General features: G+C 35.4%; 2 protein-coding genes across 4 annotated transcripts; both read right to left on the bottom strand.

Annotated features, from left to right (window-relative positions):
• Nucleotides 1-25,900: 25,900 nt before the first annotated feature.
• On the bottom strand, nt 25,901-28,221 carry LOC136227717 (uncharacterized). 3 transcript variants are annotated; one of them, XM_066016457.1, is made up of 2 exons: nt 28,056-28,221; nt 25,901-27,573 (listed from the first exon to the last, which is right to left on the bottom strand). In XM_066016457.1, exon 2 carries the CDS (start codon nt 27,342-27,344, stop codon nt 26,145-26,147), a length of 1,200 nt encoding a protein of 399 aa, XP_065872529.1. In that variant the 5' UTR covers nt 27,345-27,573; nt 28,056-28,221; the 3' UTR covers nt 25,901-26,144. The 3 variants fall into 3 exon arrangements, with proteins under 3 accessions (XP_065872529.1, XP_065872532.1, XP_065872530.1); XM_066016460.1 differs by having other exon boundaries at nt 25,901-27,808; XM_066016458.1 differs by having other exon boundaries at nt 25,901-27,984.
• A 6,480-nt stretch (nt 28,222-34,701) lies between these two features.
• LOC136227716 (callose synthase 2) lies at nt 34,702-55,185 on the bottom strand. Its single transcript, XM_066016456.1, has 43 exons — nt 54,892-55,185; nt 54,248-54,476; nt 53,902-54,002; nt 53,508-53,629; nt 53,323-53,410; nt 53,052-53,162; nt 52,842-52,958; nt 52,664-52,756; nt 52,486-52,577; nt 52,185-52,311; nt 50,758-50,895; nt 50,596-50,672; nt 50,376-50,472; nt 47,993-48,115; nt 47,771-47,888; nt 45,664-45,998; nt 45,522-45,574; nt 45,362-45,422; nt 44,760-44,841; nt 44,638-44,687; nt 44,457-44,543; nt 43,094-43,231; nt 42,860-42,954; nt 42,695-42,779; nt 42,459-42,619; nt 42,243-42,366; nt 42,074-42,171; nt 41,861-41,987; nt 41,448-41,599; nt 40,004-40,113; nt 39,771-39,896; nt 39,603-39,671; nt 39,330-39,519; nt 39,059-39,218; nt 38,440-38,559; nt 38,256-38,374; nt 38,076-38,159; nt 36,984-37,096; nt 36,665-36,894; nt 35,747-36,544; nt 35,601-35,651; nt 35,255-35,440; nt 34,702-35,163 (listed from the first exon to the last, which is right to left on the bottom strand). Exons 2-43 carry the CDS (start codon nt 54,432-54,434, stop codon nt 34,912-34,914), a joined length of 5,847 nt encoding a protein of 1,948 aa, XP_065872528.1. The 5' UTR covers nt 54,435-54,476; nt 54,892-55,185; the 3' UTR covers nt 34,702-34,911.
• Between the last annotated feature and the right edge of the window lie 16,904 nt (nt 55,186-72,089).

Genomic DNA, 72,089 nt, shown 5'->3' on the forward strand with positions numbered 1-72,089 from the left:
ATACCACGTATGTAATTTACCCTCCAATTGAGAATGCGAGGGCATTGATGAAGAATTGCAAAGTTACAACATGAAACCCAAAAAGGAAAGGTTTGTATGCAGACAAAAAGATTGACGACTAGTTAAACAAGTTAATTTCATGCAGACCCCAAAATCATCGCAGCGGTACTACTCCAAGAAGTTGGGTTGAGCTCTCACTTAATTTGATGGAAACGTATTTAACAACTTCCTCAATTAATTTAGCCTCAGGCCTAACCACAAATACTAATTAGAATATATATATATATATATATATATATATATATATGGGGTTAGTCTTAATGGTATCAGTAACCATCCAAGAAGTTGCTTGTTTTCGAATAGCTAGCAGGTACTACTCCAAGAAGTTGGGTTGAGCTCTCACTTAATTTGATGGAAACGTATTTAACAACTTCCTCAATTAATTTACCTTCTTCTTCATTAGCCTTGTTCTTCATTAGCATTCATCTTCAATACGAGCATTAAGGAGAATACATCAGATTATTCATCGGAAAAATCATAATGGCGGCCGGAAAAATCATCGCGGTGGCCGAAAAATTCATCATCGTTAATCGACTTTTCTTGCTGATTTCGACTAACTACTTGGTTTCGATTTCATTAATATTACTCGGTTAAATTCTGAATTGATGTATGTGTTCCTCTTTACTTCATAATGGATCTATTTGTTAAGTTTCAATAAACTGTAGTTCTGTTGGAGTTTCAACATCCATTATCGGCAAGTGTTAAAGCTTCCATTGAGTTAGTTGTGATTTGTATATATTGATAGATTATAAAGTGTTATTGATTTTGAATAAGAAATGTAAGAGGATTGAAATCAACCTCCCGAAGATTCATTCAACACGTTGGAATGTTGCTCTGAACTCGAACTAATGTTTCACATTATTATTTTACATAAATCAGAAGAAAACTTTTTCTTCTTTGTATTGTTTTACTGCTCTATAATGTCTAGAAAGTTTCTCAGAAGTCTTTTTTATTTAAGTAGAAGTGCAAACTGGTGAGAAAAAACGTAGTGTTTTGGGATTGGGCTTAAGACAAGTAATGCAATATATGTGGATTGGTTTTGCATTTTGGGCTTATAATAGGCCTTTTCAGAGTATGATGTGATTATAAGAATTTTTAATGCACGATTGAAATGATAAGAAACATCAGAAATAACAATAGTAGTTTATGAAAATGAACAATATCAAAACATTATGGACCAATACTAATTGTTAATAGTTTACATTTTGTGCAACATTATTTTTCTTTCGAGGACAATTCCTGGAAGCATGACCAGTCTGACCACAAATTCTATAGTGGTTCAGATCCTTCCACACATTTTTTTTTGTTTTACCAGTCAAATGAGACGGATGTGCACATCTGACTAAATCAGATGTTATGCGATCACTTAGTCTTGGGCAAGACCAACTTCCAGTTTGCTTCATATTATTATGGCCTAATACACAAACAACCCCCTCAACTTGTCAAAATGTTGCAACTGCCCCCTCCAACTTTCAAATGTAATAACTTACCCCTTAAACTTGTCCAATTGTAAAACATAACCTATAAATTGTGTATTACCCCAAAAGTTAACAAATGTAAATTCATTAATTTGTCTCTACATTAATTGTATTTCTTAATTTGTGTGAAAAATCGCTACAATTAGAGCATCTCCAAGAGACTTCTAGACTACTAGTATAAATAATGAGAGACACTCTTTAATAGAAAATTATTAATAAACAATTAATTAAAAAAAACATAGTAATGAAATTAGGATCAATGCGGCTTATTGTACTAAATAGTTCTGAACTTTTGTTACTATGGTTAAATTTGACAATCCACAAGGCTATGATGCACCTTTCATCGTCAGAATTAAACTACAATAACAAAGAAAAATACAAATAAATAAAAAAGTGTTTTGTTGTACAACTAAAGCTAAAATTTATACATAACTATTTACCATAACATCAATCGATTTGTTCTCACAAGCACTCATCATAAACAATATTACGAAGATTCCGCAGTCGAACGTGTTTGGCTGTCTTGGAACATTTTCCGCACGCATAATTTTGAATAAACCAAAGCTGAAACCAGTCTTTGTCGATTTGATTTGGTCGTCCAATACAAAGTCTAGAGCACGCAACTACATTTAAATGATGTTTTGGGGCATTAAAATTTTAAAAATCAAATAAAAATAATTTGAAACAACTAACGTAATAAAATATATAATAAAACTTACTATATCGATAATCTTATTTTTATACATGATTGGATCATCATTTTTATCAGCATTTGAGTCCCAAACTTCTACGGTTTTATTTGTTATCGTAACCCGGCACAAAATGTAGTGTTTATTTTCCAGAACAGGAATAAAAATCTGAACTTGTAATGGACGTTAGATTAAATATAATACATATTAATGCCTTGAATCTCAAAAAATACACAAAAGAACGGTTAATAATTTCCTAAGTACTAGTGGTATTGGAAGTGACTGTTGAGTTTCTTTTTATTTTTGCAATGAATAAGACGTTTTCTACTTGCATTTTTTAAATTTTTATTCCATTTAAATTATTTTTATTTTTCAAGATGGTTCATGGACTTACAAAATCCGAACAGTAAGGATTAACTTTGAAAGACCTATTTCCATAAAAGTCCGACGTATCTGTGAGGAAATAAATTACAACACAATACCTTAAAAAAGATAAAAAAAATTATATATCTAAAAGTAAGTAGCAACCACGGATAGAACCTGGTCCAAGTTATAAAGAGCATTTCATACCTTACCGCTGAACTACAAGCATCTTCTGTTGTTCCTCTTAATCGAAAGTATTAACTACGAAACGAAATACTTCTGTTCCACACATAGAGTGCGGATTGCTCCTCCTCACTTCGATTTTTATCTTCCTCATTCCCTCTTTTTTTTGCTTTTTTTCAAACACATGCATTTATTGCACCTAATAAATTACTTTCTTTATTCCGTTTTCACAAAATTTGATTCATGTTGGGATCTACAATTGTCCTAAAGCTTTTCAAAAGGAATGAAAATAATTTTTTCATCCAAATTACTACTTGTGTGATTTTTTTTTGTTTTAAAAAAAAAATCTATTTTGTTGACAATTCTATCCTTACATCACTACTAAATCATGTTCTAACATAAACATACTAGTATTCTATTTTTAGTTGGAAATAAATAATCAAATTATAAAAATATAGTAAGGTTTTATTTCAAATAATGCTAAGCGTATGAACCATTCTAGTATTTTTCATTTTATAAGATGCATGTGGTTCATTTGTTATTTGGAAAATTAAGGCCTTGAAAGGATAAAAATTACACATGCCAAAAATCGACATTCGATTGTTCGGTTCCCACTGTTATCGAGCTTACAAAATCCGAACAGTAAGGATTTCGTTTGAATCATTGTGACCTATTTCCATAAAAGTCCGACGTGTATGTGAGGAAATAAATTACAACTCAAGACCTTGCTTGTGTACGAAGCAACTTAACTTTGATACAAGAAGCATTCAGTCGAACATTATTTTATTCCAGCTAAGAATCGTAGTAAAAAATCCACAGTCGATTGTTCGGTTCCCACTGTTATCGAGCTTACAACATCCGAACAGTAAGGATTCCGTTTGAATCACTGTGACCCATTTCTATAAAAGTCCGACGTATCTATGAGGAAATAAATTACAATATAAGACCTTGCTTGTGTACAAAGAAACTCAACTTTGATACAGGAAGCATTCTGTCGAACATTGTTTTATTCCAGCTAAGAATCGTAACCAAAAATCCACAGTCGATTGTTCGGTTCCCACTGTTATCGAGCTTACAAAATCCGAACAGTAAGGATTCCGTTTGAATCATTGTGACCTATTTCCATAAAAGTTTGACGTATCTGTGAGGAAATAAATTACAACACAAGACATTGCTTGTGTACGAAGCAACTCAACTTTGATACAGGAAGCATTCTGTCGAACATTGTTTTATTCTAGCTAAGAATCATAGCCAAAAATCCACAGTCGATTGTTCGGTTCCCACTGTTATCGAGCTTACAACACCCGAACAGTAAGGATTCCGTTTGAATCACTGTGACCTATTTCAATAAAAGTCTGACGTATCTATGAGGAATTAAATTACAACACAAGACCTTAAAAAAGAAAAAAAATAATAATTTCAATTTCCAAATATGAAAATGTTTAATGCACATTTATGAATTCAAAATCGAATAATAAAATATAAATAGATCGTTTAGATATAATGGAATATATATATATATATATATATCTATATATCTAAAAATAAGTAGCAACCGCAGATCGAACCTAGTCCAAGTTATAAAGAGTATTTCATACCTTACCACTGAACTACAAGAATCTTCTGTTGTTCCTCTTAATCGAAAGTATTAACTACAAAACGAAATACTTCTATTCCACACATAGAGTGCGGATTGCTCCTCCTCACTCCGATTTTTATCTTCCTTATTCCCCCTTTTTTTGCTTTTTTCAAACACATGCATTTATTGCACCTAATAAATTACTTCCTTCATTCCGTTTTCACAAAATTTGATGCATGTTGGGATCTACAATTGTCCTAAAGCTTTTCAAAAGGAATGAAAATAATTTTTTCATCCAAATTACTACTTGTGTAATTTTTTTTGTTTTTAAAAAAAAATCTATTTTATTGACAATTATATCCTTACATCACTACTAAATCATGTTCTAACAAAAACATACTAGTATTCTATTTTTAGCTGGAAATAAATAGTCAAATTATAAAAATATAGTAAGTTTTTATTTCAAATAATGCTAAGCGTATGAACCATTCTAGTATTTTTCATTTTATAAGATGCATATGGTTCATTTGTTATTTGGAAAATTAAGACCTTGAAAGGATAAAAATTACACATGCCAAAAATCCACAGTCGATTGTTCAGTTCCCACTGTTATCGAGCTTACAAAATCCGAACAGTAAGGATTTCGTTTGAATCACTGTGACCTATTTCCATAAAAGTCCGATGTGTCAGTGAGGAAATAAATTACAACTCAAGACCTTGCTTGTGTATGAAGCAACTTAAGTTTGATACAAGAAGCATTCTGTCGAACATTATTTTATTCCAGCTAAGAATCGTAGCCAAAAATCCACAGTCGATTGTTTGGTTCCCACTGTTATCGAGCTTACAACATCCGAAGAGTAAGGATTCTGTTTGAATCATTGTGACCAATTTCCAGAAAAGTCCGACGTATCTATGAGGAAATAAATTACAACACAAGACATTGCTTGTGTACGAAGCAACTCAACTTTGATACAGGAAGAATTCTGTCGAACATTGATTTATTCTAGGTAAGAATCATAGCTAAAAATCCACAGTCGATTGTTCGGTTATCACTGTGTACAAAGAAACTCAACTTTGATACAGGAAGCATTCTGTCGAACATTGTTTTATTCCAGCTAAGAATCGTAGCCAAAAATCCACAGTCGATTGTTCGGTTCCCACTGTTATCGAGCTTACAAAATCTGAACAGTAAGGATTCCGTTTCAATCATTGTGACCTATTTCCATAAAAGTCCGACGTATCTGTGAGGAAATAAATTACAACACAAGACATTGCTTGTGTAGGAAGCAACTCAACTTTGATACAGGAAGCATTCTGTCGAGCATTGTTTTATTCTAGCTAAGAATCATAGCCAAAAATCCACAGTCGATTGTTTGGTTCCCACTGTTATCAAGCTTACAACACTCGAACAGTAAGGATTCCGTTTGAATCACTGTGACCTATTTCTATAAAAGTCCGACGTATCTGTGAGGAAATAAATTACAACACAAGACCTTGCTTGTGTACAAAGAAACTCAACTTTGATACAGGAAGCATTCTGTCCAACATTGTTTTATTCCAGCTAAGAATCGTAGCCAAAAATCCACAGTCGATTGTTCGGTTCCCACTGTTATCGAGCTTACAAAATTCGAACAGTAAGGATTCCGTTTGAATCACTGTGACCTATTTCCATAAAAGTTCGACGTATCTGTGAGGAAATAAATTACAACACAAGACGTTTCTTGTGTACGAAGCAACTCAACTTTGATACAGGAAGCATTCTGTCGATCATTGTTTTATTCTAGCTAAGAATCATAGCCAAAAATCCACAGTTGATTGTTCGGTTCCCACTGTTATCGAGCTTACAACACCCGAACAGTAAGGATTCCGTTTGAATCACTATGACCTATTTCCATAAAAGTCTGACGTATCTGTGAGGAATTAAATTACAACACAAGACCTTTAAAAAGAAAAAAAATAATAATTTCAATTTCGAAATATGAAAATGTTTAATGCACATTTATGAATTCAAAATCGAATAATAAAATATAAAATAGATCGTTTAGATATAACGGAATATCTACATATATATATATATATATATATGATGACTTGTGGAGAAATTCCGATCAGCTTCCGTCCCTGTGGGGGCGTCGTTGGGTTCGACGGGGGGAAGCTCCGATGCCAAAGTCAGTAAGGAAGAACAAGAGAGCAAACTGAATTGACAAAGGGTAAGTGAATGTGTACCTTGATAGCGTGAGACACAGGCTATATATAGCTATGAAGTCGTAACTTCCAGTAACTAGAAAGTCTCCATTAATGTCCCATTAATGGCGGTTACAAGTTACCCTTAAGTTGGCGGTTAGCTAATTGATAGCTCATTAATGGTCTTTATTGTTAGATCGGCCCAGCCGTTCCAATGGCGGATTGAGAGCTTATGGAGATTCGCCTCACAGGTTCGCCCGCGGGTCTCTCTTGACGAGTCCTAGGTGATCCGCCCGTCGGATCTCTTTACTTCGATACGCCGCGGAATTCTTGTATCAGGCGACCAACACGTGGCGTTTTTTAGGCGAATATCTCTTTTGATCCTTGGGATAATATCACAATGTTATCAGAAGCCCCCCCAAAGTTCCCTTAAAGTCCTTTAGGGCTTTTGAGCTTCTTTGCGCGCCGTCATGATTACCTACATTAATGAGCACTCTGTTCGATGCCAATCGATGGATGACATACGTCATAGGCGCGCCGCTCAAGGAAAGAGAAAACGTTTTCTTCATTTCCCACTTTCTCTTTCTTCCTCATTTCTCCATTTTCCTTTGCGTTTTCATTTACAGAGCTTCTCTCAAAGTTTTTAGAATCCTCGAAGCTTCATTTTCATGTAAGTTCATCTTCTTCATTCTACTTTTTCTGAATGTTTAGGAGCTCTTCTTCGTCCTCTGAATCAACCTCTGAATTTTTTAATTTGACTTCTTCCTCTAAGCCTGTATTTAGTTGGACTACTTCGTCATCGGAAAATTCCTTTTCCTCCGAAGGTACGGTCAGCTCCGATTTAGCTGAGTTGCACAACTCGGCGTGTAATCGTGATCGAACTCGTCTAGATAGGGGTCAAAACCTTTCCCCTCCGATCATCGATACTGCTCCGGCCATAGTCCTTAGGCGTTTTTCTGGGACGATGGCCTCTTCCTCTGCCCTATCTAGAAAAAAGAGACCTCGAGCGGAGTCCACTCCGTCTCGTATGAGTGCCGCGGATCTGGCGAGTCGTTTCCCATAGATAAATAATTATGAGACTCAGTTAGCGGCGGCTCACCAACGTCCCTCCTGTCCGCCAAGCGGATTCTTGACGGTGTATTGTAGCCATGTTGAGAGAGGATTCTGGCTTCCTCTTCCAAAGATGATGGCGGGCATCCTTTCTTACTTTGATATTACTGCCAGCCAATTACATCCTAATGGCTGGTTAGACATAGCTTTAGACTGCTATCTGGCCTCGAACTTAGGTGTAGTGTACACTCCCCGTATCTTTAGAGCTTTTCATAAACCATCGAAGCGAAAGTCCGAGTCTTTCTTTACCTTTGCCAAATTTGGAGTTTATTCTCCGTTTAGTGGCAAAATGTCCAATGTCCATTGTTGGGATGAAAAGTTCTTCTACGTAAAGCTAAACGAGGGTGAATCACTGGGTTTTCCAACATTCTGGAATCCCAAGCCTTTACATATGGCGGGCGATATGCGTATATTGACGGATAGCGATGAGGTAGTGGCGGAGCTCATGAAGAATGTTAAGGCGGAGGCCTGGACATACGCCGATGCTTTAGATTTCATGATGAGTGACATTCCCCTGATTCGCCGGGAAGGGGACAAGTTTATTTACTCGAAGATTGCCCAATTTGATCAAGGTAACTTTGTGCTTTCTTTCTTTGAACCTTGATCGCTTTATTGTTCTCTTTGGCAGGGGTTTATCTAAGGCCAATCACGCTCTTGCAGAGAATCGTAGGAAGTTGCTGGAGGATGAGGCTCGAAAGAAAGATCAAATGGCGAATCCCCAGAAGGGTGCAGGAAAACGTATAGCTGATACTGCGGCCGATCCGCCTCTGAAAAGGAGGAAGCCCGCAGCTTCTGGTGGTCCCAAGCTTATGGCGGATTACATGAGATCCGCCATGCCCATGGTAGAGATGGAACAAGTAGGTTGTCTTTATCTCTTATGTGTTAGCTATGTTTGGAATCTAAGCTTTGATCCTTACATTTTTGTGCAGACGGCGAAGCCTGACCTGGGCAGATACTGGTCCGCCAAGTATGGTGTCCAGGGATCTTTAGAGAATGAGTCTGTTATCAATGACTTAGATGAGGCTCTGGGCCAGTTGGGTGAGGTGCAGAGGAATCAAAACCAGATTCCTGGATCAATCCATGCTCAAAGGGGAAAGACGGAGCTTCTTACGGTAGGTCCCCTTGCTAGAAAGGATCTCTTTTAGAAAAAGTTATACCTTTATTCTTTCCTTTTTTGACAAAACTATTTGCCTTTGACAGATGTATACTCGCCTACGTGCCATGGAGGCGGAGCTCCTTCAAGGTGTGGCGGACAAGGCTACCATAGAAAGGTTGGAGAAAGAAGTAGCTAATGCCAAGGCAAATGTCGCATCCGTCGTGTCCGCTATTGCCCTTAAGGATGCCGAGATTAAAGATCTAAAGGAGAAGATGGCGGCGGATGCCAAGGAGCATGAGAATGCTCTAGGAGAGGCTGAGTACATGGCAGGAGAGCAAGCTTTCTTCTACGGTGAACTGATCATGGCGTATGTCCAACTGGCGCATCCCGAGATCGATTTCACAGATCCGCAGTTCGCCGTCCCAGATCCAGATGATGTTATCAAATATAACAAAATCCCCGACATCAAGGACTACCTTCGTGACTATGTTCGGAAATGGATGAAGGGACCCGTTGAGGAAAGCAAACCTTCCACCAACGTCAAGATAGTGGACCTCGAGGAAGTACCTTCAGAGGCGGGTGAGGAGTCGATAATCGATGGCACCCTTCTTCCTGGGGGAACACCTTCCGTGGAAAAGGAGGTCTCCTTGGTGGGCGTATCTGGGGCTGCTGAGAAGGAAGCCTCTCAAGCAGGTGCTTCTAGCGAGAAGAATGTTGAGGAGAATGCTCCCGTTGATACTTAATGTTTATTGTTTGTAAAACTTTAAGTACAATCTTTAATCCTTATGTTTGCTATTTATTTTACCTTTACGTTTGCGTAAATAAATAAATAAATAAATATAAATATATATATATATATATATATATATATATATATATATATATATATATATATATATATATATACTTTTAGGATGTATTTTGGAGTAGGTGGCCAGCCATACTCCATTGTGCGAACCTTTGTGAAGGTTTGAAGCTGTTTTATTCCTTTAGAGGAAGTAAAACTGCCTTTAGGGATCAACTTGCTACCTATCTTTGAGGTGAAGTGATCCGCCTTTAGGACTTGCGAACCCTTCTTTGGGAAGGGAGTAAGAGAGTGTAAAGACCTTGCGTCCAAGGAACGTTTTAACTCTATCTCGAATGGGGATCATCCACAGATGGATCCGCCCATGAGATTGTTCTCCTATCTTTGAGGAGAAAAAGTAGCTATGAGATAGCAGTACTTTTTAATGTGGAGAGCGTTTGATGCCCCCCCTCTTTTTAAGCCTGGAATATTTATATTGCTGCAAGAAAATACTTAAAAAGAATATGGACAATAGAACAATTGCTTTTTATTAATAGGAGATACGCTTTAATACAGCAAGCAGGTCTTATATGTGAGCCTCATGGGAAAAAAGCTTATTAAAGAAAAAAGAGTACTCAAGACCTTGTTTACATTCTATTTTCTGGCGAAGTACTTGCGGAGATTTTGGAGATTCCAAGTGCGTGGAAATGTATTTCCGTCCATGTCCTGGATTTTAAATGTGGCGAACCCAATCTTGTCCACTATGCGATATGGACCAGTCCAGGTGAGCCCTAGCTTGCCCTTCCCTTCTTTTGATTGGATTTTATCGGCCTTGCGGAGCACGAGATCTCCCACATTCAATTCTACAAGTCTAGCGTTTTTGTCATGATAAGCTGTGATCCGCTGCTTATAAGCCGCCATACGCACATATGCCTTGTCTCTTTTATTTTCCACTTGATCAAGACTTTCTCTTAATCTCTGACCGTTGTCCTCCTCGCAATAGAATGCGACTCTGTCATTCGGAACCAATATCTCGACTGGGATTACAGCTTCCACGCCATGAGAAAGGGCGAATGGGGTTTCGCCTGTGGCCGTGCGAGGAGTAGTACGATACGCCCATAAGACACTCGTTAACTGATCCGCCCATTTCTTATCATGCTCCCCCAGTCTTTTCTTTATTCCCTTTAAGATTGTCCGATTCGTGACTTCAGTCATACCGTTGGATTGTGGGTAATATATGGAGGCGAATCTGTTTAAAATGCCCAATTTTTCACAGAAACCTTTGAACTCACCACAGTTGAATTGCGTTCCGTTATAAGTGATGATTGTGTGAGGAACGCCATATCTTCCCACGATACTATCTTTGACGAACTCTACCATTCGTTCAGCAGTGATGGAGGAGATAGCTTCAGCCTCTACCCACTTGGTGAAGTGATCTACTGCCACTACCACGTACTTCCTCTGTCTACGAGTAGGAGGAAATGGTTCAACAATGTCAATTCCCCAGACAACAAAGGGTCGACCTTCAATGATGGGCCTCTGGAGATGTTTGGCGGTATGAGATTCATTTGCATGAATCTGACAACTATGGCAAGATTCCACCAGTTTCTGTGCATCAAGTTCCGCTATGGGCCAATAAAACCCTGCTAACCTTGACTTCTTCAAGATGGAGGCGGATGCCTCATGGGCTCCACATGCTCCCTCATGCAGCTCCTTGAGAACCTGTTGTCCCTCTTCTGGCAAAATGCATTTCAACCAAGGGTGGCTAAAAGATTTTCTGTAGAGACAATCATTTATCATAGAGAAATAGGCCGCCTTCCTGACTATCCGCCGAGCTTCCTCCTTATCCGTAGGTAGTGATCCATCTGACAGATACTGGCGGATGGCAGACCTCCAATCACCTTCTACTGTCGTGAGTAGGGATACTTCTTCTGAGGCGAAGGCCGGAGCTGCTTTAATTTCGAATGGACATTGTGGATCCGCCCAGTTCTCCTTGCTGGAAGCCATTTTAGCTAGATGATCCGCTTCGGTATTTGAACCGCGAGGTACATGGATCAACTCCCATTTAGTTTCTTTGGCTTCAAGGTGATCCAGCAATTTTTTAACCTCGGCAACGTATTTGGCCAAAACGTCATCTTTTACCTCGTAGTTTTTTATCACCTGGTTGACCATCAACTTGGAGTCACTATAGATCACGATCCGCTCGGGAGTGATTTCTTTCAGTAGGCGTAGTCCCAATATTAAGGCCTCGTACTCCGCTGCATTGTTGGTTGCTATGAAATCCAATTTTGCTGCGTACCTTAGTTTTATATATTGGGGGCCTGTGATTACGATGCCTATACCAGCTCCTTCTGCCGAGGAAGCTCCGTCTGTGTACATCGTCCATTCCTCGACTTGAGATTTGGGGAGATTCATTCCTTCTTCTGTGAATTCATTCACAAAGTCTGCCAGGACTTGACTCTTCAAGGCTGATCTGCTCTCGTATCGTACATCAAACTCTCCAAGGCGGATTGCCCATTCCATCAATCTGCCAGAAGTGTCCGGCTTTTGCAATACCTTCCTCATGGGTATGTTTGTTCGAACTATGACAGTATGAGCCTGAAAGTATGGCCTAAGGCGGATTGCCGTGGTGACAACAGCCAACGCCATTTTATCAAGCTTGGAGTATCTAGTTTCAGCATCCTTTAATACTTTGCTCACGTAATAAATTGGATACTGCTGGCCGTCCTCTTCTCTTATCATGACCGTGCAAACAGCTTTATCTGTAACCGAGACATACATATAAAGGTCCTCACCTTTCAAGGGCCGACTCATTAAGGGTGGTTCTGTGAGAAACCGTTTGATTCCTTCGAAGGCCTTCTCACAATCCTCATTCCACTCGAACGCCTTTTGCTTCTTGATGACCTCATAAAAGGGTTGGCATCTGCGGGTCGAACAAGAGATAAACCTGCCCAAGGCTACGATCCGCCCGTTAAGGCGTTGCACTTCCCTGATATTCCGTGGCGCTTGCATCTCCAGAACGGCTTTAACCTTGTCTGGATTTGGGCTCACTCCCTTCTGGCTAATCATGAATCCCAAGAACTTTCCATACGTTGCACCAAAGGTACATTTTTTTGGGTTCAGTTTGATATTGTGACGTCGGAGTACGCCCAGTACCTCCCTTACATCATCTGCATGCTTTTCCACAGTGGTACTCTTGATGATCATATCATCCACATAGATGGAGTAGTTATCACCTTTGCTTTCCGCGAATATTTTATTCATCATCCGTTGATAGGTTGCACCTGCATTCTTAAGCCCGAAGGGCATGACTTTGAAGCAATAAGTGGCTCGGTGAGTCACGAACGAGGTTTTGATTCTATCTAAGGGCTCCATTGGGATTTGGTGATAGCTGGATTTCATGTCAGTGAAGGAGTACATATCGTGTCCCGCGGTTCCATCTACGAGGATATCGATACACAGTAGGGGGTAGTTGTCATTTGGACAAGCTTTATTGAGATCTGTAAAGTCAATACACATGCGGTAGGATCCGCCTGCTTTCTTTACTAGAACGACATTCGCCAGCCATTGTGTATAAAGTACCTCTTCAATGGCGTCCGCCCGTTGGAGCTTGGTGATTTCTTCCTCTATCACCTTCTGCCTTTCTAGGCCATGGTTTCTCCGCTTTTGGGCAACCGGGACTGCATCTTTGTCGATGTTGAGTTTGTGAGTGATCACATCTGGACTAATCCCGGGGAGGATCTCATCCTTCCAAGCAAAGACGTCTTCTGCTTCATGGAGAACCTTGGTGATTGCTTCTTTAATGTCTCCTTTGAGCCCTTTAGCCATCCGTACCTGCTTTTCATCTGCCATGAGGTACATTTCCGTTTCGCCCAAGGCCATTGTGACGAGTTCTTCTTCTTCGTCTTCTTCTTTTGACTGGGGGCGAATCATTAATGATGCCGAATATGTCTCCTGAGCTACTTTTTGACTCCCTCTGATCATTACACCTCCCTTGGCCGTGGGGATGTAAAGAGTTAAGTGGCGAATGGAGATAAGGGCCGCCGCTTCGGAGATAAAAGGTCGCCCAAGGATCATATTATAGGCTAACTGACCATCCAAGATAGAGAATTCCAAATCACCTTTCCAGACTTGTTCGTCATCCGCTAACTCACAATCTAACGTTACTTGGCCCTTCGTGCGAATGGTGTGTCCTGTCACTCCCAGGATGTCTACTATGGTGGTTTCCACCTGGATTGGGTCTACCATTAGTTTGGCGAATGCTCTCCTTGTGATGACATTGCACGAACTCTCAGTATCTATCATCACTCTTTTTATCTCCCAGCCTTCCACCATCATAGTAATGACCAAGGCATCTGCATGAGGAGAGATCTCTGGACCTACATCTGCAAAGGGGCGATTCAGTGATGCCCTGTCAAGAGCGGTGGTCTTTGCCTTTTTCAGTACTGGTTGGTACCCAGGTCCGCCAGCTATGACATTGATGGTCCCTTTTCCTTTCTTCTTCGGGTCATCTCTGGATCTATCACCATCTCCCTTCTTGCCATCATTTTGGATGAACCGATCTAATTTGCCTCTCTCAATGAGACGCTCTATTTCCCGGGCTAACTCCCAGCATGCGTCTGTGTCATGGCCATTTTTCCTGTGATATTTACAATAAATTTTAGGATTTTTACCAGTGTTGGTGTACTCCCCTCCTTTAGGTTCGGGGTATGAAATGCTCCGTTTGTGCTGGCTGTTCTCTATCCACATGAGCACTTCACTCTTAGAGGCATTAAGAGGCGTGAAGGACATGACAAACGTCGATTTGTTCTTTGAACCCCTTCGCCGGCCTCTAGAGGAGGAGTCTTGGTGCTTCTCATTTTCTCTATCTCGGTGGCGAGATTCGCCTTTGTCCTTTCTAGGCGGAGATAGTGATTCGCGGCGAATGTCATCCACCTCCATAAAGTCCTTACAGCGCTCCATCAATTCTGCCATGCTGGTGGGCTTCTTTCGAATTAGATCCTCCTGTAAACTCTTACAAGTTGTGTTCTTCACCAGAGATTCCACTGCTATGGAGATATCCACATCAACAATTTGTATACACAATTTGTTAAAAGTGTTTACATACTCTCGAATGGATTCGTTCGCCTTCTGTTTTAATTCAAAAAGCTTCCGTGACTTGACCACTGGAGGGATACAGCCGGCGAATTTAGCACAAAACTCTCTGCTCAATTGATCCCAACTGTCTATCGAGCCAGGAGGTAGAGATTGGAACCAGTCATAAGCGGGACCTCCTAACATGGTGATAAACATTTTACATAGCACTGGTTCCGTTGCACGGTTAAGGCGAAGCAGTATTCGATATTTCCTGGCGTGGGCCTCTGGGTTGTCAGCACCCGTGTATATAGGGAGATTAGGTATTTTAAAATGCCTATCCGTTTCCTCCGCTTCGATCCAAGCCGTAAAGGGCGAATCACGATTGGCGAATGGGTTATGACTGGCATTCTCCTCATTCATGCGGAGCACCGCAGCTCAAACTCTGTCGTCAAAATTCTCCGGACCCGCCCTTGGGTGTCCTCTCCGTGGAGATCTACTTGGAGAAGATAAAGAGCTGGATCCAGAAGATGGATCCGATGGTGATCGTCCGCCTCCGCTTCCACGTCCACCTCCACCTCCTCCACCCTGTCCGCCCGGAGGAGCTTGACCGTTACCCCCTCTATGGCCTCCTGAAGGAATGTGCCCATCATCCCCTTGGTGTGGTGGTGGCGGTGGCCCATCCGAACGTGGTGTGTCTACTGGCCTTTTACTCTGTCTACGTCCAGTAGATGGGGGTGATCTACCCTTGCGAGAGGATCTCGGTCTCCGAGGCGAAGGTGATTTAGACCGCCTACTTTTCTCCTTTCTACGCTTTTTGTGCCTTTGCCCTTCTGATCCGCCTTCTAGGAGACTCGACCACGGGCGGTTTAAATTATCTGATCCGCCCAGATTTATTCGTTGACTTCCACCGGCCTCAGAAAATAATTGCCGATTGAGTGGTGGGTTATTACCGGCCACTGTAGTAGTCACCATGGAATCCGTGGGTTGAATTTGGAAGAATGAAGAATCATGGGCGCCAGATCCCACAATGGCCTGTTGCCATTGAGATGACGTAGGGGTGATGCGCCGAATCTCTGGTACTATCATGAACGACCTTAGGCGTCTCTCCATTTCTAGGCCAAACTCTCTCCCTATGGCTCCAGCGCATGTTTCAACGAATGCATCTGGTGATAGACTCCTTCCCACTTGGGCTGCTGGAGTGCTCGATTCAACGCATCCTGCGCTTGATTCAGGTTGGCTGGAGGGTGTTGCCAGGGGCGTTTCAATCCCAGAGGAGGGATTCTAACCTCCGTTAGTCATATCTTTTCCTAATGTGAACGAAAACCCTTTATTTGATTAAGAGTTCCACGATCACCGCACCAATTGATGACTTGTGGAGAAATTCCGATCAGCTTCCATCCCTGTGGGGGCGTCGTTGGGTTCGACGGGGGGAAGCTCCGATGCCAAAGTCAGTAAGGAAGAACAAGAGAGCAAACTGAATTGACAAAGGGTAAGTGAATGTGTACCTTGATAGCCTGAGACACAGGCTATATATAGCTATGAACTCGTAACTTCCAGTAACTAGAAAGCCTCCATTAATGTCCCATTAATGGCGGTTACAAGTTACCCTTAAGTTGGCGGTTAGCTAATTGATAGCTCATTAATGGTCTTTATTGTTAGATCGGCCCAGCCGTTCCAATGGCGGATTGAGAGCTTATGGAGATTCGCCTCACAGGTTTGCCCGCGGGTCTCTCTTGACGAGTCCTAGGTGATCCGCCCGTCGGATCTCTTTACTTCGATACCCCGCGGAATTCTTGTATCAGGCGACCAACACGTGGCGTTCTTTAGGCGAATATCCTTTTTGATCCTTGGGATAATATCACAATGTTATCAATATATATATCTAAAAATAAGTAGCAACCGCAGATCGAACGTAGTCCAAGTTATAAAGAGCACTTCATACCTTATCACTGAACTACAAGGATCTTCTGTTGTTCCTTTCAATCAAAAGTATTAACTACGGAACGAAATACTTCCTTTCCACACATAGAGTGCGGATTGCTCCTCCTCACTCCGATTTTTATCTTCGCCATTCCCCCTTTTTCTTGCTTTTTTTCCAACACATTCATTTATTGCACCTAATAAATTACTTCTTTTATTCCCTTTTCACAAAATTTGATGCATGTTGGGATCTACAATTGTCCTAAAGCCTTCCAAAAGGAATGAAAATAAATTTTTCATCCAAATTACTACTTGTGTGATATTTTTTTGTTTAAAAAAAATCTATTTTGTTGATAATTCTACCCTTACATCACTACTAAATCATGTTTTAACAAAAGTATACTATTATTCTATTTTTAGCTGGAAATAAATAGTCAAACTATAAAAATATAGTAAAGTTTTATTTCAAATAATGCTAGGCGTATGCACCATTCTAGTATTTTTCATTTTATAAGATGTATGTGGTTCATTTGTTATTTAGAAAATTAAGTCCTTGAAAGAATAAAAATTACACATGCCAAAAATCCACAGTTGATTGTTCGGTTCCCACTGTTATCGAGCTTACAAAATCCGAATAATAAGGATTCTGCTTGAATCACTGTGACCTATTTCCATGAAAGTCCGACGTATCTGTGAGGAAATAAATTACAACACAAGACCTTGCTTGTGTGCGAAGCAACTCAACTTTGATATAGGAAGCATTCTGTCGAACATTGTTTTATTCCAGCTAAGAATCGTAGCCAAAAATCCACAGTCGATTGTTCGGTTCCCACTGTTATCGAGCTTACAAAATGCGAACAGTAAGGATTTCGTTTGAATCACTGTGACTTATTTCCATAAAAGTTTGACGTATCTATGAGGAAACAAATTACAACACAAGACCTTGCTTGTGTACGAAGCAACTTAACTTTGATACAAGAAGCATTCTGTCGAACATTATTTTATTCCAGCTAAGAATCGTAGCAAAAAATCCACAGTCGATTGTTCGGTTCCCACTGTTATCGAGCTTACAACATCCGAACAGTAAGGATTTTGTTTGAATCACTGTGACCTATTTCCATAAAAGTCCGACGTATCTATGAGGAAATAAATTACAACACAAGACATTGCTTGTGTACGAAGCAACTTAACTTTGATACAGGAAGCATTCTGTCGAACATTGTTTTATTCTAGCTAAGAATCATAGCCAAAAATCCATAGATGATTGTCCGGTTCCCACTGTTATCGAGCTTACAACACCCGAACAGTAAGGATTCCGTTTGAATCACTGTGACCTATTTCTATAAAATTTCGACGTATTTGTGAGGAAATAAATTACAACACAAGACCTTGCTTGTGTATAAAGAAACTCAACTTTGATACAGTAAGCATTCTGTCGAACATTGTTTTATTCCAGCTAAGAATCGTAGCCAAAAATCCACAGTCGATTATTCGGTTCCCACTGTTATCGAGCTTACAAAATCCGAACAGTAAGGATTCTGTTTGAATCACTGTGACCTATTTCCATAAAAGTCCGACGTATCTGTGAGGAAATAAATTACAACACAAGACCTTGCTTGTGTACGAAGCCACTCAACTTTGATACAAGAAGCATTCTGTCGAACATTGTTTTATTCCAGCTAAGAATCGTAGCAAAAAATCCACTATCGATTGTTCGGTTCCCACTGTTATCGAGCTTACAACATCCGAACAGTAAGGATTCCGTTTGAATCGCTGTGACCTATTTCCATAAAAGTCTTACGTATCTGTGAGGAAATAAATTACAACACAAGACCTTAAAAAAGAAAAAAATAATAATTTCAATTTCCAAATATGAAAATGTTTAATGCACATTTATGAATTCAAAATCGAATAATAAAATATAAAATAGTTCGTTTAGATATAACGGAATATGTATATATATATAGATATATATATATAGCAACCGCAGATCGAACGTATTCTTGCTTGTGTACAAAGAAACTCAACTTTGATACAGGAAGCATTCTGTCGAACATTGTTTTATTCCAGCTAAGAATCGTAGCCAAAAATCCACAGTCGATTGTTCAGTTCCCACTGTTATTGAGCTTACAAAATCTGAACAGTAAGGATTCCGTTTGAATCATTGTGACCTATTTCCATAAAAGTCTGACGTATCTGTGAGGAAATAAATTACAACACAAGACATTGCTTGTGTAGGAAGCAACTCAACTTTGATATAGGAAGCATTCTGTCGAGCATTGTTTTATTCTAGCTAAGAATCATAGCCAAAAATCCACAGTCTATTGTTCGGTTCCCACTGTTATCGAGCTTACAACACCCGAACAGTAAGGATTCCGTTTGAATCACTGTGACCTATTTCTATAAAAGTCCGACGTATCTGTGAGGAAATAAATTACAACACAAGACCTTGCTTGTTTACAAAGAAACTCAACTTTGATACAGGAAGCATTCTCTCGAACATTGTTTTATTCCAGCTAAGAATCGTAGCCAAAAGTAACGATTGCGTCCACCCATGGCATGGTCGGTACCTCTTAAGCGAACACAAAGCAATTAAAATAAAGTTACGGTCGAGACCACCCTTATCACGGGCGTAACTAAGCAAATAAATAAAAACCTAAGTACTTATTCATTTCATATTCATAGTTTAGGTTTAGGAAAGGAAATTTTGTGCTTTGAAATGCCTTGAGATGAAAGACTCAATAATATGCGTGCTTATATCGTCCCGAATACTTCAATTTAAAAATTGAGATACAAGACGAATAATATATTGCCTTTATACTAGTTAGTTTGATATTTTGCGTATAAATTTGCCATGCAAAATTAATCTTTTCGGTTTAACTAATTCAAAAAGGAATACAAAGATATATGTTTTATTTTCATAAAGAGATTGGTTAAAGGATAAATTCAGTGAAATTTTGCTCGGGACTAGCAAAAGATTAAGCGTGGAGATTTGTTAAGCCCAAAATATACCTAAAATATCATTAATATTTACATCAGTTTTGCTATAAAATCGTGCTATTTATATCTAAGTAGAGTACTTTTACATCCGAATATGTTTCTTTCATGCAAGGTACCTAAATATTTGGTAAAATCTAAATAGGAGCGAAAACGGATAAAAAACGAAGGAAAACCCCCAAGTTACGAGCCAAAAAGATGAGGAAATTCAGCGCACAGATACGAAGGACGGGAACGAAGTCTGATCCGGGAAGAAAATCTCGTGTCGCGACCGAGATTCCCTAATCTCGATCGCGACACGCCAATTTCTGGCAATTCTCCTTTCGTTCTGAAGAATTAAAACTGCTCCTCTCATCTCGATATATATTCCAAAATCTCGGTTGGATCAGCAGGACTGTCAGCACCATTTTCACATATTTAATTTCAAAGAAACACGTCTGTTCGGTTGGATAGAAACGTCTCTTCGCAGCGGACACGACCCTTCAATACGACTCTTCAACATCTATAAATAAAGAGTTGATTTCAGAGTTCAGAGAGAAAAAATAGAGTTAGATTAATTAAGATTAGAGTGCAGAATTTATGCAGAAATTCTGAGACAGAAACGATTCAGAGTTTAGATTTCATTCCTGTAAAAGCAATCTGATGTACACAAATTGTTCTTAGATTTATTACAAACACAGTAGCAATTAAGTTTAGCTTAAGAACTGTTCGAAGACGAGTTTACATTTCGATAGAAGACACATCATCTCTATTCCGAAGATTCAGCGAGAAGATCAAGCAGTGGATGCGACCCCAGAGCCTGACAAACTCCAATGAGGTTTGAGGAAAGGATTGACGACCCGAAACTCGAATGTCACTTCGAATGCTTTCATATTTCCTGTTCTCTGTAAACTTGTATCAATTCACAAATCACATAATAAAAGTTTATGCATTTCAATATATCTTTCTGTAGTTACTTTGGCAATTTCTCCGAAGTAAGATTCTGGTGTTTTCATTAAAATGTATTTAATTCACATAGTTACAAGGAAACTTCGTTGAACACTTGAGCAAGTTCTTATTTATGGATGATATGATTGTTGGGTCGGCTTATCGGAAATAAGTATCAATTTGATTAAGGTAGAAATCTACTCAACATCAGGGGGATTTCTACGGTTCAAAGCCTTTTAATTGAAGAAATTTACATTTTATTACACACTTATAATTTTTACAAAGTTTAAAGTTGATATCTTTGCTTAATGCAAACGAGTTCAAAACTTCTCTTACTTTAAACGCTAAATGTTTCTGTCTTGTAATCTAATCTCAAGACAGAATTGATTTCTAAATTTCTGACATGTAATTCTAATCTCATTCTTATTAACTTAATTCAATCTCAATCCAATTCAATTAACGATTATCTATAAAATAAACCTAAAGACGTATTTAAACTGTATCAAAATAAGTTTTTGTGAAAAAACGTTCCATGTGGGATCAATATCTTTTTATTACTACAAGCGAAGCCGTGCACTTGCGGAAATCGCTCAACAACGTTAATGATGCATTCTTTGCAATGCAAATGTATGAAGAAAGGATAGATTGGGAAGCAATTTTTTTTTATCTAAGTTTGTAATTAGGAAAAACAAAGATGTCCTTAGTCTGGTCGACCAAATCCACAGTGCTTCAAAGGATTTAATTGAATAGATATGTATTAGGCCGTTTTGCCCTTTTCCTTGTTTTTTATGTTTACTAATAGGTTTTTTGGTGTATGTGTTTACCATATTTACCATTAATATAAATCATCTTCTTTTCTTGTTCTCTTTATGTTCACTTTATTCCTTAGATTAATATTTGGCCTTTTGGTTTGTTTTATAACCGGTTTTTTAGATGAATACCGTTGTTACATTCAGTAAATCGGATATATTGAAGGAGGCAGTTCAACAACTGTCTTTGAGAGAGCCAGTAAACGATCACGCTATCGTGAATACTGAGGATTTTGATTTTCCACAGAAGCACATATGTGGAACAACCCTCTTCTTCGATGTATACCCAACTCAGATTAGATTCACCGGTGAAAGCTGTATTTCACAGAGCATAGCAATAGAGAAGGCTGATATAGAATGTCTGAAATATCTTCGTATTCATAAGGGAGTTGCGATTATGGACTACAATTATACTGAATATGAGCATAAGAAGAGTAACTTAGCTCATTTGATAAGAGGATTATCAAGTACGGACCATAGGGCAGTATGCAATGCAAAGAAAACTGAAATCAGAGCATGTTTTTGTAGGGCTTTTACCGAACTTGATCGCATTGGGGAAATATTGTATGAGTAGAAGTAGAGTTAAGCAAATTCTCATGTTAGTTTTTAACTTTTAACTTCATTCTCCAGTTTGTGTTTGAACAATTTCAAATTAATTTATGGCAAATTACTTTATAATTTTTACTTTGTTTATGTTAGTCTTGCTAACAAATAAAGTCTGGATTACTCTTGCCCAAGATGAATACCCTTCACAGTTTCACATTCACAGTTCACTCTGGCTTACTTTTGCCCAAGATGCATATCCTTCACATGATTTCTTAATGAAATTGAATGAATCGTATTGTTTTTCATAAGATTTCCGCTTAAGTTCATAAGTGTGGCTGAAATTTGTATACCCATTATAGGACGCGCATGGAAAATCGATCCACAAGCGTTCCTGGTAATCATTCCTTATCCAATTGTTTTTTATTTTATGTTTTTACTCTTTGCAAATTATATATTTACTACTGACTCCTCATACAATGTTATGTTTGAACCCCAAAATAAATCTCCAGCCATGTCTACTGTTAGAGTTCCTCTTGACAGATATTTAACGCAAACCCTAGATACACTTCAATTACCAGATTTCGTTTCAAGAACCACAATCGAAAACCAAAATTTCATAGTGACTGTCTCTTTTATGTACAAAAGAATAGAAAATGAGCTTGCATGCTATCATACCGTCGTCAGTGAGCCATCGGCATCTGAACCTGAAGCCCGATGGGATGCTTGCAAGAAAGCAATGCACTTTCTTAAGGGAAAACACCAATTGATCTTTGAAGACTACAGCCACAAAGAAATAGAGAAGATTAAATCCTATGGTGATGATGCTTTTGCAATGCAAGTGTCTGAAGACAAGCGAGATTATGAAGTGGATAAAAAATTACATAGGGTTGTACTTAAGGGAAACAAAAATGTCCTTCGTCTAGTAGACCGAATCCACATTGCTTTAATGGATTCACTTGAATAGATATGTACTAGGGCGTTTTCCCATTTTCCTTGTTTTTCTGACAATATAATAGGTTGTTGTTTGATGTATGTGTTTACTATATAAATCATATTTTCTTGTTCTCCTTAAGTTTACCTTATTTCTTATATTAATATTCGACCTTTTTTTGGTTTGATGACCGATTTCTTAGATGAATACCATTACATTCAAAAATTCGGATATATTGAAGGAGACAGTTCAGCAACTGTCTTTGCAAGAGCCAATACACGAATTCACTCACCAGGATACCGAGGATGAAGATTTCTCACATAAGTTCATATGTAACACAGTTCTCTTCTTAAATGAAGCCCCATTTCAGATTAAATACACCGATGAAAGCTGTGTTTCTAAAAGTGTGGCAATGGAAAAGGCTGCACTATGTCTGAACTTTCTCAGTTGGGATAAAAAAGTTGAGATTATGGACTACAATTATGCTGAATTAAGGGGGAGGAAGAGAAACTTATCTAATTTGATAGGAGGATTAGAACAAACAAGTAAGGGCCGATGGGCAATATACGATAGAAAGAAACTAAAATCAAATAAAGGTACAACAGGGTTTATGCCGAACTTGATCCAATTAGGGAAATAATGTATGAATAGAAGTATATTTAAGCAAATTCTCATGTTACTTTTTAACTTTTTACTTCATTCTCCGGTTTGTGTTTGAACAACAACCACTAAAATTATAATCTTTTGGTTCTGGATTTGAATATTACTATTGGATTCAATTCAGCTTTATTTCGATCCGAATCTACAGGCGAGTGTAAATTAAAATAAAATCTTACGATTCCATTCAATCTTATAAAGTTGACAACGAGGCAGAAAACCATAGTTAGAAATTCAAACTCATCTTCTCTACTCAGAAAACCATAGTACACTCTAAAAATAATATACATAATTGACTCTTAGTGATTTAAGAATGACTAAGATATATCATCTCCAACAATACTCCTTACATTCAATTCTTATTTATTATTTTATTGTTAATATTATTATTAATTGTTATATTTATCAATAATGTGAGGAGAAAGACTCATCGATAATAAATTATTAATAAAAAATGAAGTTAAGAGGCACTAAGAGGTGGAGAGAGACTATCTATTAATAGAGAGGATGGATAGACTCTTAGTTATTAGAGGTGTTGAATTTTAAATCTCTTTCCTCAAATTTTAACTTAAGAGCCAAATTAAGAGGATGTTGGAGATGCTCTAAGCTATTAAATATAATAATTGTGAATTAGTTCTATTAGGATTGCATTTCCACTGGATTTGAATTTTAAGTAATTGGTTAATATGATTTCTTTGCTTACATTAAATTGCATTTCTAGATTAATATTTGATAGTATTTTAAGTTCAATACGGTAAATCTTCAATTTTTTTATAATATCATAAAGTTTAACTGAATCTTACAATTCGGTTCGCTTGATGAGTCACGATTGTTTTACAACATTTCATTGCATTATATTACATCGTACCAAAAGCTTACTATATATAATTCTGTGGATGAATGATTTTGTGGTAAATGCAGCGACCAGCTGTCTTCTGCATAATCTATTGATTGATTACAAGAATTGAAAGTGTTCTTTGCTATAGTCCAATTAACAGTCATATGAAAACGTCTTATTGTTTGGTTACATTAAAACTTGTCCCTGGACGATAAAAACGATTGCCCAGGAGACATAATTGAGGTTTTGGTCTCAACGGAAAACTGTCTCTCAACGAAAAACCGAATAAATTGCCAATATCATTCTTCCTTGAAATTTTTTCTATAGCCCAATTAATAGTAAAATGAAAACGTCTTCTTCTTTGGTTACATTAAAACTTGTGCCTGGACGATAAAAACGATTGCCCAGAATACATAAATTGAGGTTTTAGTCTCAACGGAAAAGTGTCCCTCAACGAAAAATTAAATAAAATTTTCCTTCGCTAATCGGAAATTTTTTCGCGGTGACCGAAATCTGGAACCTAGCACCGGAATCTGGAAACAATACATCGGATTTTCTGTAGAAATGGTGAATTGTAAAGGTAAATGGAGAGAGAAAGTCTAAGAATTAATTGAGGAGGGAGAAATATGATGTGCATTTATTGAGGGGCTATTTTATTTTGGTTCCATAACCCTAGAACATTTTCCCATATATATATAAAGAGTTTTATTTTGAGGGAGAATATCTTAAAATATTTTGACTTGGTTTTTTAGATGAGTTTTATTTATTTATTCAGCTAACATCACCATCACGTGGAATAAAGAGTTCATTGTTTTGTTGTTCATTAGATGATTTCGTTGGTATACATTTATTTTTTTTTATTGATGATTTTCATATTATATTTGAATAGAACAAAAAAAAAAATCAAAATGCAAAAATACCTCTAATATCTAAAATAATGCAATTTCACTCCTAACGTTGGTAGCCAAGAGCAATTTTACCACTAATGTTGATAATTTGAATCAATTTTACCTCTAATTATAAAACACAAATATTTTTATTCTTTATTCCGCACCAATTGCATATCAATTCCTTCTAAAAAAAGGATTTCATATCTTTTATAATTTAACAATAGAATTGGAGATTAATATTTATAAATTCCGGGAACTTTTTGAATTTTTTTTGACCAATTTGTACAAAAGACATTATTATTTTTTATTTTTTTTCACATCCCAACATAAATTTATGACTTGTTACTAATAAAATGACGCACGTGTAAAAGTGTAGATGACAAGATTCATGACCGAGAAAACAGTTTGATAAATTATTTCTCAAATTGACCCAATTTATCAACATTAGGAATAAAATTGCTCATGGCTTCCAACATTAGGGGTAAAATTGCACCATTTTAGACGTTAAGAATAAAATTACTCCTGACCCAAAACATTAGGGGTATTTTTGTACCTTTAACCCAACAAAAATTAATAACTAAACAGTGTAGTATTAATCTACGAGGATAAACAGCATATTATTAATCTACAATGACTAAACAATGTGTTAGGCAACAATCCAAGGACTAATAAATTATTTACTCAGGACATTAGCAGCTAATCACAATTTTACTATACACTAATAATCAATCAGCTAATAATAAACAGCTAACATCAATATATACGCAAACAAACAGCAATTCATACGCTGAACAGACAAATGGCTGCTGCTCTTTACATTACACAAATAGCTCAAGTTGCTCATAAAGGGTTCCCAAAACACAGATATCAGATTCTTTCAAACTATGAACTATCATCATTTTGATCTGCCAACTAAAACATATCGCCAGCATACCATCTCACAAATGCTTAAACAAAACACACCTTATCTTTCGGATAAGTATAAAACAAAGTTTGGCAAAGTGAGTCATCCTTTCTATATGAGATTTTACATCAATCTTCTTCTTACAGGATTACGGAGAGGATCATTCTCTACATCTGAATGCGTGGGAACTTCTCGTCTTCGTCTGGTGGATGAAGAATTTGGTGCAGTTGAATTCACTTCTATACTATTGGAAACTTCTGAAATTCTGGCGAGTTCAGATCTTCTGGAGGACGATGCAATTTGGGCCACACTAGAATCAATATCAGCAGCATTTGATGATTGTCGACTAATTCTTCTCGTACCATGACTGTTTATAGATGCCTCCAGATCCTGAAACAATCTTTCTGCAGAACTCATTGCAGAGTTCAGTGCAGATGAAAGAGAAGAAAAGGAGGCAGATCTTTCCAACAGCCTTGAAAGTTGCTGGACGCCCTCTGTCTGCATAGCATGCGTATACTGATTTCTAACATGTTGACTATTGGAGGAACTTTCAGCCGTTGAAGGAGCACCATCACCATTCAGTGACTGAGACCTTTCTTCCATTGCAGCAATTATATTAGGCAACTGAGTGTTTCGAACAGGCAAAGAAGATATTCCTCTGCGAATACTCAATTTCTGCCTTAAACCTTCAATCCTGTGTGCATTGGGCCTAGGAGGGACCTTCAAGCCAGACTCTTCGGACCTCAATTTCTGGGTATTGGTAACATTTTCATTACCATAGATCGGAATAATGCTTTTATCTGTGACTTTTTCCATACAAACTGGGCACTCCTTCACATCTGAATGACCAATATATGACCATGAATAGAAGCACGGCCAACAAAACAGGTGACCACAAGAGGTCAATATGGGATCTCTTGCCATGTCCAGACATATATTACAATCAAAAAAGCTCCCCTTGTTTTTCGTATCTGTCTCCATCCCGAGGGCCTTAGATATTAAATGAATATTATTCTTTTTGGAAAATTTCGTTGCTTCAAACATCCTTCCTTGGATTGGAACAACAATTCCTTCAGAAACCAGTATATCATCAGTTGGAACTTCAGAGGCTGTAGTTTGCATAGAGATATCCACTGTTTGAGGGGTAGTATGATTTTGTCTCCATATCTGACGTTGTCTAGTTCTAGAAATTACAGCTTCAAGCTGTCTGATACGCCCCTCTATACGTCCTTCAGCGGTTTCCAGTTCAGTCAAAAGAGTTTGTAATCCAAACATGGAGTCATGGGGAAGGTCTAGAGGTTCTTGATTTAGATCAAATTCCATTCTCTCTTTCCTTATTAATCATTTTCTCATCAACATCTTATACCAATACCAGTCTGTGTAAAAAACCTCTCTATCTAGAATGATACAAACTGAAACAATTCATATATCCTTCCTCAGCAATAATGATAAATTTTCTACAAGGAGTTAAGCTTTGTCATCAACAGTCTCCAGACATGTAAATTCTTAGTTCCAATATGTTTGACATCTACCTCTTTCATCAGCATATGACCTGTTTGGTAACAAGTTTGTGTTTGTTATGGCATTGATTCTAAAACATGGCATGATAATACTGTAGCCTTCATTTGATCCCAATTAGTTAAGAAATTGAAATTTTTTGATAACTAAATCATAAAATATCATGTACGCACAAACAGAAATAGCAAGTTCCAGGGACCAGAAATCTACTTAATTTGAGACGGCTGTCATCTCCTTAGCTATCTAAAACTTTGAGATTATCAACTAATCTGAACCAAAAAAAAAATTAAATAAATAAAAGCAACCAATCTCGTCTTCACTACAAAATTTGTGTTATTGAGTTTCTTGGACTCTCTAATCAATAATATATCCAATTCCCTTTCTTTAAGAAAGGAAAAAAAAGACCTAATTTCTTTGAAAGGACCCAATTTCTTTAAACTATGACCTGGTAAAAGAAGAATTAATCAGAATATGCACAATTAGGAATAAGAAGGATATGAATTGATGCATATTTACCTGGATAACGTAAATGAAGCGCTCAAGGACTTGGATTGGCCATGAAAGATTGAAATTATCGGCAGCGGTTTGGATAAATGAAAAGAAACAAGTAGAGACAAGAGAGAGAAAGGGTCGAGATGTCGCCAATGGTGTTAGATTGCTGAGTACTAGGAGAGTATGATCAGATGATGCATGGGTGCAGGAGAGCATAGGGTTTAACGATGTCGTATCGTATCAAACCAAATAGCTCTTGGATACCCCTAATTTATAAATTTTTATTTTTTAAAAACAAAATTCAAAAACTATGACTTAACATAATTTTGTAAATAGTTTTTAAAAGTGAATTTCTATTTAAATTTTTCAAAGTTTTTTTCACCAAAAATCGGGTTTAATTAAATTTATATTTCTTTCCATTAATTGAAATATTTGATCTTTGATTTTCAATTTAACCTTTTTTATTTTTCCTATTACATTTCTATTCTTTTATTACCTCCCTAATTTCTCTCTATCTTCCACTCTAATAGAAATCTATCTCGAACTCTTTAAAAATTGCCATTTAAATCTTCTCCTACGTTACCGTGAGTTTCTTGTCCATATCTCTTATATGAAAAGATTGCAAATTCCCTCCTCTCTCATAGAATGTGTTGCTCAAGAAATTGCAGAAAAAAAAACAAGAATAAGGAAGAAACAATAAAAAAAAAATCATTTGAGGATTAGAGATTTCAAGCAGAGCAATAAATTAGATCTTGATGACATCTTAATCGGAATTTCGAGGACAACAAGTATTTCATCCAAATATACTAGTCCACGCTTAGTCGTAGCAGCACAATCAAGATCAAGTTGTGATTTGAGACTCTTTCATGTTATTCTCCCCTTCTTCTTCTCCTGAACAACGGATCTGTCTGTCTACATCAAGAGAATGAGTTATCACTTGCAGAGGAGGAAGTAGTTGTTGAATATACGATGAAGATAGATAAAGAGATATTTGTGTTTAATGACCTCCATTTATTAGGGTTGGGCATAAAGCCTTGTATATATAGTGGAATACATGAGTTGGCATATAACTAAGATTGACAATAAGTGTCATAGACAAATAAAAACACTAGCTAGATAAAGATTCTAATTAGGAGATAGTGTGGTGAATTATCTATAACACCCCCTTAAGCCGATGGTGAGAGCGAACCAAAAAACGAGAGCGAAGCATAGTGAAGTGGGCATTAGCAAACAACTTAGTTAGGATATCTGCAACTTGATCATCAGTCAGAATAAAACAAACACTGAGAAAGTAACATTGAACTTGTTCACGAACAAAATGATAATCAAGCTCAATCTGTTTCATTCGAGTATGAAACATCGAATTTGAAGTGAGATAGATGGCCCCAACATTGTAACACCAAGTCTGAACACATGTCAGTAGTGGAAATCCCAAGTCCGAGAGCAAAGACCGAAGCCATAGGAGTTTAGTTGTAGCATTGGCAACAACTTTATATTCTCTTTCAGTGGAAGATTGAGAAATCATGGGTTGTTTGCGAGTCTGCCATGAGACAATACTTGTGCCAAGATAAACACAGAATGCACCCATCGATCTTCTGTTATATGGGCACCCACCCTAATCGCTATCAGAGAAACATTGAATGTGATCTACAGGTAAGAAACTCAATTGGAAAATCAATATTGAAACTTATATTAAAGATGAAGCAATAATTGTCACATATACAACCAACCCAGAATTCATAGGAATGATCTAAAGTAAACATAGATTAATGAGGATAGAAATCCCTTTAGGAACCTAAAGCAGTCGTCTTTTTGGGACTAGAGGATGGAACTTGAGAATCCTTGAAGCTGGGGATGGAGGAAGCTTTGGTACTTTAATGGCAGATGGAGGATTAAGTGATGGCAATGAGCAAGAAGCGGCCCTAAGAGATGGCAATGGGAGCAGGAATGAACTGAATCCCACATCAGAAATGGAAAGGGAGTGATTGGGGCTTATTAGTAAGATGTGAATCCAATACATGCAGACGCGTTTTAAAACCGTGAGGTCCAATGTATTGGAATTGGGCCAGAGCGGACAATATCTACATGGTATTAGATTAGGGTGTTACAATATGGTATCAGAGCTGACTCTCCACGTACGATGTGTGGTTCGGGGATGAACCAGGAGGAAGCTGGTGGGCCTGTAACGACCCGGTCCGGAGTGTGTGGCGCCGGGGTAAGAAGGGCTGAGCAAGGAGCGGCCCTAAGAGATGGCGATGGGGGCAGGAATGAACTGAATCCCACATCAAAAATGGAGAGGGAGTGATTGAGGCTTATTAGTAAGATGTGAATCCAATACATGCAGACACGTTTTAAAGCCGTGAGGCCCAATGTATTGGAATTAGGCCAGAGCGGACAATATCTACATGGTATTGGATCAGGGTGTTACACAAGGTCTTTAAATATGTAAAAAAAACCTAAAAGTACATAAGTTTACGTTACAGGAAACAAATAGGATTTAACAGACTCAATCCCACTTAAAGAGGGGTTTGAATCAGTCACTTATGACTGATTCACATGTCCAGCTCGCCGAGCTGGACCTGTTGGCTGGCAAAAGCTAGCCCTGGTGTCCAGCTTGCCGAGCTGGCTCCCAGGGGTCCCCAAACGCGAATTTCTTCTCCTTTATATGTTGGATTGTCTTTCCCCTTCCGTATTTGATGCAGCATCACACTAAAACTCCAAAAACGTTAGTTCTAATGCTAAATTGATTCACCAAACTCATGCCTTAAGCACCAAATTGATTTATAGTGACATTTGGTGAATTAATTAGCCCAAAAGATTAAAGGGAAATTTAGGTGAGTGCTTAACTTGGCATTAAAAATGACATAAAAACAACATAAAAGTGATAAAAGTGCTAAAAGAGATCGAGAAACTAAATAATTGATTAAAGTGAGATAAAAGCATGGGAAAATGATACAAAGTTATTAAATTTAAAGCAAAAGTACCTAAAAACTGTACCAAAAGATAGGGGGTTTTTGACTCCCTATCATTATCCATCTACTTAAAAGAGGGAGCACGCTTTTGTCTTTCTTCACATAGAATTTCTGAGGCTTACTCCATATCTCAAGTATCCAAACTTATAAAACATTTCAATTCAATTCAAATGCAACAGAAATATAACATCAAATAGATCAAATAAGTATACAAAACATACCTGAAAGGCTTGTGCCAGACCAACTAGTTGATATGGAATGGCCTTATCGATCATACCTTTGTTGAACGCCTCAAATCTCTCCTTTCTGTTCGAAGCATAAACGGCACCGTTGCAACGTCTTATACGTCTCCTCCCAAGCAAACACACCCCATGGAAACTTATCAAACAACTTTGGAAAATCAGTGAGGTTGATGATATTAGGATCAACTGAATGATGAGGATCTGTGGTGAATAGGAGCATGAGTATGGAAAACAACATAGCCATGAAGACCGCATCATCATCTTCTCCAAGGCTACAATCTGTGCTTTCGAAGGTGTCATTGATAGGGGTCAAAAACCTCTATCTTTAGATACGGTTTTTAGGGCGGTTTAGTTTAGTTTTCCTTCAATCAGCGAGTAATTCTCGCATTTTTATGCATGTGTACGTATTAGTTAGATTTTACATATGTTTTATTTACTTTTGTAGTTTGAAGTCATTTTCTGGTTGTTTTTGGGCAAATATCGCCAAAATAGCACGTATCTGAACTATCATTTATTTATTGTGGCTAAATGATCCACCAAAGGTCGCACCAAATGGAGTTTTTACTCAAATCTAGCGACTGGTGTGTCAATTTATCCTTTGAACTAACATCGTTTGGAGTTTATGTGCGTGTGCAGGTCAAAACAGGAGCAATTTCGGGCGAAAATCACGTCTCGGAGACCCCCGGCAGTCGCTCAGTGCGTTTAGGAGGTTGTCGCTCGTCGAACTAGCCTTTATAGGCCAACTCGGTGAGCTGGCACTACCAGTGCAATGAGGGGCCAGCTCAGTGAGCCGTCAGAGGCCAGCTCGACGAGCTGCGCTTCGGGAATCAGTCTTTTGACTGATTCCCGGCCCCACGACTCCACGATTGCGTCCCCACTTATCCACCTGCAACAGGAAACAAACTCGGTTAGGTTTAAGACTCAAACTACATCTATAAATAGGGCTTTTTAAATGTAAATTAGATATCTTTCAATTTCTGTAAAAACTCTATCCTTCCTCCTTGAAGAATCCTCTCTCTCTCTTTCCATCCACCATTGAAGAACCTTCAAGCTCCGCTTCCACTAAGGATTATTCAAGGATCCATCCTTCAAGTCCTATGAAGACGTCTGCACTGGTCGACAGGTTCCCTGGAAGGGATTTCTTCTCTTTTTATATTCTATTTACCTCTGATCCAGGCTATGAATCTTAGGCTAATTGTAACTTCGTGACAAACACATTCTTCATCTTTAATGTTAATTTGATTTCTTGTTTCATTCAATTGATTTGCCTATTTAATCTTTATCTTGCGTTTTGTCTGATTGGTTTAACTCATTCATATATCCAAATAATTACTTGGCACACATTGCGAGCTGAATCTGACCTAGTCAGAGCCTATAAGATTGACGACTCTATAGAAGATTAAGCCCAAATTACTGAGCCTTAGAGCTAGTTTCGGCCTTACAAGGGAATCACGCGCTAGGAACCATAAAAGGATAAGTAGGGTTAATCGCCTCAGGCACAAGTGACTTGGATTAGGTTAATAATTGATTGTTTAAACAGGTTGAATTTATCATTATCGTATCCTTCCATATCCCTTTGGGTAATTGTATTGTTGAAAGATCACTTAGGAGTAGAATAACTTAATTAGGAGTAGGTTAATATAATCAAAACTCAATCTTAAACCCCCAAAACCTAGATAACATTAGAAGCGTAGTAGCTCGATACTTGCAGGAGTAAATCCTGTGGATTCGATACCTTGACTTGTCCAGATTATTACTTGATAACGACGGGGTACACTTATCCCTTAGTGAGTCTCGTTGGGCGATTTCTCTGAGGCGCATCAGTCGTATATATATTTGTGTGTTAAGACCCGACTACATTGGAAGTACAGCTTTCTTAATTTGTTCGCCTTCTTCAACTTACTCAATCGCGTCACAATCGGTGTCGGATCATCAAATCTCAACCCGATGATAACTCCAAACTCAAAATCGCCAAATTTGAGTTCACCTCCTTTGAAGTTGAACCACATCTCTCTATGTTCTGGATTTGGTGGAACAACCTCTCTTGTAATGACCCATGACATAGAGGACTTGATAAAGTACACACATCCATATCCGCCAAATACCTAAAACAAGTCTTCCTAAACATCTCAATTTCCTCTTTAGTTAATTTGGTATTCACTTTCTTCATCACATCTGAATCGTCCATCACTGTGATTGATGCATTTGTATTCAAGCTATAAGAATAACTTAAATTAATGCCTTTTACACTGTCATCAACTGATACCCTCTTCCGCTTTTTTTAATCATTCTTAGATGAATCAACCTTCAACAAAATATAGCTCAATTTAGGCAAATGATGCAAAAAAAAAAAAAAAACCTTCATAGTTTACTTGGTTACTTCGCGGTTTGATCACAACCGAGAAGTGAAATATGTGTATTTTCCTTCGCGGTTTATCAAACTGCGAAGCAATAGTAAGATTGGGAAGTCGCAGATTACTTCTAGCTTCGCAGTTAACTCAACCACGAAGGGAAAAACTACTTTGCAGTTATGAGTTTTCTTCACAGTTGGCGAAAACCGGTCACAGTTGGCGAAAACCGCGAAGAAAACTCATAACCGATAAGTAGTTTTCTGGACAAAATAAACACTTTACTATCATTTTGAGCTATTTATAAGTCCCATTTCGTAAAATATAGCTATAAATTAACGAAAAAACACAACAATACACTAAACTCTAAATCAAAATCGCAAAAACTGGAAAAAGATAACACATAACCCTAAAACCTTTCGGAATCGCATAAATACATTACGTACCGTGTTACCGCTTTTTGTCATTGAAATCGAAAAGAAGAAACGCATAGAAGAAGAAACGCATAGAAGAAAGAACTTCGATTTCGTAGAAGAACAAACACTTCGAATTCGCAGTAAGAGAATGAGAAGAAGAAAGAAGAAGAATTTTCTAAGTGTTATATATATATATATATATATGAAAAGTATTATGGATAATTTTTAAACAAAATAGTCTATATATATAGTATACTGTGTAATGAGTTTAAATTGAGGTCCTGTTTTATAATTTACTTACTTATTTTCACGCCCAACTTAAAATTGTAAAAACGTCTATTGGATTTGTAAATGCAATAAAGGTTAATTATTGTTACTAGTTTTACACTTGTGGTCCTCAAAGTTGGATCAAAAGTCAAAGAAGAATCATATTAAAATCATTTTCACTTATAAACCAACCCAAAGAAAAATTAAAGTCTAATACTACAGATCCCTAGTTCACTAATTACCCATCTATACTTTCAAAACTTCAGCTTAAAATGATTTATTAATCTTTTAAATATCATGTAGTTGTAGTTATGATCAGAGAATCGCTTTAAGCAGGTTTAAATGATAAATAAGAATTTCCAAATTATAGGGGAGAGTTGACTTTTCTAGAAGAGTACATTACATAAAGCTATAGATATATTAAGTGAAAAACTAATAAAAGCTGCTTAATTCTCAGATAAAGTGACATATACATAGTCATGAAACAACTGGCTATGGCTAACACAAATGCACATCGTACTTGTTTGTAATCTTATTATGTTTAACTCCTACATCTATGTGCAGACCTCATGAGATATATACACACAGAACAGAACAGAAGAGATATATGGTGATTTGAAAGTAGCTTCATCTAATTACTCCTTGCTTTTGGAGGATCGATCTTTTCTCTGTCCTCCTCCAAGAATACGGGAAATTTGTAGGCCTCTACTAAATGCTTGGTTGAACAGCATACGTGTTTGGAACTCGGAAACGAATGGAAACCATGCCAAAAATGCAACTGGAATGAACAGAAGCAACCCCATTATTATTTCATAACCACGAGCAAGTGGTCGCAAAGATGCCCAAAATCCAGCATGTCGTATCAAAGGCTTACACGCTTGCGCAATCTGATAACAAAATCAAACCCAATAAAATAATAATAATAATAATAGAGGAGTAGAATGAATGACTGAGACTGAGACTGAGACTGAGACTGACCAGCAGCAGTCCCCATCCTGTAGGCAAGAAAGCAAGTATACAAACTAGAACGTCTTTCATTGTCATGTGCGGGAGTGCTATCAAAGTAATGAATGCAGTTACAAACGTCACGAATATCAGGCCCTTAATTAGTCGAAATAACAGCTGGAAGTTGGCACTCAGTCTTCTCCTTCCCAATGACATAGCCTGTAAATTCAATCATTCATGCACACAAACAAACATCACAGTAAAAGAATCACAAGTTCACACAATCGAAAAGCAACCAAAGTTTACATTTTGACAACCAAGTATGCTATGCTAACCAAAAATTATTAGAAATGGGACTGGAAATATTTTTGCAGTTTACCTTCATTAATAGCAGTACTACAAGGATCACAAGCCATGAAATACCGTAAACCTGCAAAGTTGAGATCAATTTATGTGATTTCTCTACCAAAAAATAATCCCAATACATATTACTGTGCATAGAAAAATGAAGACAAATGCCTATACCAGGAAGCTCGTGGTTTGTTTAATAATGCTGACATGATATACAAGACCATATTGATAGATAAAAAACCGCAGTGCCAACAATATCTCTAAAGTGATTCCAAGCTTCCCCGAATACCGGAGATGTTCCTGCTCCTTTTCCCACCAAGATTCCCAGCTCTTTTCTGGAGGTACACCTATACCCCCACGGTTATTTATCCACTTGTTCCAATCTGTCCAGTCATCAACAATCTTTTGCCACTCAAAGCCGGACGGATTGAACAGAAAAGGAGCAAAAAGCCATGTCCCCACCATGAACCACATTGAGGCAGTAATCAAGATGTATGGAACTACACCTCTATACGAATGTCCAAACATATGGTACACAATAAGCATAATCATCAGTTCAATCCCTTTGACAAAATGACTGCGTGAGTACATCCTATAGTTCTCAGCAAATTTTGCATGGAACACCACAAAACCACGACCAGTACCTCGGTATTGTGCACCCCCATGAAGCAATGTCCTTCCATAATAGTGAGTCTTTGTGCCAAGAGAAAATGTGAAAAATACAGGGGCCAATTGTAACTGCATCAATATGAAATCACTCAATGCTTTACGGAATCCCCTTTCCAGTCCTATTTCCATCATCATTGGCAAGGCCATCAAAAAACCAATCTGTACAACAGCTTGAGAAGCAAGTGCTATTTGCAGAGGCTTGTTGTCTCTGATACCTTTCTGAGTACTCAGCCCTTCCTCGAGTCCGCTGAGAACAAGATAAAGCCGTCCATAAAGAAACACATAGACTGTAAGCACAGTTAACTGTCAAAGAAGCGCCAGATTCTTGAATGAGTATAGGATATTTAATAAACACAAAAGAATAAAAAATAATAAAAAATTTGAAATTTGAAAAGCAGCATATTTAGTTGAGTTCGAACATACCAAGGTACTGAAATAGGAACCAACAGTAGTAAAATAGCACGAAAGCATCCGAAAAAAATCAAAACGATGTCCAAGCCTATAGATGTCACGGCTTAAAGTTTGTTCACCATTTCCATTTGCTATCTTTGCCTCAAACATAGATATTTGATTGAGTCCCACATCTCTTCCTTTACCAACTTGAATGTACTCATGATGGGTAACATTGCCTTCTCGTAGTGTGGAATTAAAACCTGGTCATATATTCAAAAACCATGAAAATGATTTGTATTAAGAAGCAAAATTGTCTTGCCAAATATAAGTTCCAAGTGTGTGAATATGCCTGCAAATATGTCTTCGCTTAAATTGATGACTTTGGAAGCTTTGCTGACACCTCCTCTAGTCAGGTGAAACAGTCGATCAAACACGTCTGGATGACCATAATGGAACCTTACTCTGAATGATGTACAGAAAATTGTAAATTTTCGGGCCTCACATGTTAATGTAAATAAAACTGGACAAAAACAGACAATCCACCTGTCACGTATGCGAGGCGTAAGAAAGTTTAAGGACTGGTTATGATAATCTGCTATTATTATTATTATTATTATTATTATTATTATTATTATTATTTCATTTATCTGTTTTGTTAGTTAAATGGTTATTATGTGTTTTTTTTAGTGAGGTCAGTCTAATTGTCTTATGTGGGTTGTTAGCCTTTTGGCTGGTAGTAAGGTTGTTAGGCCAGCTGTCCTTTATAGTACTGTAATTGTTTGGCAGTCCTCAGTTGTACTGGCTGCTATATCAGTACCGCCTTCCTCATACTATCTATCTGAAATTACAAGAATTCCTTTTATTCTTTCTATTCTCTTCTATTCTTTCCTAAATCTCTCAATTCAGTAATAACTGCCAGGGCACAAACCTGACACCACCATAACAAGGAAATAGGTAAAGCCGTAAAGGTAGAAAGAGGTAACGATCTTAAACTTGTAGAAACTACATGTCATGGAACCAATTCAACCAAAAGCTTAAGGTCACTTGGTCTAAGAGGCTCTAATACCATGTCATGGAACCAATTCAACCAAAAGCTTAAGCTGATAGTTAAGGCTCAATTCATATTAATATCTGACACTAGGAAAGGAGACATTACAAGCATGCACGGGTACATCAACATCTTTTTTACTTCCACTATCAAATCAACTCCTAAAACAGATTAAAGATACATATAACTGGTGCTGATTAATTTTAAGCTTTTGATTTCCGGTACTCCACAACCCTCATAAGATTCTAAATTCTCTTTGGGCATCAAGCATGCTGTTGAACCTTTTCTCACTTCTTTTTTTGTATTAACATTTAGTGAAACAGGTTACCTTCGGATTTTTGGAACAAGATATAAAAGAAAATATCTAGAAATAATTGAAAACCGGAATCTTACTTCAAAGGATTAGCCAACAGTCTCTGCCCAATAGTAACAAAACTAGTCTCTTGATTGGACATAAACCATGCGAGAGATGAAACACTGCACATAACATCAACGTACCAAATGAGTACAGATATCAAACCTTAATTAACCAGAAGAATTACTATCCCAATCCAGATTTTTGAGGATTTCTACCTTCCAGTGAATATATGCTCCCTCAATCCAAGAATTGTAGGATATCTTACACCGCCATGCTTTACAAGAAATTCTTGAAGCAAATTCCTCATTTTGAAGGCTTCTTCCATATAATTGTCCTAGTTCATTTTTATCAATTCAGTTTCTATAAGTTCAAGTTTAATGAATTGTTTGAACATAGTACCTGGTTCATATCTATTGTTTGCAGTCCTTCTCCTCGTGTGAATATAATGGCATGATTCTGATTTTCTGGCTTCCCTTCACCCAAAATTGCAGGTCCAGGAAGCTTTATCCTATATATTACCTATCCAAGCAATTAAGATTTAGAGAGGATCTTGCTAAGGTTATTATGCTTATGGTTGGATCCAATAATATCTTCTCATGCATCTACATGAATCCTCATAACTGAAATGAAAATCAACAAATTACATCCCACACCATTGTTGATTTTTTTTTTTTTTTCCTTCCTTCAGCTTGAATGGGAAAATTTTAACTTCAAAACCAGCTAAACAAAACTTCTTACTACACTTATCAAAAATGGATTTCAACAAGTTGAAGGTGCAATTTTAAACTTGAGCGTAAAGAACAAAACATGTAATTTTCCTCCCTAAGAATAACATACATTTCCCTTTCACTTTTCTTTTTGGGTCATCATATCTAATAAAACTTCAATAAGGGAAAAATAGTCATCATTTTTCAAAAAGCTATGAAGTTTTTGTACCAGGATTTACCTTAATTTTCACGGTCTGTGTTAAATGTTTTTGGTAACTCGATAAAAATACTGAATATTCTAAATGTTGTACCTGATCTAGATTTTGAACTGGCTCAGAAGAATCCATAGGCTGGGTTGGAGGACCAGCCTTAACGAGAGCTGAGTAATAAACCTTCTCAACAATTTTGTTGGATTTATCTTTACTAGTTTCTTCAACTTCATCAATATATGCTACACGTAGTGATGGATAGCTGTGACAAGGAAAGCAAGAAAATAATAGCACCAATACCTCACAATCTGCAAAAAAAATCAACAAATCTTTGAAATTGTGTCATCAAATAAAAATAAAGGGTGAAAGTTACATTGCCATAAGCCTCAGTATGTCTTTAGCGCGAGGATCAGCTGAACGTTTGTGAATGCCATATTGCTGGCATGACACGACATATGAGAATTTCATATCAGCTACTGCCTGGCATTGTGCCCACAATGACCTTTGACTCTTCGACTGTTCCTCACTACTTGATTCAGCAGCCTTGTACCCCTTCATCAATTCTAAACAAGAGGTATTCACAAAGCAATTTACAACAAGAAGAAGATAAGAGGTAATGATATATAACTAAGTTATCATCACATACCATCTTTTGTTGCCATATCAAGGAAGGCCTGAAGCTCCAATGCTTTACGGTAATACATCATGCCACGTACTTATTTTTTGAAAAGAAAATTGATATCAAGGTAAAACCAAGATTACATTCTATCAATCATCATAGGAAGAACTCTTTTTTCGAAGAAAGATCTCATACCAGTTTTGGTCAATGTTTGTCCTCTATAAGATGCCCACAAACGTAGTTGTTCTTCCAGTTCTTCATTTCCTCTGAGTTCATCCTCATTACCACATCCAACCCGTTGAAGAAAGTTGTTCCATTCATCTATGAAAAATTATCATAAGAACATATAATTTGACAATAAATAGTTACCCATTAGTATAAAAAAAATGGAAAAAGAAGGGGCTGTGGAGGAAGTAAGAGAAATCAACCTGGAAAGATCTTTTGCAAGTAGAATAGGATAGAAACCCCGTCTTCATTAGGCTTCTCCAGGAGATTAATGGAGAAAAGAACCTCCTCTTCATAATAAGGAGTTAGAACACTACATGACAAAACAAATGTAGAAAAGGATGAAGCCTGCTTTGGAACCATGGTGCCTCACAGGCTATGCTTATTTTTAAACAAACATGAAAACCAAGTAGCTCATAATTTTATTGAATGAAAAATCAAAAACATGCTTGGTGATTTAGTGCTCATTCATTTTGAAGGATTAGCACTTCTTTTTTATATATATATACAAGTTTCAATGTTTGTGTCCATTAGCAGTTAAACAGCATTTCAAGTTAATGTTTTGAAGTGGTGAGCTGCTCCAAACTGGAAATGTCAAGTAAATACACACACACACACATATAAATATATAAAAGCAAGAACCAGCCAAACTGGAAATATGTGCAAAAATTTGAATTGTTTGGGTCAGCAAGTCAGGTTTTCATGATAACAAACAAAATGGTAGAATTATACTACTAAGTGATATGGATTAAAATGATATTTAAAAAAGAGCTCCCGAAGTTAAATATCGATGCAGGAAGAAACTTGCTTGCTGGTGCACCCACATCAGGCGAGGTGCAGGGCACCAGCCACACCTCTTCAAATTGTTTCCATTATTATTCTCAAGGAACCATTTGAACCAGAAGTTTAGGTTGATAGTTAAGACCCAATAATTTTTCTTTTTTTATAATCCCTAACACACCTTTGCATGCAAATGCCCATGGACTTGAAGCGTGTACAACACAAGCCCATCCTACCATGTGTTGAAATTAACTAATAAATGGAGTTGTCAGGATTTGAACCCTTGACCACTTGGTCTAAGAGGCTCTGGTACCCTGTCAAAGAACCATGGCATCAATGAACCATTTGAACCAAACTTAAGCTGATAGTTAAGGCTCAATAATAGTTTTATTATAAGCTCTAAGGACTATGATTTTTTTTATGTATTTAATTTTTTAATCCTAGGTTTTTGAAACATTATATAAAAAGAACTTCTATTCTATTTTTGGGAAGCTTTCATCTTGAACAAAATTTGAAATCCGTGGAGGTTTTTCTATCTTTCTCATTTCTTGGTATGCTTGTGGATGATTTAAGTTGTTGGGTAATTCTTAATTCAACATCAACCTTCAAGTTCGTATCATTTCTTTTATTTTATTTTTTTCCATTCATCGTGTTATTTTGAAAATCAACAACTTTGGAAGATTAATAAGGGTGGGATTCTCTTGAATCAACAAACTATAAATTTATTGATGTTCACTTCCAGTACTACGTCAAATATCAATAAGTCGCAACCAGCATTTTAAGCCTTTCATTCCTTTAACATAGCAAGATGGTGCAGGAAAACAAAATGTTGTTCCTCGGATGAAGTTAAATGCAAAGATAACTTACGAAAATGAAAGCATGTTTCGAACTTTGGGTGCAGGTGGCATGTCCATGAACAAGGAGTTGGAGAAATAAGACATTCTCCTCCTAGCTTCCAAGTTAGATGGCACATCCATAGCTGACTCCTTGACAGTAAGCAAAAGATGAAGCCTTCTGATCTACAAATTTGACGAAAGCAAAGGATTATTATGTAAACTTCAACTCATTCTTCTAGTCCTTTGAAAGAGTACACGATAAAGGATGTGAAACCATTCAGATAATAACAATGTGCTCCAAGATATACCATAGTTGTGTAATAAAAATAGGTAAAGTAGCTGTAGCACCTCTTGCAAACTACACACACAGTTCAAAAACTGTTTGCATGACCTAAGGCAAATAACCAACTAGTTCCGTGGTAATCTAAATGTAATGGTACTTACTTTTTCCTTCCAAGCTTCAGTCTCCAGTACTGGAAAATTTAAGACACCAAAAAACTGATATTGTCTGTCCAGTGGTGTCATTCCTTCATACTTTCCATATGATCCACCATGGCTCGAATCAAGCAAACTAGACAGAGGAAATAACAGACTCGATCATATGGTATAAACCCAGTGATAAGTTTCACAAAACAACTGCACTACAATAAAAATTACCTAGGCACTTCATCCTCCATTATGTCTCTGGTTACCACCTCCAGCATGTCAAGTAATAGAATGACAACTTTATCCTTGTCATCTTTATCATTTTTTAACTGCAATAATTGTGGGACTTAAGTTTCAAGAGGAAATAACCTCAACAAAGGCCAAAAAGTTACATAATTACCAAATATTCAATAAGATTCACAAAGTGCTCATAAAGGATTGGCAGACCACTCATATTCAAATCACTTATCAGGGTGTCATTTTGAATATACTCGTCGACTCTGAAGAAAATATCATCTATAACCCTGAACATAACAATAAAAATGAAAACATTATGATAGATGATTTATGCTTTCTTTCAAATTCTGCCTGTACGAAATACAGATCTAAAACTTACATTTTCTCTCTTTCTCCTTGAACCAATGATTTGATAATACTTCTAAATGAAGCATAACATTCCCGAACAGCAGAACGCATATAATCATCAGAAGTTAACCTCTTTTTTAGTTCACGGTCTTTTCCATTGCTATCTTTTGCCATATCCAATGCTATTGGGATCTGTGGAGTACTCATGAGGGTAAGGATATTGTTTGTTGAATCCAATAGAATCACATAACAAAAGAAAAAACTGACCTTGCTGGCAAGTAAAAACGGAGGCCATTGGATGAGATCCAAATCATTATCAGCCCAGTAAGGGACAAGCATCAAGTCCATTTCCCTGCATATTTAACAAATATTTAAATTCTCAACCCATTTGCAAGAAGAAAATATTCCAATATATTGTCCTCGTTGTGAGACCTATCATTTATCAAATCCTCATCCCTGAAGCTAGTGATTATTTTGTTCCACATCTGAGCAAATCTTGCTTCCTCCTTCTCTTTGTCAGATATGACCTATAAAAGCAAGTCAATTCTGTAAAACTCTAAACAAAGCATTTTAGAAAAGAGAACATTGAATGACACACTAAATTGAGGGCTCGTTGCTCATTAGTAATTGTAATGCAACTTAACAGAAGCAGATGAAGGAAAGCACCTCACTGAATTTGCGAGAAAAAGTAGCCTTCAGCCCCTTTTTCTTGGTCTCATTGCTCTTCTCCACAGGAATCAAGCACGCATTAAAAGCACTTGGTAATGATTTGAATCTAGACCTTAACATTCCCAAGGTTCGAATCTGAAAGCACAAGAGAAACATTCGTGTTACGCCAAGTTCTAAAAACCTCTTCCCAATCAAACTTGCATTTTTCGAAGCCAATTATATTTGAAATTTTACACCAAAGAAACAATTCTTAGCAGTAAACATAAAATATTTGAATGTATGATTTATATTTAAAAACCAATATTGTAGTTTGTGGGCAAGAATAAATGTACAAAGAGTTTAGTAACAGACAATAGGAGCTACTACAAACAAATATCAACTTATACATGTTACTACTTTTTGATGAGCTAGCTATATTTGCAGTTCCAATACACTGGTCAAGAGTGTGTTAGAGATCATAAAAATTATTCTTGGAGCCTTATCTATTACCTTAACTTTTAGGTAAAAGGTTCCTTACATGGTAGCAGAGCTTTCTAAAACAAAGAAGTCTAGAGTTCGGTCCTGGAAAACCCCAAGGTAGATAGGGCCTGTACACACTTCAAGCCCAAGCTTCATTCGCATGCAGGGTTGTGTTATTAGATATAATAAAAATTATTATTGGACCTTTACCTATTAGCTTAAGCTTTTTTGTTCAATGGTTCCTTGACAAGTAACAGTCATAGCTCCATGATCACTTGTGTAACAAAGTTCGACTTACTGCCCTTGGGACTAAGTACATGTTAAGCAGCACAAAATAACAGCTTTCAACTGCAGCTTTAGAATATCACAGCCTTGTCTACCAAAATCCATGACTTCCCTATCATGGTTGGTTGAACTAGCATGAAATACCCCTAACCCACATAAATATACTAATCCATCACACACTAGTATAAGTTAGGCATACCTCCCTGCAATGGAAGGTCATGATTGTATTGTATGTAGACGTTACCTAATTATAGGAATGAAATCCCTTAATCATATTTATCTCTTCCTAGTTTAGGTAGCTCTCTCATGTATATGTATATAGGTGTGTTTATGCACCATATGAATACAAGAATTCTATTTTCCATTCTTCTTTCTATCTACACTCCCATAACCACCAAAAGACTAGACAGGATTTCTGATTGGGACCACCATAACCATTATAGATAATGCAACCCAGCACTCAGAAAAACAGCTATATATATATATATATGGTCATACTAAAAATGGATGTCTATATACCAGTCTGCTACTTACTTCAACCTAGTTATATGGCCAAAAGCTACCAAGAAAATATGACATACAGAAGGGGAAAAAAAAAAAGGAACACTTGACCAACCTCACCAAGACGGCGAAAGGCCCCATATATACCTCCAAAGATGGTTGAGTAGATAGCATACCAAATTTGAGTATCCATAAAATAAACCTATAGCAGAATCATTTTACATCAAAGAAGACAGAAAAGAAAAATAAACAGAGATGTGGGAGGCAATACAGCAAAGTGCAAAACATAAACTCACAAGGATGATAGGAGCCCATAACGCAATGATAACACCAACATTGCTCTTGGCTGTAAATAGTAAATGATGCATTAAAAATCATTTCCACCAAAAAAGAGAAAGCACCTCATTTTTCTTATTACCTCGAGGAAAAAATTCATGCCAACGGTAGGTTCTTATGTGAACTTTCATGATAGCTTTTGTTGGACCCACTAGAGGCTTAATCTGTAACAAAGAATATTCAGTTGAAGTCACAGACTTTGAAGGAGATGCATGGACAAGTTAATTTTTCCCAAAACTATTTTCATTTGTTCTAGCAGATTCTCCCGTTAGATCTCAATGCTTTCATTCAATATGTCATAAAGTCTGTGTCCAGCAACCATTAATTAGGATTTTGTTTTTATAAAAAACTACAGTTAGGTTTAGGATAGTTGTCAAAGAAAGACTCATATCGATTTTAATATCTCCAGAAGAACATATGCTAATAATTTCTGAATGAAATACAGGTTTCCAGTAAAAGCAAAGGTGAACGTTTATTTTCTTGAGGATCACGAATAATATACAACCATTGCTACATTCCATGAGTTGCTAATTCTATAAATTATTTGAATACATGGGTATAATCATTTCAAAAATAAAAGTATGTCAATAAATTATTCAAAGTATGAAGACAACTCATTAAAGTACTAACAAAGAACCAGGATATCAGCTTGAGCAAAGAGAATCGTTTGAGCAGAAAGCATACCTCTACATAATAACTGAATGCCAATTTTGACAAAATGAGCAGAACCCAGAACATGGTGTACCTAATAAATTAACATAAAAGTTCATCAGAGAGAGAAAAGGGAAACCTTATTCAAGGCACCAGAACCAAACTACCCATGATCCCATAGCCTAACCCTTACTTAAACAATGCAGCTGTGCTCTCATGCATTCCTCTTCCAACATAGAGACGAGACTGCAAGACATCATAGTAAGTGAGGGAGGCTGCAAGATTTATACTGCATAACAGAATCACGAATTATGATATAACATGCTTCTCCATACCTGAGACCACCACATCATGAGCATCACGATTTTATAGTTTGACCTCTCAAGAAGCCTTCGAATTAGTGGGAACAAAAATAATAACGCAGAGAGCATGTTTGGCACTAAGTATATGAGGATGGCCAAAATGAACAATGAAGGTGAACTTGCACTATTGCCAAACCATTTCTTAATGGTCTGTCCAAAACCTGGTGGATTCTTCCAACTATAAGCATAAGTTACTGGTAGAATAATGACCCATGCAGCAGCTGAAAGAGCCTTCAAAAGATATCTGAGTTTGACGTAAAATGGCATGGTCTGCCTTGCCTTCCAGCTTAAAATTACATCTCCCACAGCTGTAAATTAAGAAAAGAGCATCATCAAATCACAACTTTTACCATTGAAAAACATATCATGTCAACTGATACCACAATGGAAACAAAGCCATATGTCTGTTTTCTGCCACAATCTTTCATAAGAAAGTCACATAGCAGATAAGCTTAAAAACCGAAGTTTGTCAATTAAAGGATACTAATCCAAGAAACCCAAGCACAAGCAATTAATGTTGTCTGGCTGCCTCAATCAAAACATGGAAGTAAATATAAGACAGCCAACTAGCTATTACTAGCTTTAGACTATTTTTCCTTGTCCCCCAACAATTAGCAAGTAATGTGACGAAGAGGCCCGCCATGGGAAATCACATGGATTTCATTATCCTATAATGAACCAACCAGTAGGGAAGGGCAGGGGGTAGATGGAGGTAGAGACTGGTTCTCCCGTCCCTGAATATTTCGGGGATTCCTCAACCCCGTATATGAATCGTGGAGAAATCTCTCCCTATTCAGGTGGGGATTTTAATTTCTTTTTTATATGTTATTTTACATATTAATTAAAAACTAAATTTTTATAAAATAAAACATCAAAATAAAAGATAATTATAATAATTCAATTAAGTCCAAATAATATAGTATAATTTTTTAATTAGTTTATAATTAGATTTATTAAATATAAAATTAATATTTAATATTTAAAGAATATAAATATAATTTTATCAATAATTTCGAGGATCCCCACGAGGATGGTTACGTTGATCCCTATGGGACGGGGACGGCATTCCTTGTCCCCGACTTCAGGGGAAAAAAAATTCCCCCTGGAGGAAATTTTTTCGGGGATTCCCATCCCCATGAGGCGGATCCCCATCCCGTTGAACCTACCAGCCAGGTTATCACCTTTATGTTACATTTGGAGATCATGAACTCAAAGGAGGGATTTGACATTGGTTATGGTTTGAACTTCTTGAAAGAAAGTTCAATGTTTAATTAGTTAAATTCATCAATAAAAGATGACACCTTTTTTATACATCTTCCATTGCAGACTCAAATGAGCTTCCACCTTTAAAAACATAACATAAATTATCAATGGAAGAAATTTAAGCTTCATTAATTTCAAATTCAGAACCTCAAATTTTCCACCCAAACAAGCTTTCCACAACTATAGATATTGCCATGGAATAATGAATTATGGACCAATGAAATACTGTTGCAGGATAAATTGCTGAATCATTTTTTACTCATGCTGAGGATACTATGGGTGCTGCTCTGCACCATTAAAAGTTGATTATCCTGGACAGTGGCAATCTGATGCTCATGCTTTTATGATGCGATTCTTTTGAAGATTGTATGAGTAATATGAATTGGGCCTTTAACTATCAACTTAAGCTTTAGTTCAATTGGTTTCATGACATGGTAATATGAGCCTGTGATCTGCACACTTCAAGCCTAGTGGGCATTCGCATGCAGGGGTGTCAGATATTAATATGAATTGGGCCTTTGACTATCAGCTTAAGCTTTTAGTTCAATTGGTTCCATGACAGAATTAAAGCAGTAATGTTCAATTTTCAAAAGATTCAGAATTTCATTGTATGTCATTCATATTCAGACCTTGAGTCGAAGAATGAAGATCATTTTTGGCAGAGCATAATGGGAAAAAAAACGCCAAACAGAAAACCAATAGAACCATTAAAAAAAAAAATCAAATTTATACCTACACAAATATGTACTGGATAGATGAGATTATGAACAAGCAAGGGAACAAAACAGAGTATTAAGGAGAAAAAAAAATTCTCTACCTTGGACAAAATTTAATATAGCAGAAGTTATGAAGATGCTCAAAACTTTCTTGAATACATTGCCCTCAAATGTGGAACTTAATTTTCCCGATCCATGCCAGGCAAGGATGATCATCGCCTTATTTGAACAGCATATGCCAACATAACTCATAATGTTAAAAAAAAAAACAGATTTCAAAAATCACTGAGAAAAAGAAAAGAATATACTTGTAGGAAGTTTACCTGTAAAGATAAAATATAAAAGCTCCACATTCTATCAAAACTTCTGAAAATATGCCAAAATGTCCTTATTTCAACAAAATTAACTTTCCCAATCCATCGATCTCCAAGAACTTGTTGCTTCTCCTGATATAATGATTGGGAAAAATGTTATGAATAAAATGATTCTAAAGTAAAATCAGGTAGAAATCTGCATGCATCTCTTGGACTAATGAAATCAACTGGAAACATACTTCTGTTCACTATATCATAACAGTGAGAAGCATTAAGTTCTTTCACATAAAATGCTGACAAACTTGTATCATATTCATAAGAACAGAAGTTATGACTAATTTAAATAACAGTACAGAACAAGGGTCAAAATACATACCCTCAGAAAAAGAAACTCATAGCAATATTAATATATTATTGACACAAGGGATCTTTCTGTGTTATGCATATTGTGAAGACATTCTTTTTCAGCTACTGCATATAGAAACATGACAACTTTAGACAAAGTCTACTAAATAATCAACAAAATCCAAAACATGAGTGCCATCCAACAAGTAACTGGACACAAACAAGGGTAGTGAAAGCTAGATTCCCTCAGCCCAATGAACTTCTACCCCAACGCTGCAGAAAAGTTCAAGGATTAGGTAGTGTAGTAATTAACTTTTAAGAGTTTGGAACCAACACAAACTTCTATTGAACTTCAGGAAATTTATACAGCAATACAAACATCAGTTACAACTGACTTCCATAACTTCTACTAAACATAAGCAATAACTGAATAACTTCTCCTGAATTCAAATAATTAAATAAAACATCATCTGCTAATAAATTAACTAAGGCACTTTTCCAACAAACTCCTCCTTGCCTTAGTATTTACAAACACCCAACTTGTTTCAAAGTTTGTTTTGATGATGTACTTCCCATCACCATTCTACAATTGGAGCACTTCTCTCCCAATGCTTCATATTGGTGCACTTCTCACCAATTTGCTTCATATTGGTGCACATCTCACCAATTTCAAAACAATGTTTCTTCTTCTTCTTCGGCAACATGTGTCAACTTGACACTTTCTTCAGACTTGGTTCTACAATTCTTTTGAATATGCCCAAACCTTTTGCACTTGTGACACTGATGCTTCCCTTTGTGCCAGCAATCGTCTTCATGGTGAACGGGCTTGCTACAGATAGCACATTTGGACTGAGCTTTTCCTTTTGACGATGAACCCTTTGCCATATAAGCACCTTCAACTACTTGTTGGGTTCCTTTCCTTCTTTTCTTAAACTTCTTCTTTGCTTTTTTGCATGTAGAGCATTGATTAATTCAGACAAGGAAATTTGACTGATATCTCTGGAATCTTCCAGAGATGAAATTTTTGCCTCAAATCTTTCTGGCAAACTTACAAGCACCTTCTCTACGATCCGGCTATCGGGTAGATCTTCTCCCATCAATCGGATTTTATTTATCACCGTCATTAGTTTATCAGAAAACTCTTGTAGAGTCTCCTTTTCTTCCATTCTCAAAATCTCGAAATCTCTTTTGAGATTTAACAATTGCATTCTTCTTGTTCTATCATTGCCATGATAGAGACCCTTCAAAGTATCCCAAGCTTGCTAATTCTGACCATCAAAAACTGGTGCAGCAAAGATACTGCATCTGCTTCCATTCTCACAGATCCCTCAAGATAATTTGCTCTGATACCAATTTGTAGTAATTAACTTTTAAGAGTTTGGAACCAACTCAAAGAGTTTGGAACCAACACAAACTTCTATTGAACTTCAGGAAATTTATACAGCAATACAAACATCAGTTACAACTGACTTCCATAACTTCTCCTAAACATAAGCAATAACTGAATAACTTCCCCTGAATTCAAATAATTAAATAAAACATTATCTGCTAATAAATTAACTAAGGCACTTTTCCAACAGGTAGTATAATTATTAGGGGATGAATTAAGCATCCCCGAATAACTTGTACTTTTGACAGGTCGCTTGAGCATTATAATAACATTAGATGAGATTAACATGTCACAAATATTACGCATGCATGATCTCTCTCTCTCTCTCTCTCTCTCTATATATATATATATATATATATACATATGTATATATATATATATACATACATGTATGTATATGTATATATATACACACACACCTTACAATCAAGAACTTGTACAAGACCATTTTCCAATTCTAACTGATCACTGAAGATAAATATGATTAGTTAACCTTTAAGCATATAGTGTGCTATAATCAAGATGGGAACTTGATTTCCAAAGTGAAGAACAACGCCCAAGAATTTGAAATGAAGTCCCACAGTCGGAACTTGAAGACAAGCAAGATCAATGATAAATGAAAACAAACAGGCACAAGATCCACAATTGTAGACCAACCTGAATTTTATCAAGTTGAAGGTCATCTTGTGGAGGAAAGCAAAAGAAATCAGCATCAGCGCGCATGGGCCAACCTAATCGAAAACAATCAACTGACCTACTCAACACCAAATTAATATTTTAGGATCCGAAAAAAGACTTGTTTAAAACAAAAGGACAGTGTAAAATCCCAAAAATCAACATATGGAAAATTTCTCGGAAGGAAAGAAAAGTATCATACCAGAAGTACTCATTCAAATCATCATAGTTTCTCCATTGAGAATGCTTGGACCTTCCTCCTTTACTTCTTTTGGCTTCCTGCAAAACACAAACAATTGAATATAAATTAAGAAATGGTAGTAGCAAATAGAATTCAAGGTCAAGAAAACATGAAGAAGCAAACCTTCGCTATTGTATCATATATTGGTTTAACTACTTTCCTCAAGTAAGCCTCGTCTTCACCTCCATACGCTGGTTTTATGTGCTCCCCTGTCATTGGACTGACACTCCCAGCCAGCATTCCATATAATTCAAATGCCATCTATAGTTATTTGAATCTTATTAGTTTAGAAAACCCTTAAGCTCAAAATCTACCACTCACATGAAGCAACCAAATATATAACAAAATGCAACGCAAGCGACAATGTGAAAATGCACTAGCAATCCGTAATAAGAGCAAGCAGTATTGTTTTTCCATATTAGTTCACGACAAGTGGCTACTCAGAACCCACTTATCACTTTCTTAACCCTTAGAACTCAACTACATGCCATAAACAAACCTAACAAAAGACATCTTTTTTATTAACTTTGCCATTTCCTAACATAGCATGTCAATCTCTTGCAGCATATGCAACCACTGCATGTTCAATTGGTATCTTTTGGGACATTCCACTGTCAAAATCTCAAGGAAAAGACCATAAAAACAGGAGCTGCATCCATGATATTATACATGATTTATGATTATACCGTACTACAACCTGAGTAACTCTTGCCAATATCTCATGATTTTATGCATAAGTGAAAGGAATCATCCAAAAATATTCTAAAAATGTTATTATATTATCCCCCGTAGAATATATACACAAATTGAAAGGATAGAAATTAGGATGATGTCAAATATAATACAAGAATTGCATTGACTGGTTTACTCACCTGAGCAACTCTTGCCAATATCTCATGATTTTATGCATAATCATCCAAAAATATTCTGAAAATGTTATTATATTATCCCCCGTAAAATATATACACCAATTGAAAGGATAGAAATTAGAATGATGTCAAATATAATTTGTTATTTCAATTTATTCACTCAGAACTCAAGGAAACATATTAAAAAAAATATGAAAAGACTACTATACCCATGTGTTTCGTTGTAGTTCTATCTTGAGTTTTATAGGAAGATACCTCTAAATATTAATTTTGTTAGTCCTTCCTTTTCATATTTTATCAGAAGGGGAAAAACAATTGAAGGAAGTTTTTGCTGCATATGTAAGATGTTTTCTGATGAATCTGTAAACAGTACATTAACAGTAAAATGATATCCTAGACTGAAAATGATGAGACAAAAAGAGAATAATGTATATGGAAGATCAGCAACAATCTGCTTCTTAGCTTCTTAGAAAGTTACTCAATGCATCTCTTTAATAGATTACCATGTGTACACATGAAAATCGGAAAGAACAGACAACTATGATATCCTATTTCTTTAATGTTCCAAGGATAAGGTCAAATAACTGCCATAAATTAAGTAACCAAGCAACATAATGAAGTGCCATGAGCTTATGAAAATAAACAGCAACATTAAGATTAATACTAAATCTCAATCCATACATGATGATATATATAGCATAAGCATTCTGGCATGAATCTCAAGTTCGCAGCTTCTCCCCATATGAGAAGATACAGACCCATGTATAGTAATTTTCTTTGCTGCACTTCCTGCTGGATTGTCGGCAACCTGCAGTCCAAAAATTACAAAAGAAAGCCTATAATGAGATGGAGGAAAACTAAAGTGGCACATTGCTTGCATTTTAACTGAGCGAAAGGAAGAAACCATTTCACTGCTGGATATAGTATTTTAAGAAGAAGAAATCACTCTGTAATATTTTCAAGTACTGGTCAGAAGTCTCACCAAAGACTACTTTTGCGTCCCAAGTACTTGCACCATTTTTTGTAGTTCTTAAACAATTTCTTCATCACAACTGTTAGAGCACGGTCATCCAACTGAAGTGTAAAATTTGATCATACACATATATGAGTCACAAATGAAGTAGATTCTCATGCCTAAGAGATATTAAAAGTGCAAAAACCTTTGGCTGCTGATCAGTCTTTGCAAATTCTCGTATATGCACATTTGCAAGTAAAAGAATCAAATGTTCTCTTTGATTCGCCACATTGTCCTTCTACATGTGGAGAGTTCAAAAAATAAAATCAGATAATCTACCATGGGCATAGCAAGTAATGCTCACAAATTGATCAGTTAATGACCTGAAAACCAAACATTGCTTGAAGCCAGTCTAGAATGTCTTCATTTAATCTCTTCTTGTATTCCTTTGGCCATGGTAACCCCCTAGTGTTTCTGAGCGCAGAAACAGCAGCTTGAATCTGCAAGTTAGAGAAACAAAAGAATCTTAGCAATTTACTTATTGGAAAAATCAAGAACAGCCAAACACCCTGGATATTGAAGATTAAATTAACCTCAGGATATCTCATAATAGCCTGATTTTGACTATCTGGATCAAGTGGAAGAATATTGTAAGGCACATATATCTTTGTCTTTTCTTCAACCTTTGTGTGAGCTTCCAGAATCTAACAAAATAAGGAGGAAAGAATTGAATGTCATACAAAAACATTTCATTTTATGATTTAGATGTACAATGGATGTGTTTTTCTAAATTCCAAGTGCATTTATGTGATAATAATATGAAAAGAAATCAAGTTTTGATAAGGGGAAAATGGTAAATCTGACCTCGTCAGGCACAGCTTCTGTCTGGTTGACAGCCTTCAAAACCTCAAAAAGAACAGCAGCAGTTTGATATGCTTTTGTAAGTTGGGCACTGAGCTAGGGACATGAACTTGATATCAGATAATCACATGCAGAAGCAAGCAGCCAAGCAAAGTAATCCTATAGAAACCCTTAATAGTTTAACTTACCGATCAGCTTTATCAGCTGCACTCTGTAAAGCTTGAATATACTTTTGATAGTAATCTCGATAAAATTTCTGCATTTCTCGGGCATCACTCATTGTCCTTCCTTTCATACTGATTTCATTTTCCTGGTAAAATATCAGAAGGATTAAGAGTAATCAAGCCACTAGAAATATATCCTTCAGGGAAAAAGAAGTGTTAGGAGAATAAACATGTACTATTTTCAAAGAAAATACATGCAAGTTTGGGACTGCAGACATTGATTTTGAGATAGAAAAATCACTGAGAAATTATCTTCCACCAGGTTACAGTTTTTCTCTTAAGAGAAACATTGCAATATTCAACATTGCAGAAGTATCCTTTTTAAAAGATGAAAATCACATATGAAGAGAGAGCTTACCCTTTCTAGACGTTGTAATAGTGCAGTTTTAAATTGGCGAACACCACGCCCACTAGATGTTGGATCTAATCTGTGAGCTTTCTCAAAGGCATAGAACCGACCTGTGTCCATCATTATATATATAGGCATTAACCAGATATCAGATATGAATTTAAGTTCACCATTAATAGATTTGCATTCTTAAAAAGATCAATATTTTAGAACAACAAAAACTACACTAAAAAATAAAAGAGAGGAGAGGGGGGAAATAGATTTCAAATTCAAGAATTCATCTTGAATATTATCTAATCTTTTCTGTAAATAGATCTAATTAATCAAGTCGAGCAATCTTAAAATGGTAACTTACAGAGATAAGCAACTCTGGGATTACTGGCCTCTACTTGATTAGCAACACGGAGAATTGGAGCAATCTCAACCAGTGAAGAAGGCACCACTTCACTATCCAACATAGACTCTCCCAGATTACCAGCTGTCTGAGTCCTCATAATCCGCCTTTGCGGCGGCTGATTATCCGAACCTCTTCTACTCGACATCTTTGACGTTAACACTGATCAACTGAAAATTTCCTTAGCTACCTGACATTATTAGTAAAACATGAACAACAAAAAGAAAAACACGAGGAAATCCCATTTGATTTCCCCTTAGATAAAAAAATAAATCAAACAGAATATCATTGTTACGATGATCACCCAACCCAAGGGATTCTAATTCAAATATTGCACCAGTTTTCCTTTCTTCACTTGTCAGAAGCCAAACATAGGCAGAGGAAATGATAAAACTCGTAAGAAAGAAGAATTAAACAAGTTGAAGTTTATGTTATGATGTCTTGTTAAGTAAGTTGACTAAAATTGCTCATAAGCAGAAGAACTGTGAAGTAAATAATCGATCACTATGTAATTAAAGTTGAAAACAAGAAAGCATAATACCCAGCAAAGTATCCACAAAAAGTAATTAGAAAAAAATAGAAGTCAAAGTAAGAAAGCATAATACCCAGTTGAGTTGATAGAAAAACCCACAAGCTTCGTCTTAAAAAAAAAAAAAAAAAAAGCTGCAACATGCATAATCAACCTGAAAAAGACCCCGTTTTTATTGAATGGTTTATGGAACAGAACAAAAAGAAGGAAGAAAATAAGAGAGTGGTTAGTTGGGGAAGGAAGAGTCTTGAAAAGGGTTGGCGTTGCAATTTGCACTTTATATATAATAAAAGAGAAGAGAAGAAAGCAACAGCAGCGAAGCCAGTAAATGCTTTTTGATTGTGCTGTCTGTCTGTCTGTCTTTAGCTACTTCTCCTTCTCTCTTAAGAATCAAGATAGTGACACAAAGGAAAACACCTCTCAATCATAGCGGATAATAAAAACATGCAGGGAGAATTACTAAACTACAAAAGAGGTTAGTTTACATTTCTAGCTCATTTTAAATAAATGACCAAAACTAGCATATTTTAACAGATTCTTCCACATTTGCCCTCATCATTTACATTCCGCTTTAACACCTACGCTCTCTAACATATTTCATTGCACGAATCTGACGATTCATTCGACGATTTCCTCCGGAGAACGCGAAGCTAAGACAACGCAAAGATCAGACATGGCGAGAACGCGAAGATCAGACAACGAATCGGATTCAGAAGGAATGACGAAAAAGATGGTAAATAACTTGATTTTACTTATGGGTTATTGTATTGCATGTACATTTGCTGGGTTCTTGTATTGTATGTACATTTCATGGGTTTGAGAATGAATCTTTCATTATGCTTACTACTTCTAGTGTCAGGGTTCATCTAGGTTTGCAGTTGCCGATATGAATGTGATATCGACAAACCCTCATTTCTTTGTTTGTTTGTCTGCTATATTCGTGCATATATTTGTCGATATCAATCGATATCCTATCTGCAATTGGTAAGTGTTTGGTCGAGATGTGTCGATATCTATGTGATATCGAGAACCAAATTTTCGATATCTATGTGATATTGACAATTATGTTGTCGATATCTATGTGATACCAACAACCTAATTGTCGATATCACATAGATATCGGCAACCTAATTGTCGATATCTCTCTTATTTTAGCCTATGTTAGCTCATTTTAGCTTAACTTCTTTATTAGCTTACTTGTATGTTAGCTTATGATATATCTACAATAAATTTCAGCATGATCATGGACAAAAGAGGAAGAGAGATGAGCAGGTCTCTTCTTCCAAGAGAGTCAAGGAGGGTTCAGAATATAAATATAAAAAAGCATTTGGAATAGAAAGCGTCATCACAGCTAGGTGTAATGGAAGTACGCACGTGTCCATTTCTCTATTTGAGCTTCCTCTAGGTAGTCCGCTGCCCCCCGGGTATAATGTACGAAGTCTGGCAAATCTTTCCTCAAAATCAGAGATCCTATAGGCTTTTGCAACTCGCCAATACGCTATGTCTAACTTTTTGCCGCCTCCGAATTTAGCCTTCACATTCTGTTTTAAATGTCGAGCACAACTTCCATGTACCGCATTTGGATACACCAAATTGACTGCATAATCAATGATCTTATTCCTGTCTGATATTATGGCTAGATCTTCAATATCGCCAATACATTCCTTCAACCTGGTGAAGAAATAAGTCCATGATTCATTACATTCATTCAGACCAATTCCGAATGCAAGTAGATAAATTTGATTATTACCATCTTTTCCAACTGCAACATACAGTACTCTGCCATATTTAATTTTTAAGTGTGTTCCATCGACACATATAACGGGGCGAAGATGTGCTAGAAAACCCCGGATTGAAGCACCAATAGCCATGAAGAAGAAGACTGACATGGATGGAAAGGTTAGTACCTACAAAGCTGGGTTAGTAGCGAAAGGATATCGTCAAAAACAAGGTATTGACTATGACGAGACTTTCTCTCCAGTAGCCATGTTCAAATCCATCAGAATATTGCTTGCAATTGCCGCTCATTTTGATTATGAGATTTGGCAAATGGATGTGAAAACAGCTTTCTTAAATGGAAACCTACTTGAGGATGTATACATGATGCAACCTAAAGGTTTCACATCGAAGGATGCAACCAAGGTTTGCAAACTTTAAGGGTCCATTTATGGACTCAAGCAAGCATCTAGGAGTTGGAACAAACGTTTTGATGAAACCATAAAACAATTTGGTTTCGAACAAAACTCAGAAGAGGCTTGTGTTTACAAGAAGACAAGTGGGAGCTCAGTTGTTTTCCTAGTACTATATGTTGATGATATACTACTTATGGGAAACGATGTGGCAATGTTGCAAACAGTAAAAGTTTGGTTATCGAGTAATTTCTCCATGAAAGACTTGGGAGAAGCAGCCTACATCTTAGGGATCAAGATCTATCGCGATAGATCAAGGAGACTGCTCGGACTATCCCAATCTACATATATTGACAAAGTGCTAAAACATTTTGACATGCATGAATCGAAAAGAGGTAACTTACCAATGGTCCATGGCGTCAAGTTATCAAATGGTCAGTGTCCTAAAACGGACAATGACAAGAATCACATGGTTGTAATTCCTTACTCCAGCGCGGTTGGTTCGATCATGTATGTTATGCTATGCACTAGACCTGATGTGGCATTCGCATTAAGTATGACGAGCCGATATCAAGGGAATCCAGGATTTGATCACTGGATTGCTGTCAAGAACATTCTTAAGTATCTTAGAAGAACTAAAGACATGTTCCTCATATATGGACAAGGAGAATTGAAAATTGAAGGATATTCAGATGCTAGTCATCTGACTGATGAAAATGATTACAGATCCCAATCAAGGATACCAGTTTATCCTGAATGGAGGTTCAGTTAGTTGGAAGAGTTCCAAATAAGGAAGTGTTTCTTTCTCGTCTACTGAATCAGAGTACATCGCAGCTGCAGAAGCGGCAAAGGAGGCTGTTTGGATTAGAAAGTTCATAACAGAACTAGGAGTGGTGCCTGACATTGTAAATCCCATTACTTTGTACTGTGATAACAATGGAGCCATTGCACAAGCAAAAGAACCACGGTCTCATAATGCATCCAAACATTATCTCAAGCGATATCATCTCATTAGGGAGATCATAGCCAAAGGAGATGTGAGAATAGAAAAGGTGCCCACTGAGGACAACGTTGCAGATCCGTTGACCAAGCCATTACCACAAAGAGCTCATGATAAACATCTTAGTTCTTCTGGTATTAGTTTCAGAAACAATTGGCTTTAGTCCAAGTGGGAGAATGTTGGAAATTAGTGTCCTAAATACAATTGTCTTGGATATTAATATTAATGAATAAATTGTTTATTTAGTCATTTATAGCATTAATATGTAACTATATATAAAGGCACAAATCTTTCGCAAAGGAAGTAATCCTAAGTTTATTCAAGTAGTTATAAAGTGTTCATACAAGCATAAAGTGAGACTATACTTTATAATAGACTGATGGACTTAAAGTGAACCCAAGTCAAGTAATATGTTATAGGGATTGGCATATTGCTGTTGAGACTTGCATGTAACAGTGTTTTCTGTCGAGACAGAAAGCTGATCTCACAAGCTTTAGATATTCTGATATCTAGACAGTTACATGGATCTGATGAAGGAGTTCATTAGGATTGGGACCCGACTTGAGATAACAGAATGGAGTGATTTATCTAATGTGTCAACTGTTCATCTCATCGGTATTAGTAGGTATAACTAATCCTCAGACTCAAACATTCATTAATTAGTAATTCTGGATTGCAAAGTCTAATACTTTGATTCTGTGCGAGCACGATCCAATAGGTGAGAGCCTAGGGTGTGTGAGAGCAGGGTTGGGTATCACGCGAAGTAATTACAGAATGATTAATGTCAGATTGAGCATTCGTCACTCCCGATAAATGGGAGATATATCCAAAGAGCCGCGTGTGGTGAATTGACTGAAATCCTTGCAAGGTGATACAGTTAAGAGTAGAAATAAACATTTCACTTAACTTATCTTTCAAAGTGAATTCAACCTGTACAAGTAAAACCGGACTCTTCGTTATATGTAACCTTGACACATTCCATGGTTATAAGGAATTGACCGAAAGGATATAGTTGATGAAGGATCGTATTATACTGTACCTAATACAGAAAGGTTAATGTTAGTTATCAACCTGACTTCTTAATTGCTCTGGGGGAATATCATAGGTTCTGCTAGTAACAGCTCTCGACGGTATTCCGTTATATATATGTTGGAATTAATCGTGATGAATAATTTCAAATGATATATACGGCTAGTGGCAATAAAGAACCTAATGGGTCGCATATGGGACTTGGAATCGGAGGACGAAAATGTAATTAGTGGGACATATACATATGGGCCGAAATTTACAATAATTTAGGGATAAATTAATTTGATTAATAATTATAATTTGATTATGGTTATCAATTAAATTAAAAGATTATCTGATAATATTAATTAGAAGTTTTATGTGATTGAAACTCTATTTAATTATCCCTAACATTAATTGATTATTAATTTGATTAATAATAATTATCTAGATATAATTAGTTATTATTTAGATAATAGTAAAGTGTTTATTTAATTATCTAATTAGGAATCCTATTCCGTATAAGATTCCAATTATTTAATTACCTAACACAACTGGAATTAGGGTCAAGAAAAGTCTATAAATAGACTTCCCTAACCCCAAATTTCGACACACACAAAATAGGAGAGGAGGAATCGTTCCGTCTTTCGTCTCAGCTAATTTACTTTATTTCTTACTCCCTCTTTGATCTCGTATCGATTTCTGTTAGAGGCAATCATTGCGATTGCTATTCATTGAAGGTTGATCACTGATTATCTTTTGGTTTTGTGTTGAATCAAACGTTCGTGGTTCACGAGTTGATAATAGCAAGTTGTGGGCACTTCGTTTGCAACGGTAGATAGTTCATCAATAAAGGTATTACTATCTATCCCTCTTTATATGAAATAACAATTAACAGATCTTGGAAAAGGGAAATAGATAAAATTTTATTATTCCGTTATGCCTAGGCTTGTCTATTTTCCTACAGAACATCCAAACCTAGTATGACTCCACCTCTAGCCCGCCACTTGCATGTGTCAAAATGTTTGCATCGAACCTCAAACAACGACTTATTTGATCTATGCACCTTCCATTCGAACATATTATCAATTGCATATCTCCCAAGTGCATCTTGCAGTTCTCGTTTGCTTTTGAAAATATTGTGCGCCTTCAAACCACCCTCCCCTAAAGATTCTGTAATATTCATCAAAATAGTCGGTTCCTCTGGTACCTGTGGAACATACCGAAATGGATCTGTTATCCTTCTCCTTCTGGCTTCCTCATCAATCTCATTCAAACTTGGTTAACATTATCAATCGATGGGTCTGAAACAGATTTACCGCGATCACGATCATCATATAAATGACTGTCATTATCATATCCATTATCATCATTATCATATCCATTATCATCGTTATCATATCCATAATCATCGTTATCATAGCCATGACCATCATTATCATAGCCATGATCATCATTATCATATCCATGATCATCCCCGTTCCCTACATTCTCATACCCAAACATTTGATCCTCAATAATATCGTCTAGCCCAAGAGGTTGGGTATATGGATTCATGACATGTTTTGCAAGAGGCCCATGAGTCTCAAGTTCTATGTTGGGAACACAAGAACTTAATCTAGATGGTTTACTTGGCCTAACATGTTCCTTGTTGCGCGGTTGTGGTACTTCAGCAACACTTGGTCGTCGTACTTCAGCAACACTTGGTCGCCGTACTTCCGCAACACTTGGTCACCGTACTTCCGCAACACTTGGTCGCGGTGTCATAGAAACATATAATGGCATCACATCGGGTTTATTCCATCAACAAAACTCTATGAATCCAGCAATATCATTGTCCTCCACTATGGCTGCTAATCTTCCAAAAAGTTTATTTGGACCATATGTTGTGTGCATTTCCATATGTATGTCATGTGAGGTTGCATCAACGTTCAATGAAGCGTAAATTCTCTCTCTTAAAGTTTGATAATCAGTTGGCGTTGAAAAATGGAGCACCTTCGATTGACCACCAACGTATATCATTGTGTCCATGGGCCCCTCTTTTTTCCATTCTCCATCCCAAGAAAGCATACACAAACAAGTATTCGGGGTGGACATATTTCTGCATTTTTCATAAACAATGAATTGATTATATATTATTTGTAACTTAAAGAAAGCTATCGAAACATATCAATGGATATAACATTTGGAACTATAACTTCGGTCGATATATGTCGATATTGTATTCGATATCGACATATATCCACATTGAAGACTATAACCTCGGTCGATATATGTCGATATCAAATACAATATTGACATATAACTTCGGTCGATATATGTCGATATCATATGCAATATCGACATATATCGACCAATATCGCTACGATGCAATCTTATCATATCTGTCGATATTGATCAGAAATCGACAAAGACCAAGAGACATTTTTTAAGTGCAGTTATTTAATGATCACTCTGTATAGAAGTGCAACAGTATTTTTCGAATATCAATCTATCATTAAAGCTGAGTGTTGGCTGTTGAGATTCCCCGTGAACATTTCAGTGTTTTCTCCTATAAATATACGATGTGTCTGTTCATAATTCTTCATTCTAGTAACTTTCATTTTACCCTCTAGAGTTTAAGATGGAGAGAGGATCATCTTCTGCGCCACCTTCTTCACCACCTCCACCACATGCTGATCTTCCCGAATTTGAAAAACTCATTTCTGACTTCCAATGTTCCTTCCGTGATGGTGACACGGAAGAAATCATTAGATTCATGAGAGGCATGGCAAAAACCATGTCTTTTGTCTGTGAATCCATGACTGACTATCTTGAATCAGTCGAGGATGAAAAGAGAAGACTAAAGAAGGAGGTGAAGAATCTGAAAAGGCAGTTAGAGAAAGCCAAAAAGGACTATGCTGATGTTCTTATGGGTCCTGAATATTTCCAGCTTTTTTTTAGTTTATGTATTTTGTTTTGTGTTGTTTTTTGTTCTTATGCGTTTATGTTTTTTGTTCTTATGTGTTGTTTTTTTATTAATATAAAAACTACAGTTATCAATTTGAATCTTATGGGAACACAACATATATTATTTGGAACTTCAGTCAATATATGTCGATATTGTAAATGTTATCGACAAATATCGGCATATATCGATATTGAAGACTATAACTTCGGTCAATATATGTCGATATTGTATTTGATATCGACAAATATCGACATTGAAGACTATAACATCGGTCGATATACGTCGATATCAAATACAATATATCACACCCGACCCTAAACGACCTCAATCGGCATTGGGCGTGAAATGGAAAGATAATAATCAATACTTAGGAGTCTCCAATTTATCCAAATACCATTATATTACAATTACAATACAAAAGTTCTAACCATAATTCTAACAATAAGCATCCAACTTCCAAACCTCGCCTAAACGGGCGGTAACATTCTCTCTATCATGTACTTTCTCACCTAAAAACATTAAAACGTTTAAAAAGGTAAGATAAAAATCTCAGTAAGAAACTATCAGCTACAAAAACCAACTTTACTTAACATAGCTACACATATACATTGATAAAGGGATTTAATCAAAACCTTATAAAATATACTCAAAACTTAAGTTCATATATAGTCAAAGTAGTAAACCAAAACCATAAAAATATATAATCTTGTATCCATTCTTGAGTTCAAAACCTTATAAAATATTATAATCAAATAAGTGTTTTATCAAACCAACTCATATTTAATCAAACGTAAAACCTTATATCAAAATCAATCATAACCGAAAACATATTCCAAATGAACTTAAAACATTGTATCCATCCTCGAGTTTCTCCCCTTAAGTATCAATCCATAACCACATATATAGTCGAGACGTCTCTTAACATTGCCTATCCCATATGGTCTTACCCAACACTTCGCTGCCATACCCAATAGGTCTTCAGACTGTGTACACAGGCCATGTCCCTCACTGAACATGGTCTTCAAATATAAAACCACCGATCCGGATAACTCTCGATGGATATAAAATCATAAAATCATAACGTGCTCAAATATCCTTTCACAATCAAATTCCAAACTATTTCATAACCAAAAATCATTTGACTTCAATTAGCCATTTTGTATCATAAAAATCATAGTTGGACTTCAACCCAAAATAATAACAACAATAACCGCAACAGATTTCTCAATCCAAAAACAATTCGTAAGAAATCATCAACTTCATTTTGTTCAATATAGATATATATTGAAACCAAAAACATATACGTATAAATCAATCAAATAAAGCCTTAAATCAACATAATCAAGTAAAATAGGAAATTCATATAGAAGCATAATCATTAGCTTCATTTGAACCGTAATTTCACAATAAAAAGCAAAATCGTGGAAAACCCCAAGTTTACAAAATACCCGTAGAAATCCTGAAATATCAATTTCTGTAAATCTTTTGATTATATATATATTTATATACATCAAACTCAAAATATAGTTGATAGTTACTTACCTTGGCTATTAATTGAAAACCACAAACCCCGTTCAATTCTCCTCTAAACTCTGTCTAAGCCATTTCCCTCCAAACACTGTCGAAACTCAAAAACTCTTCGACTAGGACTTAGATCTATATATAAGGATACTATATTTTAAATTTCAAGTGATTCGGACGGTCGAATCTCCATAAATCAAAGAAACGGTGAAGAAACGGTTCAGAGAAAATTGATGAATTTTAAAAAGGAATAGAAAAAGAAAGAAAGAAAAGATTTAGATATATCAGATGATCATCCGATATTCTTTGGAATGATTGAATGATTGAGAAATGTTTGGCAAATATCACATTTGATCCTCCATCTTTCTATAATTTTTTAAAAATTATCCTAAACTTTTAATTTACACCTAAACCCATCGAATTAACTCCAAACTTTTTCCATAGCACCAAATTAACTTCACACACCCAATAATTATAATATATACTAATATCAAAATATAAATTCTCGAAATTTAGACACGGACGTGACAATTCTCTCCACCTTAAGAAATTTCGTCCTCGAAATTCACGTTCTCTAATCTAAAGTTTCTTCCTCAAATAATCTCCAAGATCACAAAATTATTTCACATTATTAAGATTCCTCATAATCAACATAAGACCACAAATTATAATATTTCCTTCCATTAACTTCATCATTTATCCATATCCACATCATTGTAACTCTCAATTTCAACCTAGTTAATTTAATCACCAATAAATCCACAATAAAACATCAAATATCATATATTCAAGTTTATATGATATGATACACTTTATATTCGTATTTTTACCAAATCTCACTTTAATAAATTTAAATCACAATTGATTCCATCAATTGCATATATATCAAATATACTTCACCTATCTCCAAATTCTATAGACTTCAAAAATATCACTTTTGAACCCCTAATATGTACGATATTATATTTTTCTTAAACTTCAAAGAATCTGAATCAATGATTTGCATCAGCATATAATCTTACTTCATCACGATAATAATACTTATATCTATAATTTGTCACTCCAATCACGATGAATACGAACTCCAAGTCATCATCATCAATCACATATAACCCTTATATCGATAATATATTTCCTCTATAATCAAATCCTTACAATAAGAAAAAAAAATCAATATAGATCATTCTTATACCCATCATCTCATCAAACTATATGGATAACAAATACGATTTACTTAAATCGCAATGTGAAAGTTTTTGAAATCTCCAAGCAATATCCTCAAACACAATAAAAGCCTAAAATTTTTTATAATGTCATTCAATTTCTTTATTTGATCTATAAATACTCAATTTGATCTTTATGTAAATTTAGACTATAATCCTCGAAACTTCAATCTTTTCTGCAAACCATAAAACCAAGAAAGTCAAAGTACCTAAACTACGATATTCAATGTCTTTTTTTTTTCTCCAAACTCCAAATAATATCTTTATACCCATAAAAGTCAATAAATCTATAATAGAATTCGATTTTCTTATTTAACCTATAAACATTAAATTTGATCCTTATATAAACTTAAACCGTAATCACACAAACTTCAACTAAAAATAACTTCTATTAACAATATATGTACTACAAAACTTCAATTCTCAACATATATATCCTCTTATATCATATTTATCACTTAATTTCCTACCTCAAAATGTGCTTAAAATCAGACAAATTTGTCTTCCAAATTCATATCTTAATTATTTCCTCAAACATCAAATATAGTCTCCCACTTTACTTCTCATTGATCACTAACATCGGTATCTCTCTAAACATCATTTATATAACTCTCAATAATTCTAAACCTCAACCCGATAAAGTTCAACAATAGATCTGCAATTTGAATTCGGATATCATTTATTCCAATTAAGATTTCATAACTTATTAAACTCCTATCATAATAATCTCCAATTAATCAACCTCCAAAACAATTAATTGACATCTCCACTTTTTTTCGCTTTCTTAATCACATATATATTATCTTCAAAACTCATCATATCATTTCAAAGTCTCCTAACCTTACTTCACATCTGAGATATATATATTTTTCAGCCAACTATTAAACTCTCAAATATCAATTCCAAGTCACACTAAGGAGAAAAATCAAACAAAAACCAAATTCTGGTTTAAAGCTAAAATGACCAACATATGCCGTTTTCAGCATAACTTTTTCATACGGAGTCCAATTAAGGCGATTCAAAAATCCCTGGAAACGTAAGATAATAATAAAGAACTTTCATTTAGGACTCCATGACAGATTCAACCTCTACGTGGTCGAAAAATACATCATAAGATCAAATACGAATCTGATTCTCTCACAGCACCTATATAGACAATTCTTTATTATCTCTAGCTCAAAGTGATAATTTACTCCTATCTCATATATCTATGGTTGTAAGCTAACTATTAAACTCTCACATATCAACTCCAAGTGATACTTAATATCAAGTATGTAACCCATATCACCAAATATCAATAATTTGCAATTTTTCATACACCCAATATTTTACTAACCATCAAATCTCATTTCTACCCCTCATTTTCTCAATCCTCGAAAAATGTCAAAGTATTTCTTAGCTTTCACCATATATCCATATTCCTCAATTACTATCGACTATTTCTTAGCTATCACCAAATATTCATATTCCTCATTTACTAACAATTATTTTTTCGGTATTATCCAATATCGACATGCCTCAATTACTATCAACCTTAGGTCCGAAGAATTTAACCTAGAGCTCTGATACCAAACTGTCACACCCGACCCTAAACGACCTCAATCGGCATCGGGCGTGAAATGGAAAGATAATAATCAATACTTATGAGTCTCCAATTTATCCAAATACCATTATATTACAATTACAATACAAAATTTCTAACCATAATTCTAACAATAAGCATCCAACTTCCAAACCTCGCCTAAACGGGCGGTAACATTCTCTCTATCATGTACTTTCTCATCTAAAAACATTAAAACGTTTAAAAAGGTAAGATAAAAATCTCAGTAAGAAACTATCAGCTACAAAAACCAACTTTACTTAACATAGCTACACATATACATTGATAAAGGGATTTAATCAAAACCTTATAAAATATACTCAAAACTTAAGTTCATATATAGTCAAAGTAGTAAACCAAAACCATAAAAATATATAATCTTGTATCAATTCTTGAGTTCAAAACCTTATAAAATATTATAATCAAATAAGTGTTTTATCAAACCAACTCATATTTAATCAAACGTAAAACCTTATATCAAAATCAATCATAACCGAAAACATATTCCAAATGAACTTAAAACATTGTATCCATCCTCGTGACACAATATCGACATATATCGACCAATATCGATATGATGCAATATCATCATATATGTCGATATTGATCAGAAATCGACATATATCGACACTGTCGGGAAAAAATATGAAATTGATGTTCCAACCAAAATGCATTTTCAGACAACAATGCCACTGTTTTTGGGGTTCGCACGACCAGGAAAAGCAATAAAAAGGAAGAGAGACAATATACATTGGGTTGTAGAGAAACAAACTGCTAGATCTTAACGATGAATGGACTAATCTTTAAATCTTTTCAATTGAACTAAAAACTAATGAAAAACTTACATGATTGTATAAAATCTTATTGTATGAACTGTGGGTTGGATTGATTGTTGTAGTATTCATAGTCGTTCTGTAGATTGTTTTATTCTTTAGAGAGAGGGAGAGCGCACGAGAAAGAGAAAGCGGGGGAAAGACACAAAGTTATATTTATGAAGAAGACGAGGGCAAATTTGGAAGTTATATATTGAAATATGCTAGTTTTGGTCATTTATTTAAAATGAACTACAAATGTAAACTAACACCTTAAAAGGTGCTAGTTTAGTAATTCTCCCAAACATGTACGATTTATTAGTCTTCAAATAATAATATAATAATAATAATAATAATAAAACCATTTCTAGCTGCGGTTACCAACATGTTACTTGCTAACATCCAACCATTTCAAAATGCGTCTTTTTACTACCTAATACATTGTTCAGTCCTCCTATTTTGAAAAACACATTATAAAGTCTCTATTTTTTTATTAATATTAACAATTTGGTCCTTTTATCTAGTTTTTTTAGATTTTTAACCGAACATATCTTAGCTTTCAGGACCGTTATAATAGATACAAAATAGTCATGTTACTCTGTTATTTTCTAGTTGTCTGTTTATGTCAAATATAGCGGTTAAAAAGCTAAAAAAAATTAGACAGAAGGACTAAGGGGTTAATATTGATAAAAGATAGGGAACTTATAATGTGTTTTTCAAAATAGAGAGACTAAACAGTGTGTTAGGTAAAAAGACGAGCACTAATAAATTATTTACCCTTTCAAAAATAATAACTTCTTTGTTACCAAAAAAATGTATAACATAAAATAATATTAAATATTTTTTCTTTTTTCCAATAGTAATTTTTTTATTAATTTATTTTTTTATTTCTAAATTTTAATGATTATAATATTTTGTTTTACTCATCTATACTTCTATACTATATATAATAGCGGAAGCAGAAAGAAATGAGACGAAGTGTTTTAGAGGTTTTTTTATGAGTTGTCACGTAGTAAAAAATCAAAATTAAAAATAACATATTTATATTTATATTTATAATATATTAAACAATTACTAGTCTATTAATTAAAATAATAAAAGAAAATAAGAGTCACAGGAAGATGAAAAAACACAAAGCAAAGGAAATCCAAAAGTCACAAATAAACTTCTATATAAAGCATGATAGATAATATTCCACTATTATATTCATTCGCCATGATAGATAGTATTATGTTTCTGAAGGTAATTATTCGATTTTTTTTCATATGTTGTAGTTATTTTGTTCTCAATTATGTTGTTGTTTTATTTTTATTAAACGATAATTGTTATAGTTTCATCTTTCATATCCATTTCTGCCGTTACCGAGGTTTTATACATCTCGCTATCTTATCCATGTTTTCTTTTTTATTTGTCTTTTTTTTTACAAACTGATATCTCCAATTGAAAAAATCCAATAGAAATAGAAGATGAATGGACAACTAAAATCGGGAAACACAAAGGTGTCAAAAATTACAAGAAATTCTTATGTTTCTCAAGGTAATTATCGATTTTTTTTCATATGTTGTAGTTTTTTTTTGTTCTCAATTGTGGTGATGTTTTCTTATTATTAAACAATGGTTGTTATAATTTCATCTTTCAGAGATGAAATTCCATTTCTGTCGTTACCCAGGTTCCATACCTCTCGCTACCTTATCCATATTTTCTTTTTTATTTGTTTTTTTTCTTTCAAAATGACTAAAATAAAGATTTTATATATTTGCATTCTTTTTTAGTATATGTTGCTAGGTGTTATCATTCCGATTGTTAATTCTAACTAAATTTAGATTTCGGCTTTATATGAACTCAATTGTTAGCTTTAATTGAAGTCAGATTAATTTTTCTAATTCGGAACCTGTTGAAATCCACTCATTTTTTTTTAGTTTGAGTTTATCTAACTGATATGGATTGTATTTTTTATTTTTATGCATTTGGGTACAAATGGATTTAAAGTTTTACATAATAGTTGTTTATTGAAGTTGGAGACATATTGAAGAAAATATCAAAGAGGTATTGAAGTTTATTTTATAAATTATGTTATATTATTATTATTATCAAGAAGTTATTTTTTTCCGAGTTCTCCAACCAAAGACAATGTAAGCGTCTAATACACTTGATAAGATGTTTATTCTTGAAGAATTTAAATTATACTAGATACAAATTCAAAATAAAGGTAAATAAAAATAAATTTTGATGCTCAAAATCCTAAAAATGTACATTAATTATGAGATATTGAGATAATTCCTTTTGCAACATGGACTTATATAGTTTTTAACTATTATATTGTGGTTTGCACAAAATTTTTAGTATTTCAAGAGTTTTTAACAGGTGAAAATGAAACATGATCATAGGATAAGTTGTTGGAAAATATTAATTGAAAAATATTATTATTTGAATCTCTTCAAATTCTCAAATGTTGAGCATAATGATTCTAAATAATAGAATTAATTTCACATATTAATTATAAAACGTTTTTTTATACTGAGTGGTTATAATTGCAATTTAATTCTATTTAACTAAAATTAATTTATGGACTTAATACTTTATTAAGAAAAAAAAAATTAATTAATGGGCAAAAAATATTTGCACTCTCCTCTTTATATGCTTATATCTTGACATTCTCTCTTATTTACGAAAAAAAACAAAAGGAAGATAGTTTTCTCCTAATTATCTTTTTTGTCCCTTCATGTTTATTTTCTATTCTTTTGTTTGTTTTTCTTGCTTATGAAATTTAATAATATATAATTAATAGAAAATATTAATAAAGTCAAATAAGTGATATCTGCGAGCATGACTGATATTCTATACAGTGAAAGAATGAAGAACAAATTGATTGAATGTCTTGATGAGATATTACGAGATGAAAATAGGAGAAATCATCACCTCAATTATATATATTGAGTTATTATAGCATAATGAATAATTGAATTCGAATACTTGGTGATCATGAAATTCCATCAAGCAAAATGATTATAATCAAGATGAATTTGTGACTAAATCTTATGAATTTTATTTTTTTATATGTAACATATTAAATTCATAAAGTCTTTTCATGTGTAGTATTAAAAAAGTATTGATTGTAATAGTTTATAGCATAATATATTGATGTTGCTTCCATTTTAACATAGATTGTAATTGTTTTAAAAAAACATAGATTGTAATTCTTTTGTATCGTAGATATACTATTTAATTTTAATTGTAGTTTAATTCAATTTTTGGTTTTTCATTATATTCTAATATATTTTTTTAATTAATCTCTTATTTTTTTATTATTGTTTCACATAATTTCAGTTATAAAAAAATATGAAAATATATTAAAATTACTAAAAAGTACAATCATTGAATTTTCAAAATTAATTTAATTTGATTTAAATTATCAATAAAAAATATATATTAATTTCAAATATATATAATATAAAAAATGGGTTAATTACAAATAACTACCCTATGGTTTGGCCGATTTGCGATGTGGTACCTGAGGTATTTTTTTTACAAACACCTCCCTGTGGTTGTCAACGTTAGCAAAATCAAGGCAAATGGATGGAAACTGTTAAAATGATGACGTGATAGAGGGGTAATTTGGGAAAAACGAATTTTATTTTATTTTTTATTATTTTTCTTTCTCCATCTCCTCTCTCCTTCTTCTTCAATCTTTTTCATCTTCTTCTTCCAATGTTCTTCATCATCATCCTCCTCCTCCCCCTCCTCTTCTTCTTCCTCCTCCTCTCTTTTTTTCTTCTTCTTCCTCATCTATCTCCTCTTCTTCCTTTTTTTCTTTTTCTTTTTTTTTTTTAATTCTAGAAATTTTCCAGCCATCTGGAAAATTTCCAGACAGTAACATCTGGAAATTCCAGACGTTGAAGAACATCTGGAATTTCCAGACGTGATAATCACGTCTGGAATTTCCAAACGTTTATTGGGAATTTCAGAATTTTTTTTTAAAAAAAAAAGAAGAAGAAGAAGAAAGGAGAAGGGATGAGGAAGAAGGAAGGAGAATAGAGGAAGAAGAAGAAGAAGAAGAAGAAGAAATGAGGAGGAGGAGGAGGAGGAAGAACAACAATGGAAGAAATAAGGAGGAGAGAGAGAAGGAAGAAGAAGAAGGTCAGCTAAAAAAGTAAAAAAAAAGTCAAATTTTATTTTTCCAAAAATGCCCATTTGATTTAACAGAATTTTTACCGTTGCCTTGATTTTGCTAACGGTGACAACCACAGGGAGGTGTTTGCAAAAAAAAAGACCACAAGTACCACATCGCAAATCGGCCAACCACATGGTAGTTTTTTGTAATTAACCCTAAAAAATTTTCATAGTATGATATAAAATTACTTAAAAGTAAATATATCAATTTATTTATTTATCTAAATTATATAAAAGTTTCATATCCGGTGTATCGTACGGGTTTTCGACTAGTTTAACTATTGTTTTCAGTGTTTTAAGTACATTTATAAAAATTTACTATATAATCAATACAATTTCTAAACTTTGAAATAATAATAATAAGTATTCAATTAATTATTTAATTATTAAAGTTTAGAAAACAATAATAAAAGTATTAAATTAATTATTTTATTAGATATATAATTCTTTATGAAATCATTAACAAATATTGAATTGATTGTTTTGTTGGTTAAAAAATTATTAGTGGTATATTAATTGAGTGAATATATAGTGTTTTATTATAAGTTGACCCTACCAAATTTTGAAGTAACAAAAGATTATATTGAAATGTTTTTTGTGAGTATTTTTTATGCCTAGTGGCAACTAGTTGTAACAAATATTACCACTATTGAGATTAGAAATACAAAAACAAATTAATAAAAAAAAGTTACTCTTCTTTCAAAGAAAAAAAGTATTTAACATTATTATTTTTATTGTATTTTTCTTTGTACCACTTACTTCTTCTTGTAACAAAGAGGTTATTAGTCTTCTAGTGTTGGGTGTTACAAGTAACATTCTTATAACACCCACTAGAGATGCTTTTATTATGTGAAGAATCCA

This window comes from Euphorbia lathyris, chromosome 4 (genome assembly GCF_963576675.1).
Source record: "Euphorbia lathyris chromosome 4, ddEupLath1.1, whole genome shotgun sequence".
Taxonomy (NCBI): Eukaryota; Viridiplantae; Streptophyta; class Magnoliopsida; order Malpighiales; family Euphorbiaceae; genus Euphorbia; species Euphorbia lathyris.

Bases quoted from the DNA above. Each gene is read 5' to 3' on its own strand.
- LOC136227717 (XM_066016457.1), bottom strand. From the start codon at position 27,344: ATGGAATTTGATCTAAATCAAGAACCTCTAGACCTTCCCCATGACTCC.
- LOC136227716 (XM_066016456.1), bottom strand. From the start codon at position 54,434: ATGTCGAGTAGAAGAGGTTCGGATAATCAGCCGCCGCAAAGGCGGATT. The intron at 44,842-45,361 runs GTATGCTTTCTG...TCTTTGTTACAG, and splicing joins CATTCAGTTATTATGTAGAG to ATTAAGCCTCTAGTGGGTCC. The intron at 39,520-39,602 runs GTATGTGATGAT...CCTCTTGTTTAG, and splicing joins TGATATGGCAACAAAAGATG to AATTGATGAAGGGGTACAAG.